General features: G+C 36.6%; 3 protein-coding genes across 3 annotated transcripts in view; 2 read left to right on the top strand and 1 right to left on the bottom strand.

Moving 5' to 3' along the window:
* ZNF704 (zinc finger protein 704) overlaps positions 1–3,588 on the top strand; it is a 45,668-nt gene extending 42,080 nt beyond the window's left edge. The window contains exon 9 of the mRNA XM_029287324.1: positions 2,324–3,588. Within this exon, the coding sequence (XP_029143157.1) occupies positions 2,324–2,435 (112 nt within the window). The 3' untranslated portion in view covers positions 2,436–3,588. The remainder of the gene's footprint in view (positions 1–2,323) is intronic.
* A 17,557-nt stretch (positions 3,589–21,145) lies between these two features.
* Positions 21,146–39,646, top strand: LOC107302899 (centrosomal protein of 135 kDa). Its single transcript, XM_015832061.1, has 10 exons — positions 21,146–21,222; positions 23,334–23,411; positions 25,769–25,847; positions 27,201–27,315; positions 28,643–28,827; positions 29,778–29,932; positions 30,146–30,308; positions 31,496–31,654; positions 33,538–33,699; positions 37,548–39,646. Exons 2-10 carry the CDS (start codon positions 23,338–23,340, stop codon positions 37,668–37,670), a joined length of 1,215 nt encoding a protein of 404 aa, XP_015687547.1. The 5' UTR covers positions 21,146–21,222; positions 23,334–23,337; the 3' UTR covers positions 37,671–39,646.
* A 327-nt stretch (positions 39,647–39,973) lies between these two features.
* Positions 39,974–60,607, bottom strand: ZBTB10 (zinc finger and BTB domain containing 10; the record flags this gene model as incomplete). Its single annotated transcript, XM_015832060.2, has 6 exons — positions 39,974–42,535; positions 43,735–43,907; positions 47,133–47,270; positions 52,230–53,124; positions 59,418–59,669; positions 60,590–60,607. Coding segments are annotated over 6 exons (1,782 nt in total), but the record flags the coding sequence as incomplete, so codon positions are not given.
* Between the last annotated feature and the right edge of the window lie 8,160 nt (positions 60,608–68,767).

The raw sequence follows: 68,767 nt of genomic DNA, 5'->3' as shown, positions 1-68,767 counted from the left end.
CACACAACTTTTATCAAAATATGCCTGACCATTCAACCCACTATAGCACAATCAAAACAAGTTATGAACAGGACAACACTGCCATATATCAAAAACATCTTATAAACTATCCACAGATTATTACAACCATATAACATCACTGTAGCACTCAAACCAACTAGAGCTCTCCAAACATCTTAAGTAAAACAAGCAAAAGAGCCCAAGAAGAAAAAAACAGTGTAAAACCTGTAATTATGTAGGACAGACAGGCAGACAATTTGCAGAGCTCATCAGTCAGAAAACATGATGAAAACTCCTTAATCTAACAACACATATTTAACCATAGTTACAACTGGGAAACTGTGAGTATCCTTAAACCAAGCTAAATCCAAAACCACTAGGAAATTCTATGGAGATCCTCAGTCATCCAGGACATGGTTGTCCCAAAAATACTTTTCCCAAGATTCTTGAGTGAGAAGTGAAATGTCTTCAAGGAAAAAATGAAAGTCCAGTTGCCTTTTGAAAATGTACCTTTGCAACACTATGGAATTCCTGTAAATTGGCCATTATACATATATACATATCATTCAGAAGAGACAATAAAAAGCTAAAAAACATATCCTCTCCACCAACCAACACCCAGATAAGCAGGAATTAACACCAGACAAGCAATCAAGCAAAAACAGTACCCTAATCAAGGAACTACCAAGAAGAAAACAACATCCCCACCAATACTGGAAATGCTTGCTACTGTATATAAACAGGAAGCAATCTCTACACTCAGTCATATTGATAATGTGACCTAGACTGGTAATGAAACATTTGCAGGCAAATGGCCAAGCTTAGAGAGCATCAGGAACTCCACAGTTCAATCCTGAATTATGTATTTTCTCTCCTATTGGAATTTTAACTTTATTATACATAAAAACCTATGCCAATTAAATCTCAGGTTATGATCTTCTAACATTCTTTTATTTCTTAACAAGATTTATTCTTTTACAAAAAAACAAATAACAGCCCTGAAAATTATAGTTTAAAATCAGATAATCCCAGTCCTCCTTTGTCTTTGTATCCTGCAGAATTTTATATTTAACCATTGGTTTCTTACCCTGCCATACAAATGTTTATTATATATTTTTGCCTTTGTTTAAAAGGTGCATCATTTTTCAAAACTGATATTGTTTGAAATAAAACATCATTGTAGGTATACAGTAGTCATTTTTATCACAGAAAATCTTCCAAGCAGTGGAATTTGCAACTTTTCCCATTTTGCTAGGTTTTTCTTAATTTCATTCCATACCTTAACATAATTATTCTGAAATAACATACAGTAGAATTTTATTAGTTGCAATAATATCTGGATGTTTACCTTTTTCTCAAATCTGAAAACTAGTTTTTCCAAACAGTTCTTTTTGATCTTCCTCATATTTTTTGTTAAAATTTTAGTCTTTATTCATTTTAAATTCAGTTACTGCGCCAAATTCCTTCAGCTTTTCCATTAATATTCTATTCCTTCCAAGGAATTTTCAACTGTTAAAACCAAATAATCTGCAGATGGCCTTAATTTATATACTTCTTTCATCTTCATGCCAGTTATTCTCTCATCTTATTTTCTGTCTCTATTAAGAACTTCCAAACCCAAATTAAGCAGCAGTGGTACCATCAGTCTTCTCTTGTCCCTTTTTGAATCTCACAGGGATTAATGAAATCATCATTAACCACAGTTTGTGCTGTTCATAATGTATATACAATATCAGTTTTATCCAGTGCTTTTTTTGTAAAAAAAAAAAAAAAAAAAAGGTGCCAGAACTCACACACTTCATACAACCCGCCTTGCCTACCCTACAAGGTTCCATCCAAAAAAGGTGCCGAAACTCCGTTCTGGGTGTTCTATGAGAAAAAAAGCCCTGGTTTTATCCATTTAATACAATTAACCTCCAAAATCCTTTTTTTCAACATTTTAAATAAAAAAGGTTCAAATTGTTAATTGCTTTCTCTGCAACAAGAAATGTCAATGTAGCTGATTTTTCATTATGTTGTTTCAAATATTCTAGTACAGTACATTAAGAATATTTCTTGTATTATCTCTCCACTCTCTTTTAAGCAGAAAGTCACATTGATCTTCAAAACACCATTCATCATCTGCTTTCACTGTTCACATTTACAACGGGAGTAAAGAGCTTATTTTTCTCCTTGCCCTTTCTAGTTATGGATAATTTTATTAAAATTAAATATTGTTTGAGTTGCTATTTTACCTCTTTTTATATATGTGTGTGTATATGTGTGTACAATCTTCAACCTCATCATCTTACCTTAATAAGTTTTTCTTTCAACTTTCTGGCAGAAAACCTAGAGGAGAGGGCAAGAAATGTCGCAAAGTGTACGGGATGGAGAATAGAGATATGTGGTGTACAGCTTGTCGTTGGAAGAAGGCCTGCCAAAGGTTTATTGATTGAAGCCCAGAAACAATACAGAGTTGTGTATAATAGGGTTCCCTTGCTGCAACTGTGCAGTGTGACTCTTCCCACCTCATTGAGCGCTAACGTCTATAGAAGACTGGCACTCTAAAGCAAATACATTTATTTCAAGGGGAAGGACTTCTCAAAAACCTATATGCAGCAATATAGGAAAAACTAACAAAATCTTTACCAAGTTTTGAATCAGGAGCAGCTATATGCATCTTTCTTTAAAAGAACAGGAACAAAATCTGTTTTTAATACCTTGAACAACTCGCCTGTCAGGACATTTGTCTTTCATACTACATCATGATCAGTATTTCACCTTTGGAATCACTTAAAGCCAAGAGTGAGTGATGCTACTTTTCTTAGAATGAAGTAAATAAAACACAAATACACATGTGCATACACAGACACACTAAACTTTAGAAATAAGCTACGTTTTTCTCAAGAGCAGCTCTCCCAGAAGTGGTAAATAATTCTATTGTGAACAGACTTGATTCAGCGTCTGGTGCTTGTCCTTCAAGGATAATGGAAAGATGCTTTGCTAAAGGGGCAAGAAATTTAAGAGTAATCTCAAACTCAGACCTGAAGGTTGAGCACCTCTTGTATCTGTCCCAAAGAAGGCTAGTTGGGGTACAATCACCAGCAGTCCTAAGCAAAAAACAAAAACCCACACATGGGAAAGGAATCTGATTTTAAATGAACTTGGATTGAAATCAGCATACTTACCATCAATATTTGGGTTCCAGGATATTTTCTTAGAAGCAAGTACTGAAAAATGTACATCTCACAGTGCTAAAGGCTCTGCTCAGACTAATGGGCAGCCCAGAGGACTTCATCAACATTAATCAGGGATGTGATCAACCCATCAGCTTTTCCCTGCTTTTTATGCCATTATTAGGTTAACATTTTAGTTCAAACAGCAAATTTTCACTTCAGGGGATAGAAACTAGAAGGACAAACTGGTTTCCCACTTCCCGACATGTAAAATATGAGTGCAGCAAAGCAGATGTCTGTATGTAAAAAATTCCATTTATTATAAAGTTCTTTCAATATCAGAAATAAAAGCGTTCACGCTGGCTTGCACTTTCATAGATTTTTGTGCTTTAGTGTAATTTAATCTTTATTTGGCCCATGAGATAGACTGTTGTAGCTGTGGTGTAAATTGAACTGATGCTTGAGAATCAGTAGAAAGTTTGGACATCGGTTACTGAAATAACGTCTATGGATTGCCTATTGAAATAAAGGAATTCCTATAAGAGCACTATTGCATATTAATATAAATACGGCTTGTGCTCAAGACCTTCCTGGTGGATTTTGTCCTTTGATATTAACTCCAGTGGGATGAGATAGGTATCCCAAGTTGGGAAAACAAGAGCAAGAATGGGAGCCCTTGATGCTGTTGTATGATGACAAGTCAGAAATAAATTTTATTGGGGAAGGGGGGTAGAGGAATCGCTGATGGAATATATTATAAATCATTATTATCTAGATTAGCTGCCTATAATAAATATAAAAAAGCACAAATTTTAATTAAAACACAGAATATTAAGCTAGGGATGACTCTTATGTAAATTTCAGAACGATTAAGTTAGCTTTAACGCTATGATAATATTAAAACAATTCAGGTAGGCCTGGAACTGTCTTCCAAAATAAGGCTATCTGGCTGAAAACACTTTTACTGTACTGATAAGAGTCTTCTTGAAATAAGTATTTTAATCAGATATTCATCCAGTTTTCTCCTTGTCTTCAAAAAGCGCAATTTTGTAGCATGTTATTCCACTCATAACTAGAGAATAAAAAATTTCTTTCTTGAGATTTTGTAGGAAAGTAAGAAAAAGGGATGAAATCAACACAAATTATTTTTTCCTTTATGGTTTGGTCTTCAACTGGCCCTTTTAACTACCTGTGTCTAGCAAAAGTAAGATTTAGGAAAATCTGAGGTTTTATGTTCTTATCTATTTATTTAACAGCAAATTGTATTTGTCAGGGATTTCTTCAGATCATATATTTACCCAACCAGGCAGCTGACAACTAAATTTGAAAGAGTACATGATGTAATAATCACATCTGCATTCTAACTTGAATGTGTTATATTGCAGTCCTATATTTGTGTTGAAATATATCTCTGGCTGCATGTGCGGTCTGTCCAAAATTCACTAATAAATTGTTCTGACTGGGTGTTTCATGGCCAGTATACATCCTGGAGGAAATACCAAGTATGGCTTTATGTATTTTTTCCTAAGTAATAGAGTTTATATTTTCAGGCCCACTTTCTGGCATTCCCATTTAAAAGTTTCTAAATGGTAGGACTCTAGGCAGGGATCTGCTTGAAAGCATAAACTTCCATTGTAGTCAAAATTAGGCTGACTAATGGTTTGAGCTAACCAGACAGCTTAATAAAAATTAAGTTAACATCCTTGATATAGAAAAAACAAACTCAAAATCACCTGGAAAGCTAAGAGTGCTATAATGAATTACTAAATTTTACATACATTGAAAGTATTTATGCATTGATCTTAATAAAAGTTCAGGCTGCAGTGTATTGATTTTCTTTACATTGGACTTTATGTGCATCATCCTATTTTGTTCTGTTAGGTATTTCTTTTCAAAGGATGATATGCCATACAATTTTTTTAAAAATTATAACTTAGTTGAATCAGCTGTTGGTGTAAATTGTGATCACATGCCCTGGAAATACCAAGACAAAAGTGGAAAAAAATATATTCTAAGATGTATGGGTTGGTCATTGTTGGAAATAAGTGATTTATTGCATATGTTTTCAAATTGAGATAGAGATTATAATATATGCCAAATAATATTAATAAATTTATTATTCCTACTTTATGTTATGTTCTCAAATGTTCAAAGCAGAAGTAAATACATGTTATTATAATCAGACTCCACATTCACAGGAATTTTAAACTTGGTCGTTCAGTATTTTTATTGCACATTTTTCTAATTAACTGCACTCTTGAGGGCTAGAAATTTTTAAAGATTGAAAAATAATCATAGGATAATAACTATTTGCCAATCTCTGTGCAATACAGCTTTTGTAAGTTCATCTACTGTTTATACCTATCCTCAGTTTTTGGTTCTGCAGATTTTCACTGAGCATGTTCAACTTTGACAGAGAAAACATTTTTATCTTTATAGCGATATTTGAAAAACTTTTTTCCATAGATAGATTAAAGGCAACGGACCTAAGGTAATATTTGCTTGCTTATACTTTAATTGAAATTACTGCCAGATAATTCTGTTGGATCTGCTGTATAAAGAGACAAACATAATTTGGCAATGGAACTGCTGGAATTTGCCTTGTTCTGCTTAGTAAGTGTTCCTCATAACACTGATTGCAACGTAATAAATCCTTTTTATTGCTGGAGAATTTCAATAGGGCTTTAAACACACCAAAAGACACAGGAAATAGGTGCTAATCAGAACTGTGCTTAGAATTAGAGACATGGTAAGCAAGGGGGTTGCAGTTAGCATTTCATAGGACTTTTTAAAAAAATATTTTACTGCTTACTTAAACATTCTTTCATAATGATTTATAGGATACCACTGAGGGTTGAGAAGTCCAAAATGTTTCCCCAACTCTCCCTGATATTTTTCTTAACATGTATTCATAAATATTTTAAAGCTCTATCAGAGGTGATATTCTGAGATCATTATTAGCCTGATTTGACTAAACAATGATGTTGCATAGTAGCTTCAGAGTGAGGGCAGAAAATATTGTCTCTGACTGCTTGTTAGAAAAGAGTTAATGACTTTAACTCAGGGCTACTTTGAAAAGCTCTTGCTGTGCCTATTTGGACATTTCCAACATCTTGCATGAATACTGTTGTCAAATTTCTTCCATGCCCAATCCAAGACTACTTTCTGGTGAGTCAAAATAATTTTGAACAGCTGTTATTACATGAGCTTTATATATAAATAATTATCATGTTAAAATCAAACATGAAAAGCTGCCATTTTTTTCTTTTATTCAGGTTTGTGTGTTCATATAAACGTGTTTAGATTATGCCCAGTGTCGTCAGATTATCACCTGTTTGCATCATTATTTTAATTAACCTCCCAATCAAAGGAATATACCAGAGTTGTCAAACTCGCAACATCACGGACGTGTCGTGACATATCGCAACTTTTTTTCCATTGCCGGCAATGGGGTGGGCGCGGTTTTGCCATGACGCATCCAGCCCACGGGCTGGCAGTTTGTCACCCCTGGAATATACAATATACAACATGCTTGTGCAATTCCCTTTAGCTTTTGATTATTTATTTTTCTGAATTTCAAAATTTCTTTCCACTGATAAGATTTAGCTAAAATAAATCTCAGTCATGTAGTCCTCAACTTATGACCACAATTGGAACCAGAATTCCATTGTTAAGCAAGGCGGATTTATGTGAGTTGTGCCTGATTTTATGACTTTTTTGCAGTTGTTAAGTGAATCATGTGGTTATTAAGTGAATCCAACTTTCCCCGCTGATTTTGTTTCTTGAAAGCTGGCTAGGAAGGTGGCAAGCAGCCATCATCTGATCCCAGGATGCTGCAATTATAGTAAATGCATGCTGGTTGCCAAGCACCTATACTTTCATCACCTGACCATGGAGATGCTACAACAATTGTAAGTGTGAGGATCAGTTGTAATTCACTTTATTCAGTGCTGTGGTAACTTCGAACAGTCACTAAACAAATGGTTGTAAGTCAAGGACTCCCTGTATTCCAAAAGTGTGTTTTGAAGATTCTGGAGTACCCTGGTGTGCATAACAATAATAACCATCAAGCTGATGAAATGGCAGTTAGTTTTTACTTTTGTTCGTCTTTCCATTCTGCGCGCAGTCTGCAACCTGCCACCTACATTTAGCTAGTGCTTCAGCACTGTTAAATTGCAGACATATCTTCCAAAAACCAAAGTTTATTGGCAGACAAATTAAGGGATTATGCATTTATGAGGGAAGAAGTAACTTCTTATCTACTAGGTTCTGATTCAACCCAAACACTTCCTTGTGTTTATCTTTAATTGGGTCTTCGTACTTAACAATGAGTTCAACCAACTCCACTATAAGAGTATTAGAATGCGCAAGTTGCACTTCTAATCTTTCTGGATTTATATTGCATGACAATCTGGGTTGTTTTAGATGTCACACCATGCCCTCTAGACACAGAATACTATTTTTCTCCCTCAGTTAAAATATTAAAAAAGTAATTTAGACAAACCAAGAATAGTACTTGGAGTTGACTTTTTAAATAAAATATTTAAACTTAGGTCTAATTGATTAGATATTTTAATTGCTTTAATTTGTGACTGTTGAAGATTTTAATATGCAGTAGTTTAGTCAAAGGAAAAAGAAACAACTGCCTTATTGAATGGTGCAATATTGCTTTTTACTCAAAAAAGGGCTAACTTTTTGAAATAGAATTTAAGCTACTGTGAAGAATATTAATTCAGTGTATATTAGAAAGTCTGTATAGACAAGAATATTTTAACAAATGATTTTAAATCAGTGTAATAAGCTTTCCAAAATATAGTGTTTCCTTAAAACACGTGACTAACTTTTGAATATAAATGCAATTTGCAAATCTTTTTTCAAGACAGAGCTTTACTTTCAAATTTTAATTAATTCCCAGCAAATTTTTCTTGCATGTGCATATGGCACAAAGGGAGGTTAGCTAGAAACTCTATTATTCTTAAAATAGGCAGATATTCTTATACTATTTTTTAGAAACTGCTTTGGTTCAATTCTGCTGTATAGGCAATGTGAAATTTGTTTAAACTTTCCTTTATTTTTTTTCTAAATGTACATCAGAAAATGAATCTTATACCTAGAAATCATTGTTAGAGTTTAATCAGCGCAGTGAATTAATCTGAATTTGGGAATTTACATCTGGATTTTTCTGAAGAAAGAAACAACAAAAAAGTCTTTGTCTACAAAACCCATAAATTAACTAAAGATTATAGGATTTTATGATTTTTATTTTTTTTTTAACCATGATTATCCTGTTAGAATTAATCTGCAGGAAGATAAGTGTAGAAGAATAAAAAAAGGAATAAACTTGGGGCTGGTTTAGGTGCAGCAAGATTTACTAGAGTGGGGCTAATAAATACCCTTCAAATGTTTTGGAACAACTTCCATCATCTCCAACCAGTTTTGTCAATTAATTGCTTGTACCTATGATAGATATTTCTTTAAATTATCAAATAACTTAAGTTATTTGGCTTCCATTTTGGATTCCCTTTGTAAGCTTTGATTATGCTGCTTCTTTGTAGCCCTTAAGCACTTTCAGTGTATATATTCATAAACTTTGAGTAAGCTGTGAAATTAAAATTTTCTGTGGTGTGATGAAGATGGCAGAACTTTAAGTAGGCTACTAGTCTGGCAGTGACGAAACACAAAAGTTAGTGTTTCTGCAAGAGATTCAAAAATCCCTATCTATGAACTAGCAAAGCATAACTGCACACATTGTTAATTGGCAGATGATAGCAAAAAGTGGCAAGCTAGTCCTCTGCCCTCTCCTATGTCTTCTATTAAAAATATTTTTATGTTATTTTATGTTATAGTTGGGTATACTGTACTATAGTTTGGTATAGTATTATAATCTAAAATGTATTGAGTCATCGCGTTTCTTTCTTCTATTCACTATCCTTTAAGCCAAACATTATTCTAGGATTTAATTAGGTTTGTAGTTTATCTGCATAAGTAGAGTAAATTGATGAATAATTGTAATGAAGGACAATATCAAAATGTTATTTCTTGAAATGGTTTCTCTGAGATATTTCTATCAGTTTATAAGAGAATGTTTCCTCAGATCAAGTTTCAATATTAGCACCAGTCAATCTTGCGGAACTTAGTAGACATGGATGATCATGTTATTAGCAGCTTCCATGGAATTTAGAAAGGGAAGAACATCTTTTTATCCAATCAGCAATATTTTTTTACTAAAACCATTACTAATCTTTGTTAATGTTTTATTTTTAGAATACATGTCTGGAGCTAGCATGAACAAGAATTATTATTAGTTCTTATTACATACATATAATAAATCATGACATTTTTCATTAAGTTTCAATAAGGGTATGTGTTTTTCCAGGCCAAAATCAGTTGGCATGATGGGGTGTTATTCTAATAAAAGAGGTAGAGCCAAAACAAATACGTCAGCAGATCGAGCTAGAAATTAAATTCTCCCTGATTTTAATTTATATTGAAATTTAGTTACATTTAATGTAGATCAAATTATTAAATAGTTTAAATAAAGTTCAAATGATCATTCCTTCTGTAGTTAATAATTTCTCCTGTCTATGTAGTCTACTTTTGGAGGACTTCTCTAAACTACATCCCACTTCATACATGTTTGTTTCTGAAGTCAGGAAGGATTATTGGATTTTATTGGCTTCATTTACTTCATTCCTGATTAATTTTAAATTAATGGTCCTTATTACATACAAAATAGAGAACTTTTTAGGTGATTATTCTTTGCTAGTGTTAAAACCCACCTGATAGGGTTATTGTTGTGGGGAAGGTATAGGAGAAGGAAGCAATATTAGGTATATTTGTTGCCTTGAGTTATTTATAAAAATAATTCCCATCCAGAATACCTGACCTGAGTTCAGTTGCTTTTTTTGTTTTTGAAAGACATGGCAGATTCATAAACACCAAGGTTTAACCAAAGTTAAACCCAGAGGTTTCTGCAAAGTGATCAAAGATTTACAGATGATGAAAGCCTTATGGCACTGTTAAAATTTAAGCTTGGCTCCTTCTGTACTTACATTTTGACTTTAATGCACATTTGAAAGAGGCGGAGCTTACGTTGTAAGAGTATGATGCTGCTTTTGTCCATTTGTTGAAAATTTTGGATTCTGCAGACACATCTGGTTGAGCCTCTGATAAGATCAATGGACCATATAGTGGGGTTACGTAGAATAGAAAAAATAATTCTATATGCGGAAGACTAATTATATTCATGTATCTTCTTTACATTTCATGCATGGCTTGTTTTGCAAAAGTTTTGATAACTTTATGAAGTCAAAACCTATTCTTGGCCTACTGTTGAAAAAAGTGTATTCTAATGAAGAGTTTTTTGTCAAAATCAGATCTATCCGATATTTGTGAAACCTTTCCTACTGAAACTGCTATTTACTTAAAACTGGCACAGTGTTAATGAATATTACAGAGGCATAGTGAACGTATACAGAGAGGTCAAAAAAGGCAAAATGGCAATAGTGCAAAATGCTGCCCCTTTTTATGGTACACATGTGATGGACATGAAAAGGGTGGAGCATCACAGAGTCATGCCTAAAAGATTCAGCAAATATCCCACATAAATTGGTTTGGGGATTTTATGTTAATTTTTACATTCTGAAAATAGAAGCATTTAGGTTATTCCCACATGTTATACTAAGAAGTTAAGTGTAGCCAATATGATTCAGTTACTCTTTCTGCAGATGTTTCAAAATGCAGTTTTACAAATATGTTACGTAGTAAGTGCTGGATTTTGTGAATGAATGTATCTGCAACGGCACATCACATATTTTCATTTTTAACACACTTGTTTTGTACCAGCTCTGCATTTTTCTAAGAATCTATTTAAGGAGATACTTACCCAAAGTTAGCTTCCAAGCAGAAATGGCATAGGTGTGACATTTTGTTTTTAGATGATACAACTGAGGATAATTACATACCAAACTAGGTGCAGTTTGCTTTAAAAGACCCACTGTTTATGATAGGAGTGTGACAAAACTTTTCCACCGCTATCTATCCTTGCTGTTTCACCACAGCTAGCATATTAGGTGGTTCTATATTTTATTGCTTCCTCCCATTGACTATAATAGAATTCATTTAAATTTGCAAATTCCTAGACAAGTATTGGACTATTTTTTGTGGATGTACTTGAGACTCTGGTTGGAGAAATATACAGCCATTTGCATTACCCCTGGTATTCCCTAGACCAGGGGTAGGCAACCTCGGCTCTTTTATGACTCATGGACTTCAACTCCCAGAATTCCTGAGTCAGCATAGCTGGGAGTCATAAAAGAGCCGAGGTTGCCTACCCCTGCCCTAGACTCTCCTAGTCAAGAACTGCCAGGAAAAAATCTTGATAGGCAGCCCGTTCCAGCCTAGTCCCAGAGGACCCCCTAAGAGAAGATCTTGCAAAGATTTAGTGCTCTTTAAGCTGCTTAGCCTGCCTCCCAGGAGGCATAGATTGGCTTCTTTACACATATGCTGAAATCATTCCTCTAAACACCAGGCACTCTATATTTTGTTTAGATTTTGTCTAATATTTGTAATGAATTGTCAGCTGCTTAAGTGCATCCAATTGCAATGGCTGTCAAATTGAAAGTGATTACATAACTTCAACTCTCTGAGCTACTCCTTAAACTCAGTCGAATTAAACTTTTCAAATGCCTCAAGCCAATTTATGTATAGTCAATGCTTTCTATCTACAGTAGATAAGCTTGAGAGTTGAAATGCAATCATTTGAAGAGTGGAGCCTGGAGACAATGATTTTCCTGATGTAATTATTTCGATTAAGCAACAATCCTACCATGCTGCTTTATTTTATATACAATTATCCAATATTTTGTTAGCTGATTTTGAGAAATACTCTTTAAGAAACCTAGGAACTGTCCAGCACAGGAAGAAACATCTCTCTCATTCTACTATGACTCTAATTCCACATCATAATTCATTTGTTTCTGATGATTGAGAGGAATCTCATTGCACATATGGTGTTGAAGGACTGGGTGTTGAGATAGCATACAGACATCACCATCACTAGAGGGCTCTTTCATAATATATTTTACCCCTGTGCCAGGGGAGTGATTTCTAGGTTGGCCTCGGATTAGATTCAAGCCTACCTCGAAGCAATGACTGGAAGTGATTAAGTAGTGTTAAGTAAAAATCTATCTTGGGATAACAGCAGCCTACCTCCAGTATGACATGGGGACAGATGGCAACTACCCTCGGTATGAATGCTGCAAAATTGTGGTATGTTTCAAAGCTTGCAAAGCTGTGTCATATCTCTGGGGTTTCCCTTTCATTGGAATCCAAAGAATATAAGGAAAGTGAGTTATCTTTCAGGAGAGTTTCTTTTCTTATCTGTTTAATATGGAAAAATTCACTTTATAAATATTTGAAAGAGCTTCCAACTTTGGCACTAATGGAAATACTGGATACTTTTCATATATATTTAGAAGGTTATTTGAAAAGAAATGTTCTGTCTTTTTTATATAATTTTTAATCAAATACAAATATTCTGATTACTACGTCTTGGTTTCCTATCAGACTGTACGTGCAAAAATAAAACTAGTTCAGGTCTCAGAATCTTGAGTTGGGGGTGGGGGAACCAACCGTTTGAAGTGCTTTGCCAGCTTTTGGTATATTGTGCATTTTGTGTGTGTATATAATATATGTAAATTATAAATAATATAAATAGATTCATATGGTTAAATATTTAGTGTTTTTTCACTGTTCTCCAAGGAAACAAAGTGTTTTGTATTGCTTTATGAACTGATTTAAAAGGTTTTATGGGACGACTAAAATATTTTACAGCTATTTTACCCCAGAAATGGGCAGTTCTGCTCTGATGTAAATCTCTCCATTGTTTTTGAAAGCAGAATTTTAGGTTTTAAGCTGGTCCTTCTGAATAGTACCAGGTAAAATGCACTTTCTCGTGGCATGCAGTCTATTTTCTCTGAATGAGCTTTCCAACCTAGAGACCACAACATGTTTACATTTGTGTGTGTGTGAGTTCTGTTTTCTTCCCTGCCTAACAAGAGTTGCAGAACTTGAAATCTTTAATCTTTTGGGCGGAGAAGATGGAAAGAAAAACAATGTGCTACTGAAGTAATAGGACATAAGATCTATCATTAGGAATAGATTAGTCCATCTGTTAAAATCCATTGTAGTGATAGCCTCAGTAAGTGAGCTGTGCTTTGTAATTCTTGGCTGTGAGAAATATGCCTTTTCTTTACTTGTCATAAAACTGTTTTACTGTTAATGGTTATTTCTTTGGTTGCATTTGCTTGAACTTAGTTGGAAGACCTTATTCAGACTGTTATGATGTCCATAAATGCAATTTAAATGCACTTACAATTGATTTGCTACCATGGAGTGTGCTGAATTATTTCATTTAATAAAAGCCTTTGTGTAAGTGTTTTCATGTGTGATTTGTTTATGTTAGCTTTTGCTTTTATTGTAGTGAAACTAAACTGCATCAGTGTTTAAGAAGAGAAAATCAGTTATGTCTACTGTACTGCATTAAGTAATCCAACACTGGAAGTCATGGAAATAATTACTTATCAGAGTGTTTAAAATTCCAGCATATTTTGAGGTAAGATCCCTTCATTATGAGATATTTTAATATAGACAGAGAGATGCTTTTATAGCTAAAGACAAAAACATGGTGCTACCACTGAAGTCTTTCAACATTACTACAATGTTACCATTCATTTGCATTGTGCCATATCTAGTTGGAATTGCATTTCTCAATAATCCAAATAAGAAAGCAAGTTGCACGTGTCAGTCAAGGCATCATTATTATTTCAATTGTTTCAGCTCCCGGTTGAAATTGCAAGACTTTCTAAAAGTCAATTATTTAAATAAGTTGGGCAATGTTTATCACAGTGTGCCCTCCTATGGTGACAAGTATGGCTACAGTCTTTTAAAAGCCATAAACCTGCACAGGCTGTTTGATGGGGGGTGAGTTGGGCTCAGATTGGGCTTTTCCCACTGCAAAGATTATTCTTGGCTCTCGATGGGTTTACCAGGAGCTGCTATCCCAAAAAATATTCGTTAAAAATAGGACAAAAGTGGTATGATTTTATTTTCATCAATATTAAATACAATTGATATAATTATACACCTATGCTTTTTATTCCCGGAAACTGCCTGGCCACGTCCCTGGATTGGACATGACAGAATGGAAGAAAAAAATATTTATCGTTTTTCTCTTCTATAACATTAAATGCTACTTTTTTCTACTTTTTGGGTCCACAATTTGAATTATTGGAGCCATATGCATGCCTGTAATCTTTGAACAGACACAACATTCACATACACAAGTTCTTTAACCTGGAGTGGGATGATAGCAAATGGGTAGGTTACATGGCATGTTAATCCAGATATGCATAGAAAGGATACACAACATTACTTTCCAATATATTCTCCAACAAAAAATGGATGAAATTTTAACAGTTGCTCAAATCAATATCTCTATATGTTTAATCACATTTTTAACTACCTTCACTGTATTTATAGGCCATCTAACTCCATTATGACTCTAGGCAGGTATATTATAATACAATTTAAAACAATGAAGTATAAAACAATACAGAAAACAAATATCCAGTAAAAATAGCACAAGACTAATAAACCCATCTTCTGTAAGGGGGCCACCATTCACTCCACCCAAGACCTGGGGGAAGACCAAGGTTTTGATTCATGACTCACAACAGATGTCACTGTTTAATTAAGGGACCCAGAGCATTCCAACTTCATTGCATCATATGGGATGGGTAGAAATTGCAGAAGATAGATGATCCTTTAGATAACTTGACCCAATGCTTGACCAAAGCCAAACAAAGCACAGTAAAACTTTATGCAAAAATGGAGATTATTTTGGTTGATGGGGGGGGGGGACTGGAAGGATTAAGGGCCATCAAAGGGAGAGTTATGGGGGATAATGAGTGAGGCTCATTAATAATGAGCTGGTCTGGAACCCACTTTATCAAGTCATGACAATTGTTTAATCAAAATTCAGCACCATGATCAGAAGGAGCTCTAGTGTATGTGTGCTAAAAGTGATTTCAAGAGCCACTTCTTTGTTTATCATGAAGTGACCTTCAATATAACCAACAGAGGGTAAAACATTAAAACAAGGTCAGTGTTCAGTGCTATAGCAGATGCATTATGTATGCGATCCCTGGGATTTAGAAATCTGGCTTGAACAGTCCTGTCTGAATCTGTGGATAACCATTGCCAATCAAAGTAAACAGAATTAAGCTGACAGAACACGGAAGCTTTCTAGATGCCAACTAAATCCACCCAAAGCAAAAATGGCAAGCATGTGGCCTTCTAGATACCGTTAAGCCACAATTGCTGTCATTCCTTATCATTGGCCATAAATTGATGGAAGTTGGATCTCAGCACCATTTGTTCATTTCAAGCTTAATGAATGCTTGACAAAGTAAGTGTTATTTATTCCTAACTTTTTAATGGGAGGGAAAACAGTTTTTTGCATTGTTCTTTTGGTCTTTATGGTATACAGTTATACTATAAGAATTATATAGCATCCTCAAAAAACCCCTCTTGATGTATCCCTTTTGTGGAGTGAGTCAGTTGTGAATATCACCATTTTTGCAGATGGAAAATGGAAACAGCAACTCTTGGTTTAGAGTGAAATAAAAGAGGATAACATAGCAAGAAGAGTCAAAATGTAAAAGTTAACACTGTAGTGGGATAAGCAAGAAATATCTTGATGGTCCTACATAAGGTCCCATACAAAGTCTTTGTTGCACATCTTTGCAATTCAAGGTCCATAACTTGGGATGCATTGCATTTTTGGGTTGCAGACCTCCAGACAATTACTAGAAGGCAGCCTAGAGACAGAAAGTTAATTCCTGCCATTTTTGGATACTTACACTATCAGCCTTATTTGAGCAGCTCCTTAGGTGGTAACTTTGGAGAATTTTGCCTTGCCATTCTTTCCAAATATTACATTACTATTGTCTGGATTTCTTTTCATATTAATAAGCATGAATAGTTGCTGGTTTTTGGTTACCAACCTGAGATACACACATATAGAAATAATAATTAAATGTATACTTTGAAAATAGGATCACAGGTTAATTTCATTTAACAGAAACATTGACTTGCAAAAAGGCAAAGTCAAATACTTTGGATAAAGAGGATTGATTGGAAACATAGGTATTCTACATTTTTTTTTAAAAAAAATTGAAAATTCTTGTTTGAAGTTAAGCCTGCATCTATAGAATGCATTGAATTTCAGACTAGCTAACCAGATTTTGTGAACCCAGTTCATGTGGTCAGTTTATGGTTCATGAGACTCCCTAACATTGGATTAATTTAAGAAAGCAAAGCCTTATAGAATGGCATACAGATGACTTTGCTAAGCAGATATCAGACCTCATTAATATTTGTGTAGAAGACTACCAGAAGAATCTCAGGAGTGGGGGCTGAACTAAGGCTTCCCCCATTAATAAAAATATTGTGAAAAAACAGAATGGCAAACCACTTCTGTATCATTGCAAAGAAGCAACATAGACATGTAGGCATCTGAAATAAAGCATGTATTATATTTTGCACTCTGTAAACATAATGAAAAACTATTTTGTATGAACAAAGACATAATCTCATTGTGGCTCAAATTTTATAAGGGTGGCAGATAGAAAGCTAAAGCTAATCTCTAAACATGTCTTTCTTCAATCGTATGACACTTCCCATCTGTTGACATTACAATTTTCAGAATTCCAAACACAATCAAGAATTCTGGTAATTGAAGCCTTAGCAAACCTGGAAGGATCAATGGGGATTCCAAAATATTTTCAAAATAAGAAATTATGGTATGCAATATCAGTGCTATTATGCTGTGTTTAGAAATGTTCAACCTCCAAATTTGTTGGACTTTCAACCATTTTAGCATAATAGGAGTCATTCACATGTTCTGTTGTTTGTGTTGGAGAACTGGCAGCATGATGTGGAATTGGGGAAGGTTTCTGTTTCACCCATCATGGTTAGATCATTCTAATGCAGTGGTTCTCAACCTGTGGGTCGGGACCCCATTTGGGGTCGACCGACCATTTCACGGGGGTCGCCAAGCAAGGCTGTCCGCCATTTTTTTTGTCCACCATTTTTTTTGTCCGCCATTTTTTTCCCTTTTCTGGCGGGTGCCTTACCTCCCTTGGGCTGGGCCAGCTGGTGGTCGGCCTGCTCCGTCTCTGCCGCTTGCCAGCTACGCCTCGGCCGGCGCAGGGGGCGGAACCGCGCATGCGCGGCGCTCCCGGGCAGGGAAAGTCCCCGACTTACGACCGGTTTAGTCCTCGACTTACGACCGGTTGGGGTCACGGCATTAAAAAGGTTGAGAACCACTGTTCTAATGACTCTGCAGTTCTCTGGCACTGCTCCATTGCCCTCCACCACAGGGAAACCTGTCCTATTAAATTGGTCAACTTCAGGCAACTGACAGACACAGTTTGTCTTAAAGGAAACTTTAGGGTTGTTCCTAAGAGGCTGCTGCACAATCTGGTCAATGAAAGGATGGTAAGACTTCTTGATCCGCAGGATTGTCTGGGACACCACACATCCTCTTCACAACCTGTTTGCCTTGTTACCTTCTAGGAGGAGGTTTCTTGGTATCCGAAGCAGAACATCCAGATTCAGTCACAGTTTTGTTCCATACAGTATTAACCTTGTGAACTCTCAAGCTTCCTCTTTTCACTATGTATTCAAGATGGACAGTGATTAATATTTATATGTAAGGGTGTAGGTATGTACATATGTTGTACAGGTATATAGCATGTTTATACGTGTGTTATGTATATGTACACTTTGGAGAGCAGGCAACAGAATTTCATTTTTAATGTGTGCCAGTGTGTCCACAATAAAAAAATGACAATAAAGGTTATCTTATTATCTTATCAGATTGTGCCCAAGAAACCTTTCCCCACCCCAAGATCTGGAACCCTCTTTGGTTTACAAAATAGTTGAAAGAAATAAATCAGGTGGAGAAATGTGACGCTAATCTAACCAAACACAAGCTAGAGCTATTACAGCCTACCTTATGGTGGGAAGGATAGCAATTTTCCCCTGCCATTATTGCATCCATTGATATTTTATTTGTGGGGTTCTGAATCTTCATGGATGGGGTGGCTTGAGGTTCACCTATAAGGTCACATTAAAGAATTCACAAGGCATCTGACAGATAAAATTGATCTGGTGCTATGTTGAATTTTGTCTGTATTAGGTCTTGCAGATATGACTGAGGTGAGGCCTGGAAAAAAATTATCTGGAAAAAAATTGATCCTGTCAGACCTGATGAAGTGGGCAGGGCTCTGAAGGCTGTTGGCTCAGCCACCTGATTGGCTAAGACCTCCCGAGAGGTGACTTATGATTGTGTCTTGATGGAAGTTAATTACTTTTTAAGACGGGTTGGTTCCACCATCTCTTAAGGCAGTGATAGTCCATCCCTCTTCAAGAGACCATTATTTTGTCCAGTGTTCAAGCTTCCCCTTTTGGGGAACGCTGTGGAGAATGTGGCTGTGCAGAAGCTTCAAAGAATTCTGAAAGAAGTGGATTGTCTGAACTTCTTTTAGTCAGATTCGGGCTCTCCCTGGAATGGAACTCAGACGGCATTGACTACATTCTTGGATCATCTCTGGTAAGAGCAGCATGGGCATAGTATATCTGTCCTTGACCTCTTAGTGGCCTTCAGTAGCACTGAACATGGTATCCTTCTAGACTGTCTGTCCATCATGGGTTTCTGATATCTCCAATATTGTTTCTTGATGGAGTAACACTACCACTGAAAGAGCAGGTTTATGACCCTGGACTCATGGCTCCTGCTAGATGGCAGGTGGAGGCTTTAGCTGTGGGGGGAGGAGGGTTGCCCAGCTGAAGCTGGCGTACCTGTTGCAACTTTACTGGAATGTCACAACTTTACAACAGTGCCTCGTGCCCTCACTATAGTTCCTCCCAACCTGCAGGGCAGCTGTGCAGCAGGACTCAGTAAAGGGACCAAAATACAAAATCATTGTATTAGAAGATACAGCAATAGTACTTAGATTTATATACACTCCATATGCTTCAAGGATTCTTTGAGCGGTTTACAAATATCAGCATATTGACCCCAACAATCTGGGTCCTCATTTTACCAACTTGGAAAGATGGAAGGTTGATTCAACCTTGAGCCAGCCAGTGTCGAATTCCTGGCTGTGGGCAGAATTACCCTGCAATACTGCATTCTAACCACTGCACCACCGGGGCTCCTGGTATCAGAAGATATGCCACCAAGATATGCCCAGGGATGGGGGTACTGGTATATAGGAAAGAATTTATTTTTATGGTGGATGGGAAGACTTTATTTTTCATGTAAACATGCACCCAATTATGGGTCAACCACTGAGTACTGTTTAGCTGAGATTCTGTGACTGTCTGTGTGTAGAGTTGTGATTGCCTTTCTCTGTTGGTGCTGCAACTCACTACAAACTAAAGATATTCCTTCTGCAGAATTCTGATACCTTAAATAATCAGCATTACCTGCTCAATCCGTATTTCATTTCAATTCTGAGATCACATTCTGTTGTGAAGAGGGAATTTCAATGGTTGCAACTTCTTAGACAAATTCCCACATCAGCACAACTACTAAAAGTGCAGTTGCACATTTTTTCATCTAGCTACTTGATCCAGATGATGTGCAGACAGAATTATAGCCATGAAAATAAAGCTCCCCGTGTTTACTCTAAAAAAGAGCACATACTATATACTCAGTGATACATTCTAATGAAATTTTAGCCTCTAAGAAAAATCTTATATTCATAGACACTACTCAAGTTCTTCAATGATGACCCATTGGTTTTAAAAAAAAGTTTAATTCTCTTACCTGATTTGAACCATGAACTAATATGACTGGTTCACAAACGTTCAGCCCAATTAATCAGCCACATTTTAATCTCCCAGGTAATCTTGACCCTTCTCTCTCTCTCTCTTTCACACACACACAGACACACACACACACACACACACACTTGGAAGCATGCCCCATTGTAATCTATAAGGCTTGCTTCCACATTCCGGCACAGACACACACAGAGACACACACACACTTGGAAGCATGCCCCATTGTAATCTATAAGGCTTGCTTCCACATTCCACGTGGATGTGACTAACAGTTGAGTTAGATCAGCAAGCTCCAAGGACAGCAAAGCAAGAAATCTCTCTGAAATATACAGAAATGTCTTAAGTATGCTTTGTGTTTTTAGCAGCCAGCAAGTGCTTGACAGAGAAAAAATGTGGCAGAATTGTCATCACCATAAATACATTCATACATCAAATGGCTTGTTTTCAGTCAGCTTTTAGACAAACACATTCTGTAATGGGGTATTTTTTCACAACACTTTGGAGTTTTATTTAAAAAGACCAGGCACAAAACCAAAAAAAAAATAAATTCCCAAGGGGGGCATCTGTTGTTATTAGGTTTAGTGTGAAACATGATTTGACAACAAAATCTTCCCATTAAAGCTTGGGTTGAAATGCAACATTAAAGGCACTACTGTTTATCCCACTTGCTAATCATATAGAAACGTTACTCTCCCCACCCCCCAATAAGATATTTTCAGAAAACGCCGGACATTTTCGATTGTCATAGATCTCTTTATTCTTGGGGAAGCGAAAGCTTGGCTTGCTAACTTGCTTAAAGTTTAACCCCCACCAGCCTGCTGGCCACCCCTCTCCGGATTCCCAGCCCAGGTGGGCTGTTCGGCGATTCTCAAGCAGAGGAAAAACTGTACTAACAGCAGCAGGATTGCCATGAACGTCGGGATCTCCCACGAGACGCGTGCTAATTAGAGCCCACTGCCTTACTCCGCGAACTCTTTAAAACACTCTTCCGGCATCTTCCTAGGAGTCTGCGCGTGATGAAGGGCGGGGGAAGGAAAGGGTTTCTATGGCACCAGCCAACAAACAGGAGCCAATCCAGCCCGGGCGTTCTTTTTCCCACCGAGTCGGAGCTGCAGGTTCTCTTTTCGAGAAAGAGGTTTCGGTGATGTAGGTGGGTGAGTTTATGGCTGCTGGGCGTTTTCAAAGGAGGCAGAGTGAAAAGCAAACCTCCAAGATCTGCTCGGGTTTCCTTGAGCATCGTCTTTTCTTTATCGTTTAGGTTAGGAACTGGCATCAGGAGACAAGATGTATTTCTGGTGGCGATGCTGAGACACCTTGGTGATTGGGAGGTTCACATTCCGGTCTAGCTATGACAGTGTTTCTCAACCTTGACAATTTTAAGGCATGTGGACTTCAACTCCCAGAATTCCACAGCCAGCAATGCTGGCTGTGGAATTCTGGGAATTGAAGTCCACATGCCTTAAAATTGTCAAGGTTGAGAAACACTGAGCTATGAGGAAGAGTCATTTGCCTCGGTTTCTCAAATGGAGAAGGAGTTATTGGGCTTTGTGCTTCCAAAACCAGAAAGGAAGGACCATTATTCTTGTCCTCATGCTAGCATCGTGACCCCGACAAAGCTGGGGAGCCCATTTGTCCTCCTGAATCAGTTCAGGACACAAGCTCAGAAGTGGGAAGCACCAGGAGAGAAAATGGGTGGACTCTGTAGGAAAGTGGGTGGGTTATCAAGCTCCAAACTGGATATTGTTGTCCTTTCTCCTCTGTGTTAATAGCTGCACCAATATGCATTTACTGTACTTACCCATCCATTTGCTCTCCAGTCTCCACTTTGAGAATGACTCTAGTTTGCTGCTCCAGAACTGAGCCAGCACATCTGTTTCTTAGACTGATTTCCTTCTTCTCCTTGCCCTCTTTTTATGATAGTTAGAGAAAAATCCTGGAGAATTTGAAATCTTGCCCAGTCATTTTGTCTGGTGCCAATAAAGTTTTTAGCAAACTTTTAGTTTTGGATTCTTTATTAGCTACCATTGCTATGATTGCTTTTTATGTAACTGAATAATTGATTTTCTAACACTAAGTCAAAAATGAATGACTGAGGTATAGAATATTAACATTGGATTGCTAGAGAGATGATTGACAGCCTGATCCATTCCATGTCTCTTCAAACCAGCTGGACGTCCTTTTAAGATTATAAGAAGGGCCCTGCAGGATCATGTGTATCTATCTAATCCAGCATTCAGTGTCACATAACAGCTAATCAGGTGCATTCATGAGTCTCAGGCATGAGAGGCAGAGCAGAGCAATAGGTTCCTACTCCTGAGCAAGTAAAATGCTACCAGTGGAACACCACAAAGAATATCATTATACATTTTGAAACCACATGTCTGTGCAGATTTATTCAGGTAGAAATTCAGCTAAGTTCAAAACTGCAACTGTATACACTCTTAATATACAAATAATCTTCTCCAAACATACAGTACCTCTCCAAACAAGGGCTTAGTCATCAACAAAATATTAATGAATGTAGCAGACATGCATCATGAAATTCTATGAAATACAAAATGAAAATAGCCAAAGAAAATCAACCTTGTATAAACTTAATGTTTCAGACAAATCATGGGAAAGATGTCAATTCAAGCTGTTTGTCCATAATTAAACCCTTGGGCAGATCCAATTTTAAACTTATGCAGCATATACACTTTAGTCCTCTATATACCTATTCAGAAGAGTGGCCTTGCTTAGGCCCCATCAATCAAGCAGGTAAATCTAATGAGGGCAGGGAAGCATGTTTTCTCTGTTAGGTGCCTTCCCTCTGGAATAATATTCCCCCACTCCAGAGATCTGAATGACTTCCCATCTTGAGGATGTTGTATGAAGCTATTAAAGACCTGGTTATTCTCCCAGACTAGGGGCAGGATAAAAGTTGAGCCCCTATTGAATGTGAAAGAATTGGGGTTGGTTACTTTATATGTTCGTCTGTCTGTCTGTCTGTCTGTCTGTCTGTCTGTCTGTCTGTCTACTAAACCAAACTGCCTTTCATTTTTACTTTACTTTTTATAATTAAAAGTGGTCTATAAATAGCATAAATGCATAAAAAATAATGTTATGTAGATAAGGAAAGATAAGGAAAGAAATGCAATATTCATTTGGAAGCTTTTAAAAATCTTCATTGGATTCCTGATACAAAAGAGATGAAAATGGCATCCCCCCCCCCCAGTCTGTAGCTACTAATACATTAATATGGTTTGTGCTTCCCTTTTTTAGTGAGATGAACTTTGAAGCTGAGTACATAAACAATTTGCAAAAACAAATCTGCTTACTAGAATATGAGACAACTTATCTATATCCTTTTAAAATAATGGAATTTTATTACAAGTATTTATGGAGGTTTCAAATTAGCTTTATTTCTTAATTTTAAAATGTTCTGTATTTTGAATATCAAGGATACATGCCTGTTTGTTATGAAGGATTGCAATTTATTGGATTAATTTGTTCTAAAAACACAGTGTGATAGGTTTCTTTTTCCTTTCCCCAATATTCAGTTTCTTTATTTAGGTCAAAATTAAGTCACACCTTTTGTTAACAGTATATCATGTACTTTCTCTGTTTTCAACACTAAAATTGGAATGACACATTTATTTATAAATTTGTAAGACCACCTAACTCACAAAATGTGACTCAAGGCAGCTAACATAGGATTAAAAGGAATAAATGATTAACAAAAAAACATCAAAGAACCATAACAATACAATATGAATAATACAGAGATTAAAAATCAAACATCTTCAAAATCCTAAACCAAGTGAGTTTTCCAGATGTCTTAACTCAGTTCCCAGAAGAAATACAAAGTTTTTAACACCTTGTGGAAGGCCAGCAACGTTAGGCCATCTGAATCTTGAGGAGTATGTGTTCCAAAGGACAGGCACCACGACAGAGAAATCATGTCTTCTGGGTCCCATTAGATGGCATTGTGTCATGGAGGGGACCTGAAGCATGCCCAGTTTGTCAGATCTCATGCGATGGGCAGACATAATTTGATGTAGGTGGTCCCACAAACAACATGGCCTTTGTAGTTAATAGGTACCTTGAATTGCAGCCAGAGCCTGTAGAAAGCTAGTGCAATAGTAATGTTACATTTGCACCTTTAACTATACATATCAGTATCTTCTTGACCAATTTTAACTTCTGGTATTCAAAGGTAGCCCATGTACAGAGTGTTGCAATAGCTCAAGTGGAAGGTAATGAAGATATGGGTAACCATTAGCAAAGCCTCCTGATCATGGAAGAGACTCCATGGCATACAATATGTAGTTGTAGAAAGGTCCTTTTGACCACTGCTGCCACCTCTTTTTTTAGCAGGAGCCACAAATCAAAATTACCTCCAGATTGCACACCTGTCTGGGGGGAATACAATCCCATCAAGAACTAAACAGAGAAAATATCCAAATCCAGATCCAAAACCCAGAGCCGTCTTGTTTAGATTAAGCAAAATGTGTTTCTCTCCATCCAGATATCTATAACCTCCAGATATTGGAAAATAAATGTGATGCTACTATTTAGTCAGGTGGGGAAGAGATACAAAGTTGATGATACTTAACCTCATATTGATGGCTGGATTTGTCTACTGGGTTCATGTATATTAAATAGGAGCAGAGAAAGAAGAACCTTGAGAAATCCTGCAAAGCTGCAGTCTATGGCTAGATCTCTTTTCTCCATCAACATCACCTGGAACATCTATTGAAGAAAGGAGGAGAGTTGCTGCAACACTCTGCCCCTATTCTCAACCCTCAAAAACTGATCCAGAAAAGTACCACGGCTGTAACCTGTGCTTTATTGGATTCACTCTTTATTTTCTTCAGGTGGCGTTTGGGGCATCTCTTCTGCTGCTTCATCTCTGGAGAAGTTTCATGAGCTGAGAGAAGTTTCATGAGCTGAGAGTTCACACATGTGCAATCTGATCACAGGCTGTTGTCATCTCCTTATTCCAGACAGTGACTACAATCTCACTCAAACCATGCATTAGACACTTAGGAATAGCCCCAAGTTTCCTCTGGATCCCAATAGAGTCCATCTAGCACCCTTGATGCACCAATCAAATAAATCTTTCCTGTGGTGGGAAGTGGGTGCAGAGAATTTCAGTGGAACAAATCTAAAATTAAACCCCCGGTCTTTCATCTCCACTGCATTTCTCAACTATATACAAAATTGTTCTTTGGGAGGGAAGAAAAAGCATATAATTCCCTTATGATACTTAATATTCAAATGAAATGACCAATGCCTGTCTATACATAAGAATTGTTTTCAATAATATAAGAGAACAATGCAAGCTTGGAGACCAAATAGTACCTTTATATCCTCCTTTATATTGCATATGGATACTTTTCTTTTATACTGTTTAAAAAAACCCTGAAAAGTAATTTATTATTTCTAGGACAATTGAAGAAAACTTACATTATGTCCCGCCTGAAAAAGTGTACACCATGTATATTTAGCGCTTCAAAGGAGTGCCAAAATCACTCATGCTGATATCAGAAATTTAGCATTTTTGAGGTTGAATTTTTTTGAGATCATACTTTTATGATAATAGAAAATTCATGATTACTCAAGATTAACATATTTCTGATGTTAACATATTTATGAAACTAGAAATTGATCTTTCAAACATCATATACCTTGTTCCTTAATTATGCACCATTTACTAGAGAGAAGGCTAAGAATGCTACACATATCCCACCTAAAATTACTAGAAAAGCTGAGACGCTATTGCAGGCAATGAAGGTAACTTCTGTTAAGGGCTTATTTGATTCTCTTGCATTGCCATTCCAATGTCAGTATCCTCAATGATCACTACAGGCTTCTGCGGCTGTATCGAGATGCTCTTTCCACAGCACCTTCATGTTGCTTTTAAGCTGGCGTGATGTTCATTTGAAAGCAAATTTTGAAAGCAAAATTGTCAAGGATATCTTTGCATCTACAGGAACACTCTGTGTGATTGCACTGAGTCTTTATAGTGTAGTCTTTCCATTTTATTTAAATTATAAATATTAGTTATACTATAACTTCACATAATTACCTGCTTGTAGAAATAACCCATTCTTGTAATTGCTTATAGAGCAATACTTAACTAGATGATCCCATAGTATTTATTTATTCCTTAATTTGATGCCTTTTCTTCATTTGTTTATGGATTGATGTGCAGCCAGTTTAGTTAATTTTGCTTATTGTGCATATTGAAATAATCAAGTTAGTAAACTGTGGTTTAGTTAAACTGAGTAATGTATATGTAAACAAGTTAATCTAATATGGCACTGAGATTTCTAACTGCTTGGGGATTCAGTGACATCAATAAGTGTCAATACTTAATGACCACATAGGTAAATTTTCTCCATGATGATCTGTTCCAGTCTGGTCCTTCAAGTCTTCCTGCAATACGCTCATCATTGCAGTAACATCCACTTTGCTACTGGGTTTTCCTTCTTTCCCTTTCTTCTATTTCATTCCATCTTTCTAGGAGCTAGGTCTTCAATGATGAATCCAAAGTATGATAATTTGAGCCCATTCATTTGTGTCTCAAATGAAAACTCTGGATTCATTTATTTGATAATCTATTTGTTTGTTTTCTTGGCTGCCTGTGGTATTGTCAATAGTGTTCTTCATTATTCAAAAAACATTAATACTCATTCTATCCTGTTCAAAGTCCAAATTTTCTTCCCTGCAGCTGAGTATTTCTCCAAAACCTTCATTGCTACTCTACTATTAGGCTGTGGCAAATTTCTGGTTCTTTTACTTTATTGTTGATTCTGAAAAGCAAAGCTACTCAGTATTTCAATATCTTCACTGTCAGGTTACTTCACTGAAAGTAACGTGGATGTGAGTTTCTTGGCACTGTTAAGAATCGGTGTGGATCATAGCCTAGGCTTCCACAATGAGATGCCATTTGGAACGCTTGACTTCAACTGTGAGCTATACTGATTGTGAATGGTAGGAAATAAAATCTTAATTCTCTAGATGGCAATAATTTGAGGAGGATCTCACCTGTATTGTAACTGATTTACTAGTCATCTTTAATCCTAGTCTTTTAATTGAAATAAATGCATATGCATGGAATTAATCTACTGCATATTTTCAAAGGAACTGGAAGCTACCATAAACAGAACAGAAATAGATATAGCAAAGAAAGAAAATAGCACCATGCTCTATGAAGCTGAAACTCAAGCAATACACAAACGTCTTCAAATACTGTCTGGTAATGAAAAACTTTTCTTCTTATGGGCTGTCATTCTTGCTATTAAGCTAAATTTATGAATATGAACTGGATCACTGTTGAACTTCTATATCTCTAAATGTCTATCTAAAATGTAGTCATATTCTGTATTGCAGTAAGAATGTGACTGTTCTAATAATTATCAGAAATAGGGGAAATCTGGCTTTACAAGACACCGGAGCTTTGTGTTACAATCACACTTGTAATACCAAGCAAAGCTGTCTTTTTTTTTGTTTTTAGACTAATATGTTTGGACGTCCAGAAGAAAAGGAGAAAGACGGATGTTACTCTAAGCCAGGGGTCTTCAATCTTAGCCCTTTTATGACTTATGGCTAAGGAATTTTGGGAGTTGAAGTCCACAAGTCATAAAAGGGCCAAGTTTGAAGATCCCTGCTCTAAGCAGTGTAGGAAATTAAGGCTTTCCCAATGTTTGCTAGATTAGGAAATATGAGTATTTGTTTGATGTTTATTAGAATGCCCATTTTGGAGCAGATGCTATCAATCCATGTTGCATTATAATCCCATGTCATGGTTTATAAACTACAATTGGGCCAGTTTGTAAGCCTATTGCTCAAACAATATATGAAACCACTCACTTCTAATACAGCTTTCCTTTCCTAGGTAGCTAACTGGATGAAAGCACCAAAGATTATTTTCTAAAACTTTTTAAACAATACTTCTTCTATGAGAGGGGAGAGTTCCATAGTACAAACTCTTGCTACTCTAGAATTCTCCATTCATGGCTGAATTTACTAGTGCCCCTCAACCTTTTATAAAAGAAAAATATCACAGTTTGTTATTTCCTTCCCTACTAAAACCATAATAATGGAGGGCACTAAAACTCAGATTGCTAGAGCCAGTATTCCCATCTGCATTGCTGTTGGAAAAAGTAACCCAGGCAAAAGGAAAAGGAAAAAGAGCACCAAGATTTTGAGTGCAAAGCTGTCTAGCTATCTTCCTGGACTGAGGGACACTAAAATATAAACACATAACTCTGTACATATTTATGTAATTGCATGAGAAGAGCTTAGTGATTTTCAAGAAGTAGCACATAAGGTGCTGCAGCAACTCAAATATTGTTTGTTTCCATTCTTTGCATACTGTAAGCATGTTTTATCTGGAAGTAAGCCCTGCTTTGTTTCAGTAGGTTATCTTTCCTAATAAGTACTTTTAGAATTCCAGCCTCAGAAACATCTGGAGGCTTAGAGTCATAATTCAACTAAGCAGTCACACAAGAAAGGAAATAGATGTTTACAGGAAGATAATGCGTATTTTAAATGTGTGGAGCGATCCTGATGATTTCCTGCAGATGCAAGTGCTAAAGAAAAACTGCTATTAATGGAGGAGGTTACAAAACTGAAGAAAATGGTTGAACACTCTACCCAGGCTAATTCACGCAAAGAAGCAGAACTGCTAAAAATTCAGAGAGAAATGCAAGAGACTGTGAATTCAGTGAAAGAAAAAGAACATGCTGTCTGCCTTTTGGAATCAAAAGTAAGCTATTGCAGTTAAGATATTTACCAAAATGCATCTGTGAGAGAGTTGTTGCTATGTTAGAGGCATACATGGTTGAATTAATTTTAATTTTAAAATGAGAGACTTGTGATGAATAGACACTTCTTTCTTAAAAGTGAAAATAATATGTATTTATTACCTAAACTATAATTTATCTAAACTGTGTCTTCAATCTGCTTTTGCTAATCCAAATAGAGTATATTTCTGAAGAAGAATATAATTCCATTTTACTTAAATACAAACTTTAATATATATATAGTTCTGAAAACTTTGGTCATTATGTAGACCTATTCATATATAAAGTAAAAATTTGTGACTTGGATTATTTGAAGAAGATCAGACTTATGTTATTATTCTTTACTTATTGAAAATTGATTTTGGAACTTTAGTTCTATGAAATAGCCAGCGATCTCTGTCAATTAAGCCTTCAGTCTTGTTATGAAACAACAACCTTCATAATTTTAATGGAAAGCTTTGAGCATTAAAACTCACGTTCATATCTGCTCTAATGAAAATTGATTAAAACTGATATTTGAATAATAGAGCTAGCTCTAGTATTAAAATGAATATTGCTTCCAGAATTATGGACAGGGATGAAGTTTTCTTACCCCATCAACCACCTCCAGCAGTGAGTCCCCTTTTTAGTAAAACTGGAATTAATATCTGGTGAAGTTTGGTTTAAACACAAGAAACAAGATGCACAGAATCTAGAGTTATGACAAATGCAATATCTCATAACAAATGAGCAATCTGGAAGGCGAGTGCCTTACCGCTATATAAGCAACAGATAATAAGTGTACATTCCTTATGCTAGAAATGGATCGTCCTATACTCTCACTGGAAGAATCTTTAATGATACTTACAAGAATAGCAGCAAAGCCTGAGGGAAGGGAATGTTTAGCATTCATTTTATTGTATGTTTTATTTAGTGTCAGCAGAAGATTTGGCAGTACCAGGACATGGAAAAAAACCTGTCAGAACTCAGATCACAGTGCACACAACTGCAAGCACTGCTCTACCGCTTAGAAGAGAAATTATCAGCAAGCTCCCAATCTCCACAAGAGACTATTGTCAAGGAACTTAGGTAAAGACATTTCTGTTATCCACCTTTTAATATTTTCAGAGCTATTTGGTATCTCTTGTTCATACTGGATAGCTAAGCATTTCTGCATAATCATCTATAGTACAGTGTAGTATAGTAATAAAATCAAAAGAGATAATGGTAGCATAGAAATAAAAAAGAACCTTATTTTTGAATGACCCATGATAATTACTATTTAAAATGATTTATACTTAGTGAGGAAGCTGAAAAATTAAGGCAGATCCTCAAGGAAAATGAGCTTTCAGCTGATGAAGATAAATATTTGCTCAACAAGATGGCAGAAGATTGTGGACATCTGACAAAGGAGAATAGTCTTTTACATGCTCAAATACAGAAAGTTACCAAGCATCTAAAGCAGGTAGGCCTCATTTGTTCCTCAAATTTCAGCCTCGAAAAGATTAAAAGAAACCACAAAGAAATTTCATTCCAAGATTTGTTGTTCTTTGTAAATTATGAATTTTCATAACATTGATTGAAAGATCCATGCACAAATATATAACAGACATTATAAAATTGAAAATTTTTACTATAATAATAGCCATAAAGGCCAAAACAGGGGAACTTCAAGGGAATTCTATTATGTCTTGTGATTGGAAAAGTAGCCATAAAAATTTTATGGCTTATGAGTTGAAATCAGCAGCATACTATTTACTGCTATTTTTCAAATTATTTCTTCATATTTTCATTGCTGAGGAAGGAATCCCAGGATTCAGTGAGGCCAAAAGTGGGGATTCAATTTTTTCTGATATCCTCTGTCTTCCAACTGTGTCTTCCATGCAGCAGTGAATAAAATAATTCTTATCAAATTCTGAGTTGATCTCTTGCATGAGAAGACTGAAATTAATTTTTGCCTAAATGAAATCAGTTGTATTCCTAGTTGTTCACCCCTTTCTTACAGACAAGGTGTGCAAATAAGCAAAAACTTGGTGATAAGTTTGTTATTGCCATAAATCAAATTGATTTTTTTAAGGCGGCAACTAAATGTAACGGGTTCAGTCTGCCAAAGTACAAAGCTATTGCATTTGGTCATTCCTTTGAATTCAGTGTTCTTATTAGAATATCAGTATCAGCTGTGGTGCAATTGCAGAATCTATGATTCCCTAAAATAGAGCATAAATAATTCCAGATTGGTACATGCATTCAAAGCATTTTGAGTTTTTGAGACTAAGAAATAGTCTTTACTCTCTGCATAGGAATCACTCCACAATGGAAGAGTGGTGTTCAGTGCTAAAGCTGTACTGTGTTTGAAAATGATCTGTTTTTCCACTCCCAACTAGCGCAAGCGGGAAGTTAAATCACCTATTAATACATACATTCTATGGCGAGTGCCCCAAAAGTGGCCAAGAAACAGTTGATACATTTTACTTAAGTCTTAGAACTAGAGACTGCATGTACAACATGCTCATTTTTTTAAAAAAATGGTAGATATATAATTATTTGCATGTCTTATAACAATTATGTGAAGTTAAGAGTGGAAATAGCAGTAGTACATCAGATATACTATGATTTGTTTTACTAATATACCATCTCATATATATGCTATAGGAAAGGCAGCTGAGAGCGGAGGAGACTTCTTCCTATTCAAGAAGAGTGGCTGAGCTAGCATCAGGAAGAGAGAAAACATGGCAATTTAAGCTGAAACTCACCCACTTTAAGACTCTGTTACAAAACATAAGACAGAAAGTTCTTAAAGCCCAGGAACAGGTTGTAACAATATTTTATGTAAATCAAATTCCATTGGTAGAATATAGATGTACCTGGGGAATTAAGCAATGCTGACGACCTATCTCAGTGTCTGAAGGCTGTGAGCATCTGAATGGGAAAAAGTAGGCTTTAACTGGACTATGGTTAAGACTGAGTGGTTCTGATTTTTAGGACCTGCTGGTTCTACAACTGTGACATCTTTGGTGCTGGATTGGGATGTATTGTCCCAGACAGACAGCTTGACAATCTGGGGGTCCTCCTAGAATCATGACTCCTGCTTGAAGAGCAGGTAACAGTTGTAGCTAGGAGGGCCTTTGCACAACTTCACATTGCGTGCCAGTTGCACCTGTTCCTATATTGAGGGCCTCTCCTCACAGTCACTAGTCAACTTACTATTTGGATTACTGTAATGCACTCTACGTGGTGCTGTCCTTGACGAGTAGCTAAGTTTCAACTGGTGTGAAATACATTAATTATGTGTATTCCTAATAGAACACAGGTTAAACCTCTTCTCTGAGCTACATTGGCTGCCAGTTTGTTTCCAAGTCAAATTCATGGAGTTGACTTGGAACTGATTACATCTGTCCAGATCCAACAGAGGGCATGCTATGAGTCCTATTGGCTAGGGAACTACATTTGGTAGACCCTAGGCCAGTGATGGCGAACCTTTTAGAGACCGAATGCCCCAAAACTGGCCCTGCCCTTGCTCCACCCCCTGCCCCGCCCCACCCTGCCTGCAGGGCCAACTCACCACCTCCAGGGCCCGCCGCAGATCGCCCAGGCAGCCCAGCAGCACCATGGCGGCCACGTCCTCTGTCCACGCCCTGCAGCATCAACTGTGCACATTGGGGTGTGAGGGCAGAGTCTTGTCTATGCTGCCTGGCTTCCATGTTCTTGGCTGCACTGCTCCGTGTGGGCCATGCTCAGGGGTGACTCTCCTCCAGGGAGGCTGCTGCTGAGGAGAGGGTCATGGGCGGAGGCAAGGCTGGGGCAATGGCATGTGTGCCCACAGAGAGGGCTCCAAGTGCCGCCTCTGGCACCCGCGCCATAGGTTCACCACCACTGCCCTAGGCAACAGGATGTCTCTGCTGTGGCAACTACTCTATGGAATATTCTTTCCCCCAAAGTGAGGCTGGTTTTATCACTTTTTATTTTCTGAAGATCCCTTAAAACCTGGTTGTGCCATCAGACTTGGAGACCTGCAGGTGACTGGTGAATTAGTAAGGTGGCTACATTATTATTATCGTATTTCCTTTTCAGCTTTTATAGTTGTTTTTAATAATATTTATAATATTGTTTTTGTATTTATTAATTACCTCTTTTAACTTTGTTGTACATTAGAGTCACTTGTTGTGAGATGGGCAGCTATTTAAAGTTGATAAATAAATTAAACCCAAACACAAGAGCCAATATACATTCCCTTCCTGTACTAGGAAATTCTATTAATATCCCTTGGATTTTGCAGACAGTCAAAATTAAGTTTAAATTAAAACAAGTTTAGTTTTTATCCTGATCTCACTTTGTGGAAAGTGATTTCCAGTATGCTATTTGACAGAACTGTTCTCATCTGAAAAAAATTATATTCATTTGGCATATCAATTCACACATACATGAAGCGTGCTTAAGATTGTATGCAATTATACAAGCATAATTAAGGATAAAATTAAGACATTCTTTGAATCCTTGTTTACAACAATGTTGTTGTAAGATTTGCCAGTAAATGTGACATGTATGTAAAATAAATGTAAACATATCCTTTCTGAACAATCTTCCATATTCCATTAAAATCAAGGAAGCCTATCACACAAGCATGTTAATTAACTACATATTTTTAAATGAAATTGAAGTTTAGACACTAATATATTTCAAAATCATGCAAATAGTTACATCTACAAGAAAGAAAATCTATGGATCACAAAAGGCAACATCTTCATACACAACTGATTGATTTAGAAAATCAACACACCAAAGTGCAACTGGAAAATTCTAAACTGAGAACAGAGAAAAATCATTGGGTGGAACATATTTCGCAAATGCACAAACAGGTATCTTAAGCAACATACCTTTTTATTTACATTCTATGCTTTTGACCTTTTGAAAAAAACAGAATCTCGGTAATTGGCTCACCATATTTAACTATGTCTAGTATAAAATGCAGCAAATGACTGGTTATGACTCAAAATAAAATATTTATGAAAACTGCAGTTAGAGAGCCAGATACAATTCTGTGAACATTCAGGGGAAGAACTAAAAACAACCTACGGTATGCATTCTTGCTGGCAATTTAAACAGTTAAGTGAATTAAGATTACAACATTCATTAATCAGGGTTAAACTGCTATTGGGATCTTCATGTTCAGGGATAACATACCACTGAATAGGAGATGCTGGGATAAGGAAAGATCGAAGTCTTTTGTGTTCTGCTGGATTTCTTTCCGAGGCATGTGATTGGGGGAAAGGATGCTGGATTTATAGTATATGTCAAGTTGAAATTAGTGCTTTTCAAAATGACCTGAGGCTTTTAGTTATATAACTTTCAATAACAAGTTTATCAACTCTTGAACCATTCATAATCCTATAGTACATGACCTACAGCGTGATCTGAAACTTATTCAAGTACTGTTAATAAACTCACTTTGGGGGTGGGGAGATATTTTGGCCTACCCCTTTTTACAAAACTACTTCAGCTCATTTGACATTTTGAGGTTGTGTGAACTGCTCACTTCAAGTCCTACCACAACATTTCAGTTGGGTTAGAAAAACAATTCCAAAATGCAAATATTCTTCTGCATCCGTCTTTCTGTTGTAGATTTGTTTGTTTAGGATCATCTTTGTGCTGCATGACTCAGATTTGGCTCAGAGATACAGTGATGTCTCTTGTAGAATTTGATAATATGCAGGTAATGGAACTCGATGTCTAAAAGCTAATCCTATCATCCAGAGGCAGCCTCTTGATCTTGATTTTTATTGAACAGCCATTTGTGAAGAGAATAGCAGCATATATACAATAGAAGATGCAATTATCATTAACTGCATAATCAGGGATGATAGAAGCTAAGTTTGATCAAGATTTTCTAGTATGAGCATCAATAATCCTTTTTTGAAGTCCATAAAGATCTCTGGATCAAGACATGTGTACCATCTTTTGTGGGAGAGTCTTCCAAACACAGATCTGATTTGCAATTTAATTGGAATTACCAGTTGAAAAGCTGCTTGCCCTAGGGCCTTATATACTTTTTCCAACAGTCAGTGAATGTTGGCTTAATATATTCAATAAAGACATGACACAATAGTCTTTGTTAATCTCTTTATTAATGGAAGCTTAACTGAAATTCTGATTATGTTGTCACACTGCCATACTGCAGAATTACTGATAGTGTGAGTCACAGACTTCTCTCAACAGTGTATAGTATTTTGTTGCTATAACAAGCAGATCATTAAACCTGCTTTTCCTGGCACCTGTAGAAGTTGTTGTTTGCTTGACCCACCGAGTGTAGGGATTAAAGTCAGTCATGGAAGGTCACTGGGACATTTTAGATCAGTCATTCTCAGCCTAAACTAAATTACAACCTTGTTGTGTGTGTGTGTGTATGGGGTATCTGGAAAAGGGAGTGCTAAGTATGACCTTTTGAGCTGCTGAAGGAAAGGGGAAATATATCAAATCAATTATAAAAATGTTAACTCCTCCTATTCATTATTGAAACAATTTAAGATTTTGCCTAATTTTATGAAACTTACTCCTGCATGATGCCAAAGATGTCTATCATCCAATGATCTACTTTTGTAATAAAATGTGATTAGTAGGCAAAACATTCAGAAAATCAAAGGATCAGATTTAGTGATCAAAAGCATACATTTTAGTGACACCACGTAATGTTGTCCTTTTCGAAGGTTAGCAGAGTAAGAAAAGGGGCGTTGTCTTACCTGAATGCCTTTTCTCAGCACTGGAGATGGAGAATCCACCAATGGGTTTAGACTGTGTTCCTGCCCAATCAGATCAAGTCAGCCAAAGTTGCCACGCCCGTCCTGGACCATAGAGATCCCAGTCTTGACTTGATCTCGCCCAGGACACACGTGCAAGATTGGCTCTTAGGCAGGTACAGTCTCTATTGGTGGATTTTCCATTTCCCCAGTTTGCAGGGCAGTGCTGTATTCAGCACAGAATTTGGCTTCCTTTTAACAATTATTCTCCATTCAGGAACATCTTAGCTTTCCCAATCAATTCCTGATTTGGTTTGTCAGGCATTTCTAGAAAACTATCATGATTATGGCTAAAAAGTAGAGAGCTTTTATTGCAATAGGGCAACATATAACAAAAATAGTAAAGATATAAAAATGTTTAATGTTTAAGCCATGGCTAGCAATTCAATAAACCAGATTAAAGATGGCCTTCCATGCATACTTAACAGTTCCACAAAAACGATTCTCTCAAAAGAGCCCTTTCTGCATATTTAATAACTTGATAGGTTTGTCCAGTTCTCAATCTACTGGATAGTATGTATGACTTTAGAACTTGAGAGCCAGACCTGGAGTCAATCCCAAAAGTCTGACCAGTGAAGGTCTCTACGAGATTAAAATCACCACAGATGATGACCACTGCAATTATGACTGTTTTACATTCATTAATTAAAGCTTCCGATTCCTGATTATGCTGAGAAGCTTGCAAATAGTTTAAGGATTAGGCAAATGAGGAATGGAAAATAGTTGCCAAATCAGTCTTCATGTACCCTTCCTGATATAGGAAGGGTACATGAACTATGACGCTTACATAGGGTTTTCTCCCCAGTATTTTTAGAGATGCTTTTATTAAATGTTTTGAAAGAATACATGATTCTATTTCACAATAGGAAAGTTCATCTCCTTTTTCCCAACTTTGTAAGCCTCTAACAACTATAGCAGCAAATTCTAGGACTTGGCTTCAAAAACTTTTGCAGCAGTTAAGTATTGCGAAAGGTTTTTTGGACTAGAATCCTCATTTGGTGCATAAAATTTAGTTGATAATACAATTTAGTTGATAATACTATAACCTCTGAAAGCCTATATGATATCATGATAAAATTTGTTAAGGGTCCAACCAACTTTAGAAGAGGACAGGAATAATCTAGTCCAACTCCTTGCTCTGTACTAGATCCATTATAGAATTTCAAGTTGGCTATTCAGCCTGTTTGAAGAAAGAAATGTACTTCAGACCATTGGCTGACAACTCTTAGCATAAAGAGTTCGTAAAGTAGCATTTAAAGCTAATATATAAAGTCTAATCTAAATGTGTCTAAGTAATTGGATCTGGTAGAAGAGAACAAGCCCACCCCCTTTCTCTATGTAACAACTCTTTAATATCTGAAGATTATTCTGTCTTGTTGCAGTGTTCTATTTTGCAAGTTAAACATATCCAGGTTCTTTAACTGTTCCTTGTTAAGACTTAATTCCAAGCCACACAACATTTTGATAGCCCTCCTATGAATTTGCCTATCAGTTCAGAATGTGGTATCCAGAACTGGATGCAGTATTCCAAATGAACCTGACCAAAGCAGAGTGAACAAGAGCAGAATCGGAATTCCATGCTGTTACACACAGAAAAATAGCATTTTCTGTTTTTAGCAGCCATACCTATTAATTTCTGTTCAACGTATGATCTTCTAGAACTTTTTCATGTTTCTGTCGCTACCTGTGGACTTTAGCGTTAGACATGAGAAAATTATGCAGCTAGAAATTTGCTTTTAAAATTTTCTTCAAAATGCTGGTTTCTTCAGTATTACTGAATTATATTTTGTATTTTGCTGAAACCAGATCACCATGTCAAATATCTCATAATTACATGTATAATTAAATATGAAGATTAATGTTAGTATAATTATTGCAATATTCAGAATTAACACTTTTTTCCTATTACACAGATTGCTGAAAACCAGGACATCAGTTTTCTGCATAGCCATGTTTATAGCTTGTCGTGTGATCTCAACAACTTGAAATCTGAAGTCAATATGGCCTCTATTCCTCAGAAGGAAAAGGGAACGTGATCTCCAATATATTAACAACAAATTGTAGTTCAGTGAACTAAGATGAAAAGTAGTTAATTTTCCCTTATATAAATATCATTCTTTGAAAAGTTTCTTTAAATCAGAAAGTTGTGTTTTATACATGGTACTATTTTTTTTAAAAAAAATTTGCCTTAGAGATCTTAAGATTAACTAGGTTTTTTATTTTAAATAATATTTTAAGTATTTGCATATTCTCAAGATATTAAATATTAATTTCAAAATAGTTTTAATACTTTTCTGGTTATTAATGGATCAAATTCACTATCTGAAAAGAAATTGTCACAAATCAGTACTAGTGAAAAAATTGGACTTGTATGGTATTCTTATTGACATGATTATATTTAGCACACAGCAAAACTGTGCAATGTTTTCATGAGAGCAAATAAATTACCTTTTTTAAAAGTCAGAATTCTTTCCGTACTCGGCTTCCTATAGGATCAGATTCATTAACTCTTCACAATATCTCTAATGGTTAGTGCCATCTGAACCACCCTATTCTGCAGACATCGAGTCCAAATTACCCCATTTATTTTCTAGAAAAATAAAGAGGGGAAATCTAAGCCTTTTATACACAGAATGTACAAACTTACAGCAGTACCAAGGGAAGATCTTAGTGCCAGGTTGCTGTTGTACATGTTCTACACAATTCTCTCTACAGAAACAATTCAGTAGAGAATCTACTACTTAGTATAGCCATGCAAATAATTTGGAAGGGCACTTCAATTCCCACAACTTTACAATCAGGACATCATTCTAAAGATTCCGTTTGACTGCTTCAAAAATCTTCCCCTATCTCCTGTTTTTCTTCACAGGCAGTTTCAGCAGATCTTTTGTGCATACAAATGCATGAACTGTCAAGCTGAGAAAGGGTTTATATGAATCACTGGGTTTTACATTTCTGTTCACTTGGCAAATTGCTATGATTGATCTTTCCCTGCCCCAACCCCAATTAATTTCCTAGCCCTACTACTCCTTTTAGCAGTTCTACTTGGTCTATCTGCTATTGAACAAAACATATATGAATTATGAATATGTCAAAATCTAGTCAACAGTCAAGAAATTAAGACTGCTGTGGGGATGCATATTAAGAGTTCCCAGGTTTTCTGGCTGACAAAACACTATTGCAAGAAAAGATAGTGACCCATGATTCAGCATGTTCAAATTAATAATACTAAGCAGCCTGTACATCCAGTTAGACGGAGCTGATGGATTTCTATCATACACTTCTGCATAAATAGAAGCACATGTACCATGCTCTACTGGGTGCTAAAACAACGCACATTTACAAAAAGTATATTTTTAAAATATATTTTAAAATGTTATAAAACTCTGCAGACATATATAAAGGGAAACTGAAATTCAAAGGGGCTTATATAAACTAATTTGATTGAAAAAATAAAACGGTAAGCAAATTTGTGATTTTAAGGCTAATAGCCAGTCTAAACAAAGCAAATACATTACCGTAATGCCATAATTCTTGTAAAGCTATAAACAAAGTCCAGAGCTAAACTAAGGCACATACCCCTTTAGGAGAGGAAGACTGAAGAGATACCCATCTACGTTTTTTCTTGCAGTTTCTTAAATTGTATGCAATAGCTTAAAATATTTAGATACATTTTAAACTATGGACTTTATTCTTTTTATTATGCTTCACATATTTACACGTAACTTTTTAAATTACTATATTTTGCTTTAGTTATGTACGTTTTCATATCGTAACAGTGTATTTAGGAAATAAAGCTTGCTTAAATAAACATGCTTCTTGCCTGAAGCTATTTTGGAAAATTGCTTAATAGTAGTATAGCTAACCGTCCAAATCCAGCTTAAACAAAGGTACTAGATAGATTGGTTTTTAATAGCAGTGCAGAATGTATCCCAGAGAAATCTAAGCCAATTTGAGGACTGATATGGAAGTTAGGATTCAACAATAACCGATTCTTAATCTCTGGTTTATAAAAAACTTTTCCCCAAAATATAAATTATCAACATTTTTCTTTCAATTAGTTATAACCAATAAAAAGATCAGTCTAGAAGCAACTACCATGGGGTATCAGTTGTTTAAAGTCAACAGTTTTCCTTGATAAAATAATCTTGATAATGCTTGTGTTTTGTTAAAGGAATAGCCAAAAGGCCACACTTAAGATATAGTTAAAAAACAAAAACAAAGGCCTGACTAGAGATGCAAAATGCATAATTTATCCAAAGCCAACAAAAAATCCTGAACATGTCTACAGTTTTTTCTTTTAAAAAAGATAACCCGAACAAATCACAACAATTCTGTAGTGTACCAAGTGTATATTTCAATTTACTGTATTTAATCTAACAACAGATTTGGTCATAATTTACCAGATATACACAAATGATTTAAGTAGCAAAAGGAGATTCGGTTTCAAGAGAATAAGTAAAATACATTAAGAATGTAAAGCCAGGTCCAGTTTAAGCATTAAGTGAATAGTATGTTATAATAAAGCAGATTTAGGTGATTTTCGGACAAGATAGGTAGATCAATTGTAAACTATTTTATGGGGAATAAATGGGATGGAAGAAATCTTTATACTATAACTTACATATTCACAGAGCAGAACATTTACTTAACGTTTAAAATACTTCCCATTCATATTATGTTTCCCCGCTATTTTCTACTTTGGACCCCAACAGAATTACACATTACTCATTTCAGTCTAGAAGAGAATAAGATGTATTCAGTTCTTAAAAGAAAACCCAAGAACTACTTATCTGTCAGGTTTACAGTGATGTGGAATCTACCAGTGATGTATTTGGATATAAAAGATTATACAATACCCATATGATTCATCAGTCTGTTTCATCCAGCAGAAACAGTGTCCAACATTAATCCATTGTTGTATTGAAATAAGGAATAATAAAGCTGTCTCTTTAAATATATTTTATATATATTTATATATATATATATATATATAAACTTTGAACAGATGGAGCACCATTAAGATTCTATCTGTCAAAGCAATTAAGTTTACCACACAACTACCATAATTTAGTTCGCAGATATAAAATAGGAAAATATACTCATTTTAAAGTTAATAAACTCAAATATAGTGACCCTCAACTTATAATACAGTACTATCACACTGGCCTAGCTATGTATTATGATAAATGCTGTGCATATTTATTCACTGTGACATAGTAATATATTGAATGCAGTGTCTAAACTTCAGGTAGCTCACGTGCATTCAGGCTAGATGAAGCTGAGAAGACTAAGCATAAAAAAGGTGCAATACCCTCCCTTCCCTCAGAAAAAAAGGCCTGAAATCATTGGTACAATATAACAAGTTTAGAAAAGATTTATGGCTACAAAAATTCAAGTTTCAATGTCTCATCCAAAAACAGAAGCAAAGAGCATTGGGGATAAATAGCTCCAGCAATTATACTAACAATTTTCTTTTTTAAAAAAAGAAGTTCCAGCAAATTAAGCTGCCAAGTTAAACGTATTTTGTTTGGTATATAAAAGAACCCCCAAAATAGGAGAGAAGCAAAGATTCAGTTTGTGTTTACTTTAATGAAAAGCAAAGGGGCACAAAAAAAAGAGACAGCCTTATGTCTAATTTTTCACATAACAAAAACTAGACAAAAGCAGACAAATTGGGCTGGACTATTAAAATCAAAAATATCAATTACACGCCTTTTCAGATTCTAGGACTCTAAGCTTTGTGATGGATTGAGGTATACAGTAGTGAATAAAAGTAATAGCCAATAGAATAGTGCTAACAAAAACATAAATTAAAATATGGGCAGCCACGCCAAAAAGTGTCTAACATAAAGTTCTTTAAGTGACAAGGAGAACATTTCTTTCACTCCAATCACAATCTTCCTTGCAGTTTTAAGTCATTATTAACATTTGGTGAAAGAGCTGTAGCATTTTGAAAACTCAAAGTACTGAAACCTAGTAAGTCAGGAAATTAAATATCAGTGATTAGGTTTCCAGGACTTGTCAGCTACCATATCCTGACAAAATTAAGTGAGACAGATTCATGTCATCCAGAAGCTGGATATTGAAACTATCAAGGGAAGGGCAATGGCAAGAGAGGTGAGGTAAAGCCTCCTTTTAGGAAACGCGAGCCACTATGCCAGACTAGCCACTTTTGTTCAAAAACTATGATTGGAATCAAGGGAGCCATCTCCAAAAATTGCAATTTATTTCATCCATGTTAAGAGACACATGAATGATTAACACAGGCATAGTTAGTACTATGCCAGATTAGGACCCAAATAGTAATATCCTATAAATAATAAAAATACATTTTTACTTTGATAATTGACTGTAGGTGTGAAGACTCTATATAATTCAACCAAATGACTGTATGCTGTACAGTCCTGTGCAAATATCTTTTAAAAAATTAATAATCCTTTTTTTTTTGCTATAAGGCTTTAACCCTATAATTTTCACAGCAACATAACTTTCATCCAGCCTGTACCATATTTTTTCCAATCCTTCAGTCCAAAAATTCAACATGGTCAGTCTGTATGATGTCAAAATAAAGCATCTATAAGATCAAATCCCCTCAGTCTTCTAAAGGCACACAGACTTCCCCAGATTCATCCCACCGAGTCTGGTCATTCTGTTCTTCTATATCATCAGGTAGCTCTTCATCAGCTTCCCCTACTTCATTTTCTTCAAACTCTTCGTCTCTAGGAAAATCGGTGTCTTGTACCTGGTCTACTCCCTCTTGCGCTCCTGGCTGAGATTTGTCTGCACAGTCAACGCAAACACCGTAACGCCGAGATCCATGTCTTATTCCAACACTAGCTGCTAGCATGAAAATCTTCTTGCACACCATACATTTGTACTTCTTATCCTTCTTGTGAACCTACATAAAGGATAGAATTATTATATCAACAGGTTTAATATAGATTTATTAAAATTGATTTGTTTTGTAATTAATCCAAAACTAAGATTTGAATATACTTGAAAGCCACAAATGGGATCTACTGCACCCATATCAAAATTTTGCACTTCACAAGAAATGAAAAATATTCTTGCTATATTTTTAAGCTCCTATTTCTGCTCCAGTTCCTTAGTAAGTTGAATTATAAATTATTGGAGAATGCAATTTAAAACCCAGTATCAAAATTAAATATTACTGATATGTCTCAATAATATTACTTCTTAAAGCAGATATTCAGCCAGCCTTTAACAAGGAACACTAATCTTAAGTTTCCTTCAGCTTTTGGGATTAAAAGGAAATAAATTCTGACACCAACTTTCTTGGCTTTTTAATTACCAAGTACACATTATAAGGTGCAAAAATCCCACACTGCATTCTCATTACTGAATCCGAGCATGAGGGAATATCTGAGATGCAGGTTTGTATTTATGCCTACTGAAACAAAAGCAGAGCAAGACTGTACATATTCATCTAAATCTGATTACTGGTGCAACCAGAGCAAAATCAGACCTCCATTCAAACATTTAGTTTATCTACAATAGTAGTCTTCCTGAATAATGAACCAGGGAATTATTTCTATTTTTGCATTATGTTTCTGAAATATAGCATAAAAACCAGCAAAACCATTTTGTTTAGTTATTGAATTCATCCAATAATTGCCAATTCCTGACTATTAATATTACCTTAACTATTTTATAGTAATAATGTATATATTAGTATTTAGAAAAAAAACGGGCAGATTTTTATTAATTATCCAATTTATTAATTTTGAATGTTTAAACATATTTTACTGGATCCAATCTGGGTCGGTCATCAGGACTAGAGGTTTAGTCTTCCTAGCTTTCACACTCGTGCTGCAGCCCATCCTCAAGGAACTTCTCACCATTATCCAATTATAGACGTTAGTTTGTTTGTCCTGTAGGACAATATAATTCCAAACATTGCCACAGAGAATGCTGTAGTTTGAAGCAGGCTACTTATTTAAACACTTTAATTGTAAACTACACAAATGTGATGTCAGTTAGCAGCTTAATTCTATATGAAACATGATATACCAAACTAATTCAATACATAACAAATATTATTTAGTTTTATTGTAGCAAACTGTAGAAGTTACATACCAAGGAATGTCTTTTTACATGTTCTCTACGAGTAAACAATTTTCCACAAATATCACAGCTGAAAGATCTCACTCCTGTATGAATGAGCAAATGTCTCTTTAGTGTTCTTCTATATTTGGCTACATAGTTACAGTGTGGACACTTCAATTTATTCATGATTAGAGAAGAATCACCTAAAGATCCAAACAAAAGTGATTTAATAAGTTAACAAAAATATTTTACAAAATATGATATAAAATAATATAGTATAATAAGTGTGTATGTGTATGCATATGTGTGTATATTGCCATTCAGCACAAAGCTAATCTCTGTATAGCCATAACACCCAGATTTATTTCACCCACATACCTCAAGTATGTTTACATATAACTACAGTGAGGGGAAAAATATTTGATCACCTGCTGTTTTTGTACGTTTGTTCACTGACAAAGAAATGATCAGTTTATAATTTTAATGGTAGGTTTATTTTAACAATGAGAGACAGAATAACAACCAAAAAATCCAGAAAACTGCATTTCAAAAAAGTTATAAATTGATTTGCATTTTAATGAGTGAAATAAGCATTTGACCCTTTGCAAAACATGACTTAGTACTTGGTGGCAAAACCCTTGTTGGCAATCACAGAGGTCAAACGTTTCTTGTAGTTGGCCACCAGGTTTGCACACATCTCAGGAGGAATTTTGTCCCACTAGTCTTTGCAGATCCTCTCCAAGTCATTAAGGTTTCGAGGCTAACATTTGGCAGCTCGAACCTTCAGCTCCCTCCACAGATTTTTTATGGGATTAAGGTTTGGAGACTGGCTAGGCCACTCCAGGACCTTAATGTACTTCTTCTTGAGTCACTCCTTTGTTACCTTGGCCGTGTGTTTTGGGTCATTGCCATGCTGGAATACCCATCCACAACCCATTTTCAATGCCCTGGTTGAGGGAAGGAGGTTCTCGCCCCAAGATTTGACGGTACATGGCTCCATCTATCATCCCTTTGATGCGGTGAAGTTGTCCTGTCTCCTCAGCAGAAATACACCCCCAAAGCATAATGTTTCCACCTCCATGTTTGACAGTGGGGATGGTGTTCTTGGGGTCATAAGCAGCATTCCTCCTCCTCCAAAGTTGAGTTGATGCTAAATAGCTTGATTTTGGTCTCATCTGATCACAACACTTTCATTCAGTTCTCCTCTGAACCATTCAGATGTTCAATGGCAAATTTCAGATGGGCTTGTACATGTGCTTTCTTGAGCAGGGGGACCCTGCAGGATTTCAGTCCTTCACGGTGTAGTGTGTTAACAATTGTTTTCTTGATGACTATGGTCCTAGCTGCCTTGAGATCATTGACAAGATCCTCCCATGTAGTCCTGGGCTGATTCCTCACCATTCTCATGATCATTGAAACTCCACAAGGTGAGATCTTACATGGAGCCCCAGACCGAAGGAGATTGACAGTTATTTTGTTTCTTCCATTTGCGAATAATCACACCAACTGTTGTCACCTTCTCACCAAACTGCTTGGCGAAAGTCTTGTAACCTATTCCAGCCTTATGTAGGTCTACAATCTTGTCCCTGACATCCTTGGACAGCTCTTTGGTCTTGGCCATGGTGAAGAGTTTGGAATCTGATTGATTGCTTCTGTGGACAGAGTGTTCCTAATCTCAGTTCGTTACCTGTATAAAAGACACCTGGGAGCAGAAATCTTGCTGATTGATAGGGGATCAAATATTTATTTCACTCATTAAAATGCAAATCAATTTGTAAATTTTTAAAATGCGTTTGTCTGGATTTTTTTGTTGTTATTCTGTCTCTCATTGTTAAAATAAACCTACCATTAAAATTATACACTGATCATTTGTCAGTGGTCAAATGTACAAAATCAGCAGGGGATCAGATAATTTTTTACCTCACTGTAGTTCATTCACCTTCATTTGTAAGGCGTTAGAATTACTTGACTCTTTGAGACCAAGGTTAAAGAGAACAGCAATTTACCACATGATCGGAACAGGTTAGCAAAAGTGTGATTTCTAACTGTTTAGCAACAGCCTGCATACAATAGCACACATGGTACTTTCTTAAAAAAAAATTACATTTTTAAGATAATCAGCAAAAGATTGGTGACAATTGCAAATAAAGTGTTTCAATGGCTTGAAAATGTTTAGGTAATTATCCTTATCAAATAAACAACAGAAAATATACAAATTAGAAATTTTCGAATGCAAAGAGAAAAATGTCCCAGACAGAGTGATTTCTGCAATCCTCTAATTTGTAGAGGAAGATTTTCAGAAATGTTTCTGTACAAGGTTTGCCAGAATGCTAATACAGGTAGTTCTTGATTTACGTAACTTTATTTAGTGACTGTTCAAAGTTATAATGGCCCTGAAAAAAGTGATTTATGACTGCTTTCCGTACAACTCTTACAACATCCCCATGGTCACATGATCAAAATTCAGCCATTTGGCAACTGACTCATATTTATGACGGTTTCAATGTTCCGGGGTCATGCAATCTCCTTTTCTGATCTTCTGATAAGTGAACTCAATGGGGAAGCCAGATTCATTTAACAACCGTGTTACTAACTTAGCAATCGCAGAGATTCACTTAGCAACTGTGGCAAGGTTGTAAAATGGGGCAAAACTCACTTAACTATCTCGCTTAGCAACAGAAATTTTGGGCTCAATCGTAGTCATAACTTGAGGACTACCTGTACTAATCTTGGCAAATAAAAGGCCCTCTAACTAAAAGAGTCAATCACTAATGCATTCTTATATGTAAAGACTGCAAGTTCAACCAAGCTTTTAGGCAAAGCATATCCCTGGAGATACCATTCTCAATCTAAAATGCTCAAAACTCTATGCTGTCCCATTTATCCATCAGTTTAAATTAAAATTATGAATCCTGTGATTTTATAGTTCTAATTGAAATCCAAATAAACCCATCAAGAAGTTTATTCATCATTAGTATACATCGCAGATGAATTGTACCAAAGTTTCAAAACTTTTTTTTAATAGTACCAGAAATTTAAAAAAGCACATTTTTGAATTGTAGCAGAGTTTAAGTATATTTTTAAATTGTATGAATGAATGACACACATAAGATTAGATCTTCCAAATTCTGGGACATCTGTAAAAACAGACTAGGAAAGCTTTTTTTCAAGTTTGAGGGATGCCTTCACAAGAAATCTTTAATAGAAGGGAAACATATGCCAGGATCTTTGAGATTCTTATCATCTGCGGATCCGCAAATTATCATTCAACAATAGTTATTTTGCTTATTTAACAGTAACCATTGCAGATTCTTTCTATGCAGTTTGAATTTTTCAGAGAATAGTGTTCACTTCTGATACATTACAATTAAATTACTCTTGTATAAATAGAAAATATAGTTTGAACAGAAGTTAATAGCTTTTCTCACCATTTTCCCAGTTTTCTTTTGGCCAGGATTCAGGTAGCAATCCATATTTGAAATCATTTGAAGTCCCTGGTAGTAACCCAAACTTGAAATCATTGGTGATACTAGGAAATATTCCAAACTTGAAATCATTTGAGGTACCTGTTATAAGAGATTTTTTTTAAAAAAAATTATACGTTGTGAGATGTATACAAAAGACATATTAATGCAAATAAGCACCCATATTGTATATATAAAACAAAGACAGCAGTCCCACAAGTAACCTAGCCCTGTGCAATAAGGATTTTACTAGGCCTACTGAGATTCAAGGTGCAAAAGTGGTAATTAAACCTTGTATATGCTATATGCATTAATTTTACATCTTTGAGATGCTTTAAAACACTCTATAAAACTTGACCTGAGTTAATTTGAGTATGAGTAGTAATTTGAGTAGTAGTTAATTTGAGTATATGGTTCTATGTACTACATACTGAAACTGGAAAACTCTACATACAATTCTATATTCAACACCCAGTCTAATCTGTAATTTATCATTGCTATTTCATAGAGGAAACAAAAACAGATCATGTAAGTTTTAACTTCCTGTTTCTATGAACTTTCTGTTTGGCTATCGTGACTGACCAGAAGAACTTTCAGGGACAGAGCAGACAGAAGCAAGCATCTTTTGGTTGGCAGAACCTGAGAAAGTTATGATAGGAAGAGCTTAAAATGATGGAGGAATAGGGGAAATTTATAAACCAAGACTCATTATGAATTTTGTTTACTGAGGAAAACTAAGTTAAAACAAGCTCTCCAAAATGGATCTGTTATTGGGGCTTAAAAAAACCTTAACAAATAAAATGAAAATTACAGTTAAAAGAGCAAATCCCACATTGTTTACCAATCTAGAAAATAGATTGAAATCAAAGTAAGATATAGAAAAAACAGTGCCTCCTAGAAATGTCTTGAGCTAGATATTACTAGCAATTATATCCAAAATCTATATTTCAAAATCATTCAAATCTACCAGTGCTGGTTAGTATTCTAAAATCAAAACTATTAGTTCTTTTAAAATAAAGGAAAAATGTCCCCTCATACAAGCCTCAAGACGTACACCAAAGTAAGTTACGGTAGTAAATAATTGCTTCCAATATTCTTTTGCAAAAGTTTTAAATACAAAGTCCAATGTTGACCACTGGGCTATTAGAGAGCTTAGTGTATTGCAATAAATAAAATTTGAAAATGGCTAAGCAATAGCTAAGCAAAAATGTTACCTTGTTTTTAGATAGTTTACCTTGAATTTATATAATTCACTCATAAATTAACACTTTAAAAGCTCCAAATCAACTCTCATTTAGTTGGCCCTGAACTAACTGAAATGGAGGAATTACTTTTCTCATATTGAATAACTTTAGGTATGAAAAAGGAAACACTTTGGAATTTACTCGTACACTCAAAACTTCTTCATAAATAGGTAGGACCCATATGAAGCTCAAATAATATTCAGTAAAGATATTAAAGGTAAAGATAAAAGTTATACAAAATGCAGAAAAAAAAGCAAAAGAGCCAAAATAGTTTCACACTATTTAGTACACTAACTCTCACCAAATTTAACATAACAGGATAATAGACTATGGCCTAAATCTCATTTTAGTTGATCTAATTTATTTTGACTTCTTCCAATTATTAATAGAAAGTAATTAAAATATTAACTTGGCAATCATGGCTAAAGTAAACAAGTCATCATTTAATTTGAATGTCTGCCCAGAAACAGTCAGGTCTGCTTATCTGGGCAAATGTGTTATATGACCCATTTGTCAAAGAGATAGAAGTTGCAATCTATTCCCAACATTCTTTCAGCTGTTCTTGGCACTTGTATTCAGAGTAGGTCACAGGAATGAAAACCTGGAAACCTATCTTCACAATCTTCAACTAATAAATTAGTGGAGTTAGTTGCAATAAGTGAATGAAGAATGAATATTGATCTTCCTCTTTTATTTTCTATAGCTGCCATATTCTAAATATCTCACTTCACTAATCAAAAGAACAAAGAAAAGGAAAAAGCATTGGCTTCATTTCCCTAAAGCATAACAATTAAATATGATTTGGTTAAAACATCTCTCTCCCAACAATCATTACAGCCATAATAGAAATATAAAAGTTGAAATAAGTGACTTCATGTCCATGTATGTTTCTGGGGCAGCAGTAAGTAATTTGCCATTACAAGTAATCCTCAAGTTATGACCAAAATAGACCCTGGCCAATTTTACGAACATTTTGCAGCAGTTACAAAGTAAATGCTGTGTTTATTAAGAAAACCCATGGTTCGCTATGGGTGTGGTTTTGCCAAAAACCAAAGTGCTGTTTTTTTTGCAAAACCATTGTAAAATATGGTCATGACTGTGGAGGACATCTTATGAACTGGGTCATAAGTCTCCTTTTTCAGCTTCAATGTAACACTGAATGGTCATTAAGCAACTGATCGTAAGTTAAGGACTACCTGTACTGCTATCTGATTTTTTTAATTCTCCAGTCTAAATTATAGTATCATTAGTGTAGTATTCTCTGCGGATTTCTCATTCAAGTAATAACCAAGTCCTGCCCTCCTTACCTTTCAAGCCCAGAGAAGCTTGATTAAGTGCTGCTGTTAATAGAGCAGCTCAAAGGGATTGGTTATTCATGTAGAGATGGTATATATTGATTCCAGACTACAGAAGCAAGAAAATTATTCTAGGTATAAAGAGGCTAGTGTTAGGAAATAAAAGGAGGGTGCGAAGAAGGACAAAAGCAGTTGGAAGCTTAACTTTAGTGCCAAATTTTTAATCTTTATGGTTTTAATTGATATATGTATTATGTTGCTTTAATGATGCTGTTTTGATTTTGATTGGGAACTATCCAGAGTTTGATATAAGATGGGTGACTATATAAATGTTTTAAATGAGTAAAATAATTTTAATTTTCTCGTATCTTTATTTCACAATTAATATTTTTTTAACTGGAACAGCAGTGAAAGGATTCCTAAACAAATAACACTACATTGTTTGGTTAAAATTTACTTCAAGGATTTCAACATATTTTCATTTTCAGTTTAAGCTTCCTCCCCCCCCACCCCGCAACTTCATATATTTTGGTATGGAATATTTATAATGTTTATAGTGTTTATAATATTTATAATGTTTATAGTGTTTATAATGTTTATAGTGTTCACTGATGCCTTTCCCTTCCTGGCTTAATTCTAAGGCAGGAAGAAGCAAAGCACAAGTATACTACTGAGTCCTATAGGGAGAAGGGCGGCATATAAATCCATGTTAATAATAATAATAAAGGTAGTCCTGAACTTAAGGCCATTGTTCAGTGTTGTTTGAAGTTATGACGGCACTGAACAAATGGACCGATGGTCATGTAATCAAAATTTGTGCACTTGAGCTGCATGCACTTACAGCTGCAGGGGTACCTCAACTCCCTCCTACCCACTCTACATCTACACCCTTTGTGAGGTAGCTGCTGGCTGCACAAGGTGTCTTCCCAAGGTCTCACACAGCAGTTTCCTCACAAGTCTTGAAGAAGATGGTCTCATGTGGCAGCAGTTGCCTCAGGACAGGCACACTTGTCAGCAGTGGGAGCAAGAAGATGGCAAATTCAGCTGGGTTGGTGTATAGCAGGGGTCTTCCAACCCCTGGGCCGCAGACTGCTAATGGCCTATGGCCTGTTGGGTACCAGGCTACGCAAGCGGCAGGGCAAGGGTGTGAAACTTCGTGGAGCCAGGAAGGTTGGGGACCACTGGTATATAGGGTAGTAGAGGTGTTGGCATGCAGAGTTGCAAAGATGGCTGAACTGGGGCTGCCCAGGGTGCAGGGCCTTTGTACAGTGCTGCTGAGCTCCATTGTGCAAAGTGGTTTCCTGGCACACTGCAACTCTGGGACTGCAAAAAGTTCCAGAGTTGTGTACCAGGAAGTCCCTTTGGCCAGGCTTTGCAAAGCACAAAGGAACTTCCTGGCACACCACAGATCTAGGGATTTTAGCAGCTCTAAAGGCCATGAAGTGTCAGGAACTCCCTTTACACAGCACCAATCCCAGCCCCAGCCTGGCCCAGCAATGCAGCACAAAGGTGCTACATGGCATGCTGCAGCTGCAAAAATGTTGTATTTCCAGAGCTATGGCCACACCAAGAAGCTTCCTATCCCCCTATTTTCTAGTCACTGTCATTTGGCAGCCCTCACCTACAACAGTGGCTATTCCAGCTCCCTCCCTGGCCTGAGAACAGTAGCTTGGTGGTCTACTATTAACTTTTTAATATATTTCTAGATTTGCTTTGTTTCCTGTTTTTCTCAACTAATTATACTGAGATGTTTAAATCTTTCACGGATAGTACAATGTACCCTTAATACTGGTTTTGTTTTATTTAAAAGCAGTTACACTTCTAAATTATAATTAGTCCAAAAATACAATTCTATGTGCCATATATTTTACATTACCTAACTATTAGAGTTAGGATCTGATTTCAAATGCTACACGTTTTGAGTTTCCCCAAATGCCATTCTTCTGTTAGTGGTAGGCAAATAAACCAGATTTCAAAGATTTGAATTTTTTCCTCTGAATATGCTGGCTATAACATGAATACATAAAGAACATGAACTCTGTCAAAAGCAATATTATCATGTATACGCCTGCACTCTGCATATCGTAAAATATGCTAATATTTCAAAATTGAAGGTTTAGAATATTTAGAACTACTGATTCTATAAACTTCTAAACAGAATTCCAATTCTAAACATTGTTACAAAGAAACTATTTTGGAAAGTAAGTTTAGCCACTTTAGTATAAATGTGCGACTTTAGCTCCATCTTTCTCTCTATAGTAGTTTTTGTAATCCTGCAGTAAAACCAATACTGCCGATCATCAATCTTCACAATTGAGATTTATTCTATTTTATATCTTAATTTAAAGCAGCTGTACATTCTATGATTCATACGTAAATGACTCAATGGTTTCAAAATCACAAGAGAAAAGGATGCTTTTGTATTTCAGAAGAAATATAAAAAAATGTTAGGATATTAAACTTTGGAAAAGCAACTTTCTGTTGCTTTAATTATGTTTGATATCCATCATGCCAGCATTTACCTGCTACTTCTTCCTTGATAAACTGCAGATCTTCTTCTGGATATTGTACTGAAGTTTGAGCAGCTGAGCAGTCTTCTAATGGCTCATCGTTATTGGGTGGTATATTGTAAACAAATCTTTTTGCACCTGGGTTTTTCCTTCTCGTTTTTCCAGGTTCTTGAAGTGATTGTCCCTGTGAACTCATATCATTCCACACAAAGACCTTCCCTTCACCTTGAGATTCATTTTCAGCCATTTCGGGTGAGCTGTCCTGGACCCAATCATTAATTTGGTAGTTTTCAGACTGGCTTTCATCAATGCAGTAGCCATCATTTTCAGTTTTTATGTTGCTTGCCAAGTTAGTTAGATTTCTTGTAGCCCAAAAACTAGCAACTTTCTGATCCCTTGAAGATAACCCATCTCTACTCACTGATCTTCTATTATAATCCACAACTACAGCTTCTGGGGCTTCTGATTTTATGCTTATGTTTAAGGCATCTTTGATAAAATTACGACAGGATTGCACAACCTCTGTCATCTGAAGGTAGCTGGCCACTGACATAACTTCAATTGCATTCTGGCTTGTAAGCACAAGATTACCAGAGTATAGAAAGTCCAAGATGACAGAGAAGCCTTGAACAGCAACAACATCTAAGTAGGTAACAGTGGTTTGGTTACGATTTTCTTTGTTTGTAAAGCAATACAGAGTCTTGAAGAAACGGCTGCCTGCAACCAGAATATTTTTGTGAGCTCTGAAGACTCTTCCACTCACCACAATATTGACATCACAGAGAATGCCCTTTTTCCTTTGCTCGTTTAATTCTTGCAATAGTTGATAGCAGTAAGAGTTCTCATTTGGCCTAATATTATAATCACAATCTCTCTCATTAGCCAATTCTGATATTAATTCAGATTCCTGTAATTAAGAGAAGAGGGAGGAAGATTATACATTTGAGTTGAGGCTTGACTGGTTTGAAATTCTAAATAATACTTTTAGGATTAAACAACCCAATTCTAAAATATTGTTGTTGCTTTCTTTATATTTTGTAGTTTAGTCCACTGCCATATATTTCTAGTTCAAGCACACACTGAAATTATTTTTATCACACACCAAATATGTACAAAGGACATTCAATTACATTACACTAATTTCTCGGGGCTATTAAAACTTCTGCTATTAATTGGAATATAACTATTTCATTGCCATGTAAATACTATGTAAATGCCCTTGTGCAATTTGCAAGATAAAAAAAATCACTGTGTCCTTGCTGAAATATCCCATCATAACAATGGATAAGACTACCAACTCTAGAGAAATATATATGAATTTGAAATATAAATTAGCCACTGCCTAGCCACAATGTGTGCCTTACCTTTTTTGTCTCCTGGTTTTTGCCTCCTTCCAAGTCACACCTCTTTAAGTATTTGGTGCTTAATACCTAACTTCTTTTCTTAAAATTAAACCTCAAAGTTACCTCAATTATTTTCTTACTTTCCAGTTTGCTAACCATCCTCACCATCCTTTGCATTGCTTCAGTTTGTCTGAACCTCTGTAAAATATGATTTCAAGAACTGAACACAATTCTTGAGGTGGACTCTAAACATGGGATTTTTACTTCCTGTATTTGGAAAAGTATCCCTACTAATACAACCTATATTTTCAAATGTCTTTTCAACAAGCTCCTTAGACATTCAACTCATATTGTATTACAATTCAAAATTCTTTTCACATACTCTACCACCAAGATAGGTATCTCTCATGTGATACTACTATACAGGTATACTATAAAGCCAGAAACTGAACGAACACTACAATTGCTATGTTGTCCTATATCTAACCATACTGCATAAGAATGTTGATAACTGGAGTACATTTAATAACTCAGCAAATAAAATTCTGCTTTGATTGGGCTCCAAAGTTCCTTTTGTATAAGAAGTTACTACCCTGAGAAGCTTCTTACATGGGTTAATTTATTTCTCCTCACGTGCATTATTTCATAGCTCACTGATGAATCCCCTAATTTACAAAAGTGCCTTCTTAGTGAAGGAATCTTCCTCAGATGCTATGTATTTTATTTTTAGCACTTGGCACTTAGACACATATACCTTTTGTTATTTTTGTATATACTTTTGTTATTGTTGGCAATTGTTTTCAATGATATTTTCTTTCCCAGAGTCACTTGTTGAGCTGGGTGGCCATACAAATTGATTAAGTAAATAAATGCATAAAACAATTGTTCCTAAATTGGAAATCTCATGTTTACTGTAATCATAGTAAGACAGACTACCCCTGACCTTGGTCTAGATTAGAAGACACAGGTGATGCAAAACATGGCAGTAAGACAAGCAACAATTCAGATTCAAAAGGCGAAATGCAATTTGGCATGTGCATCAGTGCTCATGCAGCAACTGTCAGAGAAATGCCTTATGGGTTGTATGTCAGTTGCAGAGAGTGGCTATGAACCCAGGAAGAGCTGCAGCTGTTTTAAGGTGGTCCTGACCAATGCTACGTCAACAGTAATGTATCTGAATGCACAGACCTAATGGTGATGCATATTACCCATTTGCACTGATAGTTGGTTAATTAATACTGAGCAAGATTAAGGTTTCTTCCCTGGGATATTGGTGCTCACTGAAAATTAAAAAAAAAACATTCCAGAAGAAAGCAGTAACAAACATGGTAACATTTTCAAAGACACTGTATTAATACAGTGACTAGAAGTTAAGATCAACTTGAATATCCTTAAAAAAAACTCTAAATAACTTATGACCACAATGTCATTACTATACAGACTTAATCAACTATGATAAAAGAATCTTGTGTGTCTATGTACAAGACACATAGTATTCAGTTAATATTAGAACCACAATTCATTTGTGGTTGTATCGACTCCACTTTTGAGGGCACTAAAGCAATTTTTTTCTTTCATTGTACCAATACAATATGGGATAATGGCCTGAAGATGCCTCCTCATTTTTCCATATTAAAATTAATTTCTGCTCTGGGTTAAAATTTTCATTATTCATTTGCAATATTACTTACTTCAAGTAATATTGAAATAAGAGAAATTTTACCAGTATTATGCTGTATCAGTACACTGATTCCCTACTGCTGTTTATTATGACAACTATATATGTTTCCCTTTTGTTTTTGCTATCCTCCATTTAACCTTCCAGATAGACTAATGAGGAATAAAACCCAGCATCTGTAGCTAAAACATATTTTTCTGTTCTTCAATTTGGGGCCCTCAAGATTTTTTGGTACTAAAATTTATAACTTCTAGACAATGTAAAGGATACAAGCTTTTGGGGAAAAAACTATTTCACATATTAACCTATATATCAAAACACAGTTTCAATATCTATCATTAATCAAAGAGCTCATTCAATCCCAGTTAACTGATATATACCATTTTTTGGTAAAAAGTGTTAAACGTATCAGGCATTATTATCCATTCCATAAGAACCAACCTTTTTTAATTCTAATAATCCAGAAGCTATTTCCCAGAAAATAGCTGTCGTATCTATTCCAGATTTCTACATAGTCATGTATGACATAAATATGAAGGAAAGTTTGTTACTATCTGCTCTTTAGTTAAATACATCCTGGATTTGTAGTGAAGATACTGTTCCTTCAAAATGTCTGATACAAATGGGAGGATTTTAATTAGCTTAACAACCTAATCCCTAACCTGATTTTCAGACACAAGCCCTAAGATTGAAGACTTATACCCTACATCTATTTTAAGGAATCTTAAACTGAAGAATGAGATCATCTTCTTGTGCCTATTTAAAATATATCCCATATACTCAGCTTCCTGAAATTTGTTCAGCATTAATATGTTATAAGGAATCTTTAAAAACCAAAGTGTTTTCAATCATTTTGCACAGCCTAAAAAAGGTCTACAATCACACATCTAATCTTTGAAGAAAAATGTATTTCTTAGGGTATTCATGCAATCTTTTATCAAAAAATCTTTTAAGGACACAGCCTAAATATAATGCAAATTATACAATCATTTTGTATTATCAGTGATACTTTCCACGTAATTCAAAACTGCTTCCATCACAAATCACTGTATATCTCAGTTTTGAGTATGAAAGTTAGAACAGCTTCTCCAAATATCAAATATAATATTTCTTATCAAGTGTTATCCTGCAATTTTAAAAAAACTGTTGATATTAATATAAATTCAGGCCCTAATTAAATACAGGGAAGTATTGCATGCTAAGGGACATGAATACACAATGCATAGAAAATAATCTAATATTGTTTCAAACAATTGAATATACAATTTGGATGTTAACAAACAAATGTCATTTGTAATTTGAGAAAGTTTTTTTTTAAATACACACTATAATGGTTAAAGATGGATACAATGGAAACTAACTCACAAAGAAACCCACAAGGTTTAGGCTGACTGTTAAAGACCACAAAAATCCATGATTACTGTACCTCAATCTTGTTCATAGCAATCTAACTTTGGATCTGGCATTGTATGAGTTAATGTAGGAATATAGCAAAAGAGAACATGAATTTAGCAAAAGTATTCCATTTTTTCTTTGGATTCTAAGTACAGTACAATAACAAATGTATATTAAATTGCACTGAGAATATTTCATAAAGTTCAGGGCAATAGATAATGGCTTGCTCTCCTTAACTTGAAATAGATCACACTTCACCACCAGTCCTCCCATCTTTCTAAGGCAGTGCTTCTCATCTCTGGCACCTTTATGATGTGTGAACTTCAAACCCCAAAATTTCCAGAATACTGGGAATTAAAGTCCATACATCATACAGTTACTAAAGATGAGTAACACAGTTCTAAGGAAATAAACACTTGAGTGATTATCTCATCCTTCCTTAGTACCTCTCAGCAATACCCATAGCATATACCTAAGATACAATTAGTCTCGGAGAAAGTGGGATATGCTGAGAGAACAACAGCAATCTGTGTGCTGTTGGCTGTCTCTGACAAGGAATGAGGAGATATTAATACAGTGCAGTGAATCATAAGAACTTAATGCTAACAAGTAAATAAATTTAAATCGGCAAGAAAAGTTACTTAAATCATTAGTTTAGATCAAATTTCCTATTGAAAAAAGTATTAATGACATCAATGTTAATATAGTACTGAATAATCTTGTTTACTTATTTGTAATCCAACACCAAACTGGGGAACCCGATTTACATGATTTCTCATAATCTTGCTATCAACTTCTGTTTCCTATTTTTTTTTATGTTTTATCAACATTTTCTTTTTCTTTTTTATAAATAAAGGAAATCACTTGAAATATTCTGAAGACAAAATAAGACCTGACACTTTACTGAATGGGCCAACAGAATTTAAATATTGAGACTGTTTTTAGTTTGTATGAGAATGTTTTTTCAATAGTATATGGTATCTTTAATCTTTGAATAAAGATTAATTAAAGATACCATACATTTTATTTGTTAAACAGGCAAAACACAATTTAAGAGCTTTTTTAGTTTTTTAAAAAAGTATTTTCAGCCACTCTGGTGTGTCTGCATCATATTCAGAACAAAAAAGACTCTCACCATGATATTTTCTAAATTATATTGCTTAAAAGAAATAATTATAACAAAATATGAAGAGACAATGGAAATAGTGAAAAGAACCAGGTAAGATATTGGAACTTAAATGGAACATCTACACAACTTTAGAACAAAACTGGCTTCTATTAGGGTAGAATGCTCAGTTTAGATAAATCCCCAAAGTTATGATGTTTCTTTGGATAACATTAAGACTAGTCTAGACTAGCTCATATTTATATCTGGGTACATGGTTGATTGGCTATAAATTCAAAATGATCTAGTTCAATATTCAAATGCTGAATGCAAAGTCTACATTCACATATTTCTTGCTGTAATCTCATTTCTCAATCTATCCATCTTCAAAAGTTTATTATTAAACTAATGTTTTCAGTTATTTGAAATGTGACAACTTTTATCACATTTATTTTTAGATTTTTATTTTGCCTTTCCTCCAGTGGCTCTAAGTGGACTATAGAAACTCTCTTCTATTTTTCTCATGATCACTTTGTGGGATAGAGAAATAATGAATGGTCCAAAGTCCATTCATGAACTTCCACAATTGAGAATGGACTTGAATTTGCATTTTTATCCAATACCGTCCTTAACCATTATACCAAGACAGGCTCTTGGTTTTAATCAGAAGGAAAATGGAAACATAGCTAAAATTTGGTAAGTTTATATGCAGGTTTTCATATGAGGAAATATAATTGACTTTAGTCTCATTTTTTGCATCTGAAGTGTTGTTTAATGAACTGTTTACTAAGTAGAAAAATCCACATGACACAAAAAGTAAAAAAAGAACCCCTACGATTCTTAATAACAGAAAATTTGGGACACTTGAAAATATCAAGAATTACAAAACGGGTATATAATGTGCCAGGTTCAATTCTAAAACAATATACACGAGTAAATAGAGTGAGAACAGAACACCTTGTGTCTGCACCTCTTTAAAAGTAGCAGTCTTTTCTCTGGATCCTATAATGCCAGAAAAACACTGATGCTTTGAAAAGGTAGATAGGTATAAAGTTTTTCCCCAAAAACAATTTTACTTGGAGTGTAGTGCAAGAATGTATTTCTCAAGAACTCTCAAGATTTTTGAAAGTTTTATATCATTACATTTATAGATTTTCCCATTATGAATAAACCTCACTGTATTATTTGAATGTATTTAAGTGGGCAAAAAGGATAGTTTGCATCACATAGCATAATACAATGCCAAATACAGGGAGCACAAAATATATTAGACCTTACGTTCACCTACATTATACAAACCAATTACAGATACTACTGCCTATCTAGATTTGTACCCCCCCTAATCAATGGAAGTAATTGCATTAAGAAACATTAAAGGTAAAAAATTATTAAACCTCAAAACTGTCACAAGCCACTCCTTAAACTTTTCAGTCAAAATTGCTGATTATGCTTCCTTAAAATCAGAAAGAAGAATAAATTCCTTATTATGGGAAGAACACGAACCAGGGTTATAATATGCCCTCAAACTCAGGCAATGCTTTAGAAGCCCTTTAAAGTAGTTCATACAAGGCACGCTGCCTGACAACGAGGCTATCCAAGGAAAGGAGGACACCAAGACGGCGACTGCTTTCCCCTACTACCACCACTGCCTCCCCCCCCCAGGCCCCGATTCAACTCACCTGCTCAGCAGTGACTGGCTCATTGAGACGATGTTCAGCTGACAGATGATGCCTGAGAAATAGGGCGCGTTTATAATTGCGGGTACCCTTGCAGAGATCGTCGTGTCCCCTGCTGCTGCTGTTGTTGTTGCTGCTGCTGCCGCTGCCGTCTGTAGACGAGGTGGTAGGGACGGCAGCGCTGCACCAAGCACAGGACACGATCCCTGTCTTCTGACAGTACTGTAGCCACGGGAACTCCTTAAGCCAGCAGCTCTGGAAGGAGACGTGCAGCTTCTGCAGGAGGGACTTGGGCCGGCTTGCCAGCGGAAAGTGCTGGATACTCTCCCCCTCCCCCGCGCCTACGCTGTTGACCTCCGCCTCATCCCCCCCAGACCGCCTGCTGCTGCTGCAGCTGCCGCCCTCTGCGCCGCTGCCATCACCCAGGCTGCCCCCCTCGCCGTCTTCCTCGTCCTCGCTGCTGTCGCTCAGCGACCCCCCGTCCTGCACCAGCTCCTTCCCCTCCAGCAGCCCCTCCAGCTCCAGCTCCTCCTCCTCTCCGCCGCCACCCCGCCCGTTCAACGGCCGCCGCGACCAGGCCGCCCCGTCGCAGCCATTGTTTGCCGCCGCCACCAAGCCCCCACCACGGAAGGCCAAGGTCCGGCGATTCCTCTCGGCGAACATGGGGCCGACCGGGGCAGCGACGGACGTAGCAGCGCTCGCCGAGTCCGAAGGCGGGGTCGGCGAGAGCGCTTTTCCGGCAGTGTCCGCGGCCTCCACCTCGGCCACCTCCAGCTCCACGGTCTCCAGCTCCACTTCCTCCTCCACCCCCTGGCCGTTCAACTGCTCGGCTTCCTGACGGACCCAGGCCTCGCCCTGGCCACCGCTGCCACCACTCCCGCTATTGCCGTTAGCTGTCGGGCCACCGCCACCCCCTCCTCCTCCTCCTCCCACGGTGGCGGTGGTGGCGCTGACCAGGCCTCCCCCCCGGAACGCCAAGGTCCTGCGGTTCATCTCGGCGAACATGGCGGGCGACCGCGCGCCCCCCCCGCCCGCCTGTCTCCCTCCCTCCCTCGCGCCCCCCCCTCCCGCTCCGGCCCAACTGTCTCTCTGCTCCCCCCCTCCCCGGCCCCACAACCGATCGCTCTGGGGAAAAGGGGAGGCAGGAAAAGCGGCTAACCAACCGAAGCACCCACCCGGCCAGGCAGTTTCAGTCAGTCAGTTCGCCGGGCCGCTCGAAAGCGCTTTTAAAGGCTGCAAGAACAAAATCTTATCCCCACGCTCCAGCCTGCGTCGCTGGCACGGCCGCCTTCGTCGTCGCCTCCTCAAGTGCTTCCCCTACAATAGATCCGGCTCAACCAGCGGCAGCCCTTCCGCCCCACCAGGCCCCGGCCCAGGTCGAATGGCAAATGAACAACGGACTGCGCCCACAATGCACTGGGGCGGCAATAGCGGCCGACGCCGCGGGGGAGGGGAGGGGGAGGGAGAGCGAAGGAGAAGGAGGGGGCGAGGAGGAGCCCGAACAGCTGGCGAGTGTCAGGTTTTATTGCGCGTCCGCGTCACGCCCGCAGGGCGACGCAGGCTCGCCTGGGCTTCGCAGGAGTTTTTGCCCCCTCAAACTTTCGTCCCGAAAGGCTCGGCGCGCTTTCCCCCCACCCCTCATTTAAGGAGGCGCTGGCACCCCACCCGTCGGAGGCTCACATTATTAATCCCCACCCCTTTGACATCACCACCTTCCAGCGCCCAGTAGTGGACATCTTGGGGCCCTCCTCAGTGCAATTCCCTCTCAGGCCACCACGCCTCGTTGGTCAGCCCTTTCGCTCGTCCCGCGCACTTCCGCTACCGGCCCCGGCTCTGCCAAAAGAGGGTCTTCCCCCCCCCCTGAGGTTTTTTACATTCACCGCTCCGAGGGAAAAAAAACCGACGCTCCCCGGGCGCGCAAAAGAAGCCGTCTTTTCTTGGCCGGCGCGAGCACGCGGGAGCAGCGGCTGAACATCCCCCCCCGCTCCTTCGAAGCGCACCGGGCGGTCCCCTCCTAGGGGAGAGCCTCGCGTGCCCTTGAGCGCCGGCGGCCACCGAGTTGCGAGCTCGGAAAGGCCGCCCGTGGGCTACGGCGGCGAAGCGCTGGCTGCCTCCGCTGACGAGCAGCAGCGGTGTGCCAGGCTCTAGTAATTACTTGGAAATTGTAGTGCCCCGAGTGCCTTTATTTCTGTTCTTGGGAAACGGGGAATTTAAATATAAAGGTCACGCACGTGCTGCCGCTCCGCGGAGCCAAGGCTTTTTCTATTGACGCGGCCGTTGGCTCACTGGCAACCGATAGCAGCGCTTCCTTTCTACATGTTGCTACTTGAACGGCTTTCGAAATTTGGGCTTTTAAAGTTTACATACCGGCGACTTAAAAGGTTGCTAAGGGAGTGGCCGGGAGGCATAGAGACCGGCAAAAGGAGAGCAAGAGAAAGGCGAGCAGCGTTGCAACAAGCAGATCCCGCGCAAGATTGCGAGCGCCTTAAGTCCATTGAAACGAAGGTTCCCTTTAAAAACAAGTCATTTTTAAAGGAATTGATCGTGCCTACAGGAGCTGATAGGACTATAAACCGCCTGCTGCTGTCGTTTCGTTGGAACTTTTCAGAATTGTTGCCGGTTATTTTCTAAGCTCCCTGCTGAATATGGGGAACTTTTCACTAAGTAATCGGACAGAGTGTAAATGTGGAGGATCTCTGAATCCTTTATTTTCATCGCTGTCCCCGAGGGCATTTGTTCAATAAAACACACTTATTCATATGTTTTCACCTTTAAAACTAATGTTAAAACATTTTCCATGCTTGCTTATACATTGTATATATGAATACAACTAGATTATATACCTAACTGTAGAACAATGAATCTTGAGTCTTCAACTCATTATTTTAAAGGAAGCATTACTTCCTATAGGAGAAAGGAATATCTCTTCCACCGTAGCACCCACAATCTATCATTTTTATAAGTAGCATTATCTGCACTTTATCACTATCTGATTTATGTTTTAATTCTTTTAACTGATTAAATGACTTAGGTTAATCTGTTCTTAAATTTTATGGAACATATTTCATTATTAACAGGATGATGTTGATATACATTTAAAGTCAGGATGTATGCATGTGCAGGAAGAAATATGGCTCATTTACTTTAATTGGGTATTACTATGCAACTGACTCTTGATGCATGTTTTCCTGAACTTGAATTTGGTGCATCCCTGAAATTGATTTTCAAGCTTTGTTTCATAACTTTTTTATTATGATACTGTGGATCTAAATAGACTTTCTATGCTCAGTAGCTTCTTGGTTCTCTGCCAGACAACAAGCATTAAATTCTTATGCAGGAGCAAAATTGCCCATGACTAGAGAGAAAGGATTTTTATGATCCCACTGGGCACTGTGATGTCTCTGTCGTTATATGGATTGCAATAAGTACCATACTGCCAAGGATGATATTGTAGATAGGTGGGTACATAGATGAATAGGTGGGTGGGTGGATGATAGATGGATGGATGGATAGATAGCTGCAAGTATACTGTAAAATTAAAATGGCATACTATATATGCTTGAGAATAGTGATTTAAATATATTGATAGATTCAATAGTCAGCCAGCTTCAAAGCTGCTGTGTGGAGTCACCCTAACTGGCAAGAACAGCAAGGAAGAAACTTGTTTAAAATGAGAGTGGGATTCTGATTATTTCTCCTATTGCTAGTACTTAAGTCACTAAACTGAAGAAATATTTTTGACTAATCATGGGGATTTTAATTTATTACTCAAATATGGACTACATTTGCATATATTGGCATGTAAATATATTCTGAAAAAACAGATTTCATTTTGTTCACATGTAAAATATGATCTCAAATATTTTTAATATTACCAATATTTGTTTAGGTTTTTAAATGTTTTGTTTCACATTCTATACTATATAATATAAACCATTAAGATTAGAGTGATATTGTCTACTGTAGAGAATATATGGTTACATTTTCCCTTTAAATAGATTTCTATTGTATATTATCAAACTGGTGGTTTAAAATGTAATCACAAGCCAATCATTTAAAATCAGCTGTTCCTGATTATCTATAGCTTGAAGCAACTGTTAGCCCATTAATTATTTAGGAATTTTAGGCATCCTATACAATGGCCTTTCAAATGTAAACATTCCTTTTTCTTTACTCATAATATTCAGAAAAAAGATCCATTGACTTAAACTGCAAAACATGCCTTTCTAACTCGATTCGTCAATCGGATTCTAACTAGGTACTAAAACTCCAAGTTCCTTGTTTAAACACTACAGGAACATTTGGATCATTATTTTGTACCAAATTGTACTTTGGGGATTAAAATGTCAGTCTAATAATGATTTGAGATTTAAAAAAATAATAATTTGCTTGTACTGGCTAGGTAAGTTCATAACAGAAAGATTTGAACCCGGAACTTTGCTGTTCATACTGTACATCTAGTCACTGCTTAAGACTACATTTAGAATTTCTAAGAATGGCAGATACTTCTCTGCAACATTTTGGGGATCAGTTTTTTGCAATTATTAAAATGTCATCCTTTTGAAGTGGGAAAATATACCCTATTCATAGCCACATTTTTTCTCATTTCAATTTCATTTCAGTTTCAATTTTCACAAAAATGTACAATCTAAAATTTGATTTAATTTAGGGAAATATTAGTCCAGTAGGCATATTGATTAGTGAACACAATTTTCCTGGGAAGGGAATACCAGAGACTAGATTCTATTTTTCTTGGCTTATCACCTGTCTTACTTCAGTGATGAGGTAAAGTTTTAAGTATTTTTATACATGACTGTAATTAAGTATGCTAATTGGGTTTGCATATGGCACAAGGCTGGGTAGGTAGCTAATATGCTAAAAAAGACCAATTTAAAATTACCATAATGTATTAGAAGAGTGGGCTGAAATGAATCAAATCAAATTTAACAGAAACAAATGCAGAATTCTTCTTTAGGAAACAAGAATCAACATGCATATGTTAGAGGGGAAGATACTGCTTATGAAAAAGACTTTGGATTAGCAATTGATTATAAGCGGAATTAGAACCACTTTGGTGTAATGGTTAAGGCGTCAGGCTAGAAACCAGGAGACTGTGAGTACTAGTCATGCCTTAGGCCAGGGGTAGGCAACCTCGGCTCTTTTATGACTCATGGACTTCAACTCCCAGAATTCCTGAGTCAGCTATGCTGACTCAGGAATTCTGGGAGTTGAAGTCCATGAGTCATAAAAGAGTCAAGGTTGCCTACCCCTGCCTTAGGCACTAAGCCAGCTGTGGGTTATCTTGAGCCACTCATTCTCTCTCAGCCTTAGAAAAGAGGCAATGGCAAATCACTTCTGAAAAACATTGCCAAGAAAACTGCAGCGATTTATTCAAGTAGTCTGAGAATTGAACAGGATTGAATAGAAGAAAAATGAACAGAATTTAAATAAGCGGTTTAATGTCATTGCAAAAGAGCAAATATAATTTTAGATTTTGTAAGAAGAGGTATAATTGTCAAATAATGGGAAGTAATAATTCTACTTTATAGTACACTGTCCTGTTCTCAAGTATTGCATCCAGGTCTGGACACCACACTTTGCTGAGAAGATTTGTTTTATTTATTTATAAAATTTATTGGCTACCCACCTTACCACAGGGTGACTCTGGGCAATTTACAAACCCCAAAAGTAAATATATATACTAAAAACATAAATAATACAAGCAAATACATGATCCAATTACAGATGGGGAGGGGGGAAGAGATGGGATCTTTGTTAATCAATTAACCACCTCCACTGTGATGCTCCTAAGAAAAAACAATCTTTCTTCGCCAGAGACTAATTCCAATATTCACTTTCAGAAATGCAGAAAAAGTAACAGGAAAAGAGGACTGACAGATGTTAGTTCACCTTTCCTCATGTTCCCAATCCCCAGTAATCAGATTGCTTAAAAGGCTCTTCTGGAGAGAAATAAATGTTTATCCTCTGTGGCATTGATCAGACAAATCAGTTGTGGGAAATAATCAAATTGGTACCTGAAGAGTTGCCCCTTCTCAATCTCATCTTGCCACTTCTTTCAATCCTTTTATTTCAAGGCTTGGAAATGATGGTAGAAGTGAGGAGATACAGTTCTGTAGCAACTGTGTAGCCTCTGATCGCATATATCAGTTTTATGGGATCAGAGATTGGGCAGGTAAAAATCTACCTCTCCTTCCCCCCTTTTTTCTTATTATTCCCTAACCCCCCCCCCCAGCTCTGGGAATACATGGCAGGTCTGGGAGGGAGGGATCTTTGCCCATTGGTTTTTTGACCCCATTAAGCACCCTTATGGGGTCAGGGAACTGGTTAGTATGTTGTTGTTAGTTGCGAAGTCATGTCTGACCCATCGCAAACCCATGGTTAGTATAGGACGGGTAGGCAACCTTGGCTCTTTTATGACTCATGGACTTCAACTCCCAGACTTCCTGAGCCAACATAGGAGGTGCTTTAGACTGGAAAAGACAGTGGCATGCAAAACAAAACCCAAAGATTGGATGGAAGAGAGCATGGTCATAAAGACGCTGGTTTAAATCACAATAATCCCAGACTCTAATCTCATTACTATCTCCAATAAAACTTGTGTTAGAAAAAACCTTGTTTAAACATAGATCAAGTATATTATAGACTAAGTTGCTTCTATGTTAGGCTGTACATGACACCAAGTGGCATGAGGACATAACCAACATAAATGGTTATGAGGGCATTTTCCTGTAGTGATTATAAGGACATAAAAATGAGCCTTGAGAGCAAATTCAATATGTTTTTTTAAATCCTGAAAAAACAGAAGAAAGTCACAAATCTGCTCTGTCATTCCAGAGTTCATATCATGGAATAAAGGTGTAAAGTTACAGGAAGGAAGATTCCAGATGGATTTAAAAAAAAAGTAACATGCATCTTTACAACTAACAGTGGCTCATTTCATCAGATAACTAGAGCATACCCCTGGAAAAAAAAAGTCCATAAAAACAACTATTTTTTGATAATAGGCTGAGATTGAAGGAAGTGGAGGAAAAAGAAGATGCAAAATACAAATTACTTGCCGATAGTGGTAATTGCACAATGTTTATGCATAACAGTGTTTAAACACAATCACAGATTGTGTTCTGTGATTATTTTTGCATTAATTAACGTATGTAGGTTGGTTTGGTCATGACACTATTGAAATGTGATTGGTTTAGTTTTGAATGAGCAGATTGTACACTAATCCATTGTTAGCATGTTTTACAAACCCAATCAACTGGTTTATTAATTAAACCATGAGCAAGCAACCATGCCTTAATATGATGTGTAAACTAACTGACAAAATAAATAAACTTGTTCTTTAATTTGTGAAAAACTGATCAATTTCACAATAAGTTGCAGCTTGAATTCTAGTTAAAACTGGTTTAGAGTGAGTGAAACTGATTTTGTCCTTTGGGTAACCCTTGGGCTATATTGATCTTAAACCACATAGAATTTTAGGGATGATAACGGCACCTTGAATTGTTCTTGGAAGCAAACCAGAAATTAGTGCAATTGCTGAAAGACTGGGGTGTGAACTGCTACATCTGAATCTGAGTACAAGAAGAAAAAGAATTGCATATCATTAGCATGTCTCAGTTATATGTGAGATGGTTGCTACAGCTGTCTCTGGAGGCTAATGTCAGGGTACTTCACTCTGAGCTTTAAATGCACTCATGTGCTGCTCCAGGCAGTGACTTGGAAGGTTACAGTGTAATAGGCCCCAATTCATTACCTGTTTTGCTCTCTTAACTGAAATTGCTCTTTCATTCAGATTTTAGGCTTGCTTAGCATTCTCCAGTCACAGTGGCTAACAATGATCAACCAACAGAGATTGATCTTGAAAAAACAAAGCAAGATTTGACTTGTTTAGAACTTGAATGAAAGGTTACCAGGAAATTTCATGGATAGTGTACAGATTGAAAAATCAACAAGATGGAAGGACACTGGCAAATGACTTCCCTATTGTGTTCTCCCAAATCCAACATGGCTCTGGTCATATAATCATTCAAGTTCATCTTGAAAGACATTTACTTTGTATGTGTTTGAGACAATGGAATAATTGAAGGGGTTTAAGGTGGCAATCAAAGGTCTGATTTCAACAAAGGAAAGCAGCATGGAATCTTAGGCCATTTATCTTTGAATTAAAGCTTCTACAGCCACTCAGCCACCAAAGTACCACTAATGAATAAATAAATACCAGCCATGTAGAGCTACCTTCTATATATATTGCCATATAAAATTATCTTATGTTGCAAAATGTTAGAGCTATAGTTGTTCTGTATATAGGGAATAATCAAGACTGTGCTATACAGATAATTGATTGTAACCTAAATAAATAATGACCTAATCTGTATTTCAAGGGAGGAATATAATATAGTCTGAGTATCTTTATTTACATGTGGGCTGAAAAATCCAGACCATCATTAGATGTAGCAAAATGATAGCATTTTGGCTATATCTTTGGTACCATCCAGTGATTTTTGTAGCCCATGTATATACCTATTCCATATGAAAAAAATGATACACACAGTGGTGGGATTCAGCCGGTTCGCACCACTTTGGCAGAACCGGTAGCTAATTTTTTGTTGCCCAGGCCCAGAATGGACTTCCTGAAGTGGCATCCACACAGAGAACCGGTTGTTCATATATTTGAATCCCACCACTAGATACACAGTAATGCATTAGATACATTAGACTTAATCCTATTAGCCCTTTTATTCAATGGAAAGCTAAGCTGTTGTGTTTGATGGCTTCTCTTTCTGTATGTTAGTAATATCTTATATAAACAACTAATCAGTGTTCTCACAAGGCTCTTAGCATTAATTTACCTATCTATAGTGTGCCTGCTTGGGATTTCATTAAATAAAGAAAAATAATCCAAGCTATGTTTCAATATATTTTGATAGATATCTACTGCTTCCTAGAAACGGCTTTTGAAAGATGCTTGTTGCATACCAATGTTAATGCCTAAAACACTATGAAAGGTTCTGGTATATCACATTTTTTACCAGATTTTCCTTTTTCATTGTAGCTCAGCATATTTTCCTCTACAAAATTGGTATAAAGACTTGCACATTAATAAAGTCATGCTTAAAATCATAGTTTGACAAAGCCACAGTTGATTGGTGACTGCCTGGACTAGTTCCTGCAGTTTTCTTGGCAAGGTTCTTTGAAAGCGGCTTGCCATTGACTGCTTCTTAGAGCTAATAAAGAGTGACCTGCCTAAGGTTCCCCAAACTGATTTTGTACCCAAGGCGGGACTAGAACTCATGGTCATCTGGTTTATAGCCTGATGCCTTAACCACTACACC

This window comes from Protobothrops mucrosquamatus, unplaced genomic scaffold (genome assembly GCF_001527695.2).
Source record: "Protobothrops mucrosquamatus isolate PMUCROS unplaced genomic scaffold, P.Mucros_1.0 scaffold_297, whole genome shotgun sequence".
Classification (NCBI taxonomy): domain Eukaryota; kingdom Metazoa; phylum Chordata; class Lepidosauria; order Squamata; family Viperidae; genus Protobothrops; species Protobothrops mucrosquamatus.
Note: the sequence above shows the minus strand (reverse complement) of the source record. Positions and strands in the feature narration are given on the sequence as shown.

Coding starts and splice junctions, on each gene's coding strand:
- LOC107302899 (XM_015832061.1), top strand. CDS start 23,338: ATGAACTTTGAAGCTGAGTACATAAACAATTTGCAAAAACAAATCTGC. Junction 25,848..27,200: donor CGCTATTGCAGGCAATGAAG/GTAACTTCTGTT, acceptor ATATTTTCAAAG/GAACTGGAAGCTACCATAAA. Junction 27,316..28,642: donor ACGTCTTCAAATACTGTCTG/GTAATGAAAAAC, acceptor GATTTCCTGCAG/ATGCAAGTGCTAAAGAAAAA.